Source organism: Trachurus japonicus, chromosome 24, assembly GCF_045865225.1.
Source record: "Trachurus japonicus isolate A0001 chromosome 24, Traja_1.0".
NCBI lineage: Eukaryota > Metazoa > Chordata > Actinopteri > Carangiformes > Carangidae > Trachurus > Trachurus japonicus.
This window is the reverse complement of record NC_140930.1, coordinates 23450008-23521159: the sequence shown is the minus strand read 5'-3', so window position 1 is coordinate 23521159 and position 71152 is coordinate 23450008. Positions and strand designations below refer to the sequence as shown.

The 71152-nt window shown below is 40.9% G+C and overlaps 4 protein-coding genes and 1 long non-coding RNA gene across 7 annotated transcripts; 2 read left to right on the top strand and 3 right to left on the bottom strand.

Annotated features, from left to right (window-relative positions):
• Positions 1 to 18859: 18859 nt before the first annotated feature.
• Positions 18860 to 31210, bottom strand: LOC146961994 (G protein-coupled receptor family C group 6 member A-like). The gene is made up of 7 exons (XM_085771108.1): positions 30923 to 31210; positions 30664 to 30830; positions 30270 to 30367; positions 28982 to 29758; positions 28628 to 28843; positions 20250 to 20376; positions 18860 to 20103 (listed from the first exon to the last, which is right to left on the bottom strand). The coding sequence occupies exons 1-7, from the start codon at positions 31102 to 31104 to the stop codon at positions 18938 to 18940; spliced, it is 2733 nt and encodes a 910-aa protein (XP_085627234.1). The 5' UTR covers positions 31105 to 31210; the 3' UTR covers positions 18860 to 18937.
• Positions 31211 to 32917: 1707 nt separating this feature from the next.
• On the top strand, positions 32918 to 47786 carry tmem63a (transmembrane protein 63A). Of its 2 annotated transcripts, none has more exons than XM_085770526.1 (23): positions 32918 to 33035; positions 35391 to 35573; positions 35792 to 35871; positions 36045 to 36123; positions 36813 to 36850; positions 36987 to 37129; positions 37489 to 37540; positions 37994 to 38102; positions 38332 to 38402; positions 38524 to 38604; positions 38897 to 39014; positions 39199 to 39332; positions 40180 to 40323; positions 40904 to 41057; positions 41144 to 41250; positions 41342 to 41428; positions 41826 to 41891; positions 42278 to 42440; positions 42922 to 43027; positions 43235 to 43402; positions 43776 to 43891; positions 44147 to 44197; positions 44637 to 47786. In XM_085770526.1, exons 2-23 carry the CDS (start codon positions 35421 to 35423, stop codon positions 44775 to 44777), a joined length of 2361 nt encoding a protein of 786 aa, XP_085626652.1. In that variant the 5' UTR covers positions 32918 to 33035; positions 35391 to 35420; the 3' UTR covers positions 44778 to 47786. The 2 variants fall into 2 exon arrangements, with proteins under 2 accessions (XP_085626652.1, XP_085626653.1); XM_085770527.1 differs by having other exon boundaries at positions 32932 to 33035; positions 35396 to 35573.
• LOC146961992 (uncharacterized) lies at positions 39891 to 52206 on the bottom strand. Of its 2 annotated transcripts, none has more exons than XR_015035185.1 (6): positions 52169 to 52206; positions 51783 to 51867; positions 47780 to 47869; positions 43294 to 43421; positions 42292 to 42417; positions 39891 to 40267 (listed from the first exon to the last, which is right to left on the bottom strand). It is a non-coding gene; the product is annotated as an uncharacterized LOC146961992 (long non-coding RNA). The 2 variants fall into 2 exon arrangements; XR_015035186.1 differs by having other exon boundaries at positions 42292 to 42414.
• Positions 52207 to 54035: 1829 nt separating this feature from the next.
• On the top strand, positions 54036 to 57099 carry rsph9 (radial spoke head component 9). Its single transcript, XM_085770631.1, has 5 exons — positions 54036 to 54443; positions 54537 to 54702; positions 54985 to 55114; positions 55194 to 55340; positions 56843 to 57099. The coding sequence occupies exons 1-5, from the start codon at positions 54217 to 54219 to the stop codon at positions 57019 to 57021; spliced, it is 849 nt and encodes a 282-aa protein (XP_085626757.1). The 5' UTR covers positions 54036 to 54216; the 3' UTR covers positions 57022 to 57099.
• Positions 57100 to 57176: 77 nt separating this feature from the next.
• mrps18a (mitochondrial ribosomal protein S18A) lies at positions 57177 to 60745 on the bottom strand. Its single transcript, XM_085770632.1, has 6 exons — positions 60574 to 60745; positions 60056 to 60087; positions 59577 to 59681; positions 59360 to 59483; positions 57847 to 57919; positions 57177 to 57725 (listed from the first exon to the last, which is right to left on the bottom strand). Exons 1-6 carry the CDS (start codon positions 60719 to 60721, stop codon positions 57581 to 57583), a joined length of 627 nt encoding a protein of 208 aa, XP_085626758.1. The 5' UTR covers positions 60722 to 60745; the 3' UTR covers positions 57177 to 57580.
• Between the last annotated feature and the right edge of the window lie 10407 nt (positions 60746 to 71152).

The window sequence follows — 71152 nt, the reverse complement described above, 5'->3', positions numbered from 1 at the left end:
CACACACACACACACCCTCCTCCTTCTAACCCCTGCCTGCGTATTTCTACCTCAGGAGGAAATTGAATTGGAGCGTTGACCCTTCCTGACACAAGGCAAGCACCATTGATTTTTATCAAAACTCGAGCCATCGATACTGAAATTGCTTTTGATTTGCGGTGTGTCTGCTTCCGTGTGTTTGTTTCCCCGGTGAGCTGCACGATCTGGATCTGATTGTGATTTCAGTCATCTTCTTGTCATAATTTGAGTTGTGGCACTTTTTATAATCCCATTCCCTTATAAATTACGTCCGAGAAACCATTTCAGTTTAGACAAATTAATATCAGATATTTACAAAATAAAATTGGCCTGGGTTACAGTGATAAAGCTACTATGCTGAAAGAAAAACTGAAATGGAATTTGCCTTCTATCAACTGAGTTAATAAGGATATTATTTATAGGCCATGTAACACTGTCATTATGAATTTTGGATAACAGGTTAGTTCATTTCTGTATAATAAACATTCAAACAAATTTGAGTTTCAGAGTTAATTCTTGACACAGGTGACAAAACAATTATACCTCAAGTTTCATTTTCTAGCTATTCTGGAGCTTTCAGTCACTTCACATGATCTTCATAAGCAGACAGGACTTGCTCAGTGTTGTGTTTTGTTGTTGTTGCAGGTTTTCTGATTTGCATGATCTCCAGGGCACTTAAAACAAAGTACACTCTCAGATATTTGAACAGCTACTTCAGAGCAAGTTCTCATGAAATCTGTAATATGATCAGATAGGAACGTCGTCCAGAAGTTTGTTTTGTTATTTCTAATTTTCATATGAATAGTTATAGTGCCGTTGTAGCCAATTATCTGGCCCTCTGCATTGTGTTCGGTATGGACTGCCCCAGGTGGGGCTCTCACCGCGGGTGACGATGCAAACCGTTTGCCAAGAGGTCAATGACCACTTGGCAGTCTGGTTTGCAGGTACTTTATGGGTGAATGAGTTCACCACGGACCTTCGGTTACACCATAACACCTGGAAAACAAATAAACTGTTGGCTGTGGACGGCCTTTAATTCATCTTTAATGTTAATGTTTACACGAAATACACCTGTTGTAACATCTGTCTTAACTGGATAGATAGATAGATAGATAGATAGATAGATAGATAGATAGATAGATAGATAGATAGATAGATAGATAGATAGATAGATAGATAGATAGATAGATAGATAGATAGATAGATAGATAGATAGATAGATAGATAGATAGATAGATAAACTTTATTTCGGTGTCACACCACAGTCAAAATACAGAGGCATTATAAAAATACAGTATTTATTACAAATTACCCCCCCCCTTGACAAAATTAAAAATGTTGGGGACCACTCAAAAAAGAGTTGTGAGACACCAACTAAAAGACATTCATGAAAAAGCGTACATTATGGTACCATACAGACAAAACACAAAATAGTTGTTTTATAAACTAGAGCTCATGAAAGACAATCTTTTATTAAGGATGAGATGGCAGGTTTTGGCACATTCGTTAATACAATGTTTGCCAGCTAAAATTACACACAATATATCATCAAGATCATTCAAATTAACATACTTGCATATGTATGTCACAGAAACACAAATGTTTACATGACAAACTGACAAGTAGATGATCACTGTATGCTTACTTACTAGTATACTGTATGGTATTCTTTACAGTTGGAAACACTATATTGTATTCTTGCTGTATTACACATACATCATTACACACAAGCTTCCTTTTCATAACTTTTGAATATGTCGATGTAAAGTCATTTCTAATTTTCTTATTTTTTATATTTACATCTTAGACTGTGTGGTGCTGTCATGCTGTTCCAGCTTCATGTTGAAGTTGGTCACCTCTCACTCTGTCAAACACCTGCTTGGATCATTGTGAGGTGGTAACATACAGTATGAAATGTTTGATTGGATCTGTGTCACTGGATACTACGTCTGCTCTCAGCTGACCACTTAATATTATCACCAGTCTGGACAAAGAGCATCACTCCGCTTCTTTCAACCTTGATACGAGCACAGAGCACTCCAAGTACACACACACACACACACACACACACACACAGACACGTTCACTCACTTGACTCATGAAATCCAGTGTGGAGAGGCTGTGGTGCTGCATATTGATGCTCAGCCGAGAGCTCCCTGCTGGGCTTAACTTGATCTCGATGCCCCCCTGGATGGCTTTGCAACTCAGGAGACCTACTCTGTGGTTAACCTGCAACACACACACACACACTTACACACACACACGGAGAACTTCCCACAGAGCCCAGCACACCCTCAGCTCTAGTATGTTTTATGAGTCTGAGTTGGGCTTTCAGCACACAACCGCAATTCACTGTCACCAGAAAACAAAGCACAGCAACCTGTGTGTCTCACTGTGTGTGTGTGTGTGTGTGTGTGTGTAGCTGTCAGTGCTGCTCCTAGCTGGGACTCTCACTCCTTCCCTCTCTAACACATGCTGATAGACACTCATATTTCCTGTGGTAACAAGCGTGAAAATGGCCTCATAAATCCAAAGTGGTTTTACAGAGACCACATCAGCGGCCTAAAGGAGATGTATTATGTAAATAAAACAACATGCCATCAGTAATACTGGCTCGCCACCAGATCATAATGACTCAGTGGGAGACTTTTAGTGGAATGCAGCAACAGTTCGATTAGGTGTGTTGTTCTACATACTGTATAGTGTGCATGAATGTGTGTGTGTGTGTGTGTGTGTGTGTGTGTGTGTGTGTGTGTGTGTGTGTGTGTGTGTGTGTGTGTGTGTGTGTGCAAGACCCCACACAGACACACTCCCTTGCTACATAATTTGATATTTCTTTGTAAGTCTCTATCCCAGCATGGTGTGGCTCTCTGCAGCCTGCCATGGTCCAACAATCTGTCAGCAGCGCACAGGGAAGGCAGGGCCAATCCGCTTCCTTGGTGTCACGCACAAACACTCGCACACCACTCACACTGTTTATTAAAGGTGAAGGAGCGAGGAAAGGTTTGTGTGTTTGTGTGTGTGCGTGTGCACCAAAGCTTGCATACAAACATAAAATGGACCGAGGTGTTCAGTGTGTGTAACAGTGGTGGTTTGATACACAATCACAACTGAGACTCACATATTCAATCTTTCACACACACATACACACACACATATGCCCTCACGGCTTGCCTAGCTCCGACCCGTGATGGATTGGCTGCACTCCTGCCGTGACAGACGAGCGATGGATGGAGAGCTGAGAAGATGAAGGAAAGAAGAGGACAGAGGTGTGTGTGTGTGTGTGTGTGTGTGTGTGTGTGTGTGTATGTGTGTGTCTGAGGGAGTGTTAGAGGAGAGAAAAGAGCTGAGTGCAGTGGTCTTGGTGCCAGGGAGGATCTTACATAGGGCCAAGCAGATCATTTCCTCCTCGGCAGCACGTGTCATTTCCTCTAAACAAACAGCCCTTCTGTGGACAGGAGAGAGGCTGGAGGCCTGCCCTGTCAATCTCCCTCCCTCCCTCCCTCCCTCCTCACCTCCATCTCCCTCCATCCTCTTCTGTCTCCTCTATGTGCCTGAGTAGGTGAGTGCATATTTCAATCCTGTGTGGACCTTTGGACCCACAAGAATTGTCTTTTTGGTTCCTAAATTACAGTTAATGCTAAAATGATTGGTTGTTGATTGACAGAAAATTAACTGATACAAACTTTTAATTGTTTGAAAGTTAAAGCCCCTGTACGGAGCTTTTAACTGGATACGCAAAAGTCTCTGGTTTCTGCTAATGTGTCTTTGTTACCTACAACAGCAAATGAGCCCATCAGTGTGAAGATACGCTATTTCTAAGTAGTCTAATTCTATAACTCTGGAAGGCATGGTCGGGTCGGACCACTGACGAGACGAAACGATACAAATAGATACATTAGGCTGCTAAAAAAAAGAAAAGGAATGCAGTCTTCATTCCGGCGCTTTCGTCCACAGGGGCCGCCGAAATCAACACTAAATGAAAAGTCTGTACTGGGGCTTTAATGTGATTTTTACACATGGTGATTACAGTACTTGCAGTGTTACAGTGTTTTGTGGTTGTGTTTGGAGTTTTCTGAAAAGAAAATAACCCCTGATGATGTCATGGTGAGGTCATCAGGGTTATTGAGTGAGGTTGTGGAAAGAAAGCCTGTTACAGTCATAGATATAGGCTATACTATACTGACTAGATGCCACCTTCTGTTTCTCAGTGTACATCAATAGCGCCGCCATCTTGGGTCGGAGTTTCTGACCATAGACATATATATGTCTGAATATATCTGGGTATCATATATACCCTGATTTTTTGTCTTGTGTTTGTAATGCTTGCTGCAAATCCAATTTCCCTCAGGATATAAAAACTGAACTGAACTGAACTGAACTGAACTGAAAAGCAGTCAGACCCAGCCAGACCCCTGTAGAACAAATTTCAGTGTATGTGCATGTGTGTGTCTGAGTATGTAAGTGTATGTTTAATATATATATATATATATATGTATATATATATATATATATGTTGTATCATATATATATATATATATATGTTGTATCATAAATATATGTCTGACATTTATAATAAACCAAACAGCTTGAAAATCGTTTCAATATTCAGTGAGTTATGGCGATTGTAATCGTTGATAGACCTCTGCCTTCGTTGACTAATGCAGCAAGTAGACATGGATTCCTCCGACCCAAGATGGCGGCCGCATTGACGTATTGTTTAATGGACAGCAGCGTCATAGGCGGCATCTATGTGTATATATCTATGGTTACAGCAGGGGCCGAGAAAATGTAAAATAAATCATGAATAATGAGGCCATTACTCAGTCATTGAAGGTTTTTCAAAATATATATCATGTAGGAGTTGCATTATGGGAAATGTAGGTTTCAAATGTTTAGGAGTTTGGTGCAAGAGACCAAAAGTGGTCTCTTGCACCAAACTCAGGACATACTGCTTCAGCTCAGCGTCAGAAGTTCTCCTACTTTTTGGATGTGCAATGTTAAATCACGACTGCTCCTTTAATTGTTTAACGCTGCAGTGAGATCAAATGGAATACAGCCCCTGCTTTTATTTCAGTGGGAACTCTGCTTTGATGCAACAGGCTACTAACACGGAGCGCTTCAGGGAAAAAAAAAAAAAAAGACATGCTGGATTTTCTGGCAAAAAGTTAAACCTGGCTTAACTCTTGCTGCGAGTGCAGTGTCATCCAGAAACACACAGCACTGGCAAATCAAATACATGCCTGCATGTACACTCAGTGCTCAGTAGATTATTTTGTATCATATAATCTCCTTTCTTGTGGTATCATAAACCATTGTGTCCTGCTTTGGTGTTTGATAAGCCTCCCAGCTCCCAAATGGATGAAACTGAACTTGTGGTCATTATCTCACTAATACCAAAATGAACGAAGAAGAGAAATGTGAAAATTTGCCACTTGTCTTCATTTAATTTCACAGTATTTTAAATTTATGATGGTATCGAGTCTTGGTTGGACAAAACAAGCAAAATGAAGATGTGCTTTGGGATACGGTGGCCCAGAACGGTCAACACAGAAACATTAGCCACCATATTCAGAAATCATTTGAATTCAAATTCTCTTGTGTTGGTCCCTTCTGCTGCCAAATACACAACAAACTGTGCTGGCTGTGTGTATTGATAGCTTTCTATCAGAAGCAGCGCGAACTTCTTCAGTGTGAGTAACAGTAGCTGGTCTGTTGGATCATGTGTATCAATGAGCCTGTGGCCGCTTCACCACTGTTCCTGTTCACCTGCTGTCTAACACATCCCACTAACAGGTGCCACGATGAAGTGTTATTCAGTCTTGTTTATGTCATCTGCCTGATCGGAATACATTCTAAACTACGGAAGAGGATTAGGGCCACTATGAAAAAAAAGTGAATTGTGACTTTTTTCTGACTTTAAATTCAGAATTCTAACTTTAAAGCAGAAGTAAGCGGAATGTTTGTGTTAATATAAGTCTTAAATATCTTCCGACAGCAATCACTTATATAGAGTGTTTGGTCTGAAACACGGGTCTGTCAGTCACTCTGCTCTGCTCTGAGCCGAGGAGAAAACGTTACTTGTATCCTACAACCTTTATCCAATGAGGAGAGAGAACGGCATAAAGGGGCGGTCCTCTCTGTGTGTGCAGCCAAGGGATGCGCGTGAATATGGTGACGTAGGGACGAGGGCGGGGACTGCTAACTCCATCTCCTGACAGGAAGTTAGCCAAAACCACCGGATCACTTACGTCTACTTTAAACTGAATTCTGAGAAAAAAATCAGAACTCACTTTTTTCATAGTGGCCCTAATACTCTTAATTCAATTAATTGAAATAAAAACAATTGAGTTTGGTCCTACCGGTGGACCAGTGATTTAATACAAGTAATCAAAATGTCCCTACAACAATTCCTTTTGTCTCGTCATATTGGTCTGCCTGTCTTCACTCTAGCTGTCAGCTGTCAACAGTTCAATCAATTACAAAAATAATCTTTAGTTCCACCATAAATTGCATGCATTGCACACATGTATTTGTGCAAAGGTGTGGATGTGCGTATACAGGAAGTGCCTCAACCACCTGTCGTTCCTGCAGTGAACAGCCATGTTAGGCATAGTGTCAGACATGATTCCTGTTTTCCAACCAGGAGTGTGTTATGTGTGCAAACCACCAATTATGCTTGCTCCTAATTACACACTTAAAGACGTAATTAGGCCTGTCTGTTCCATTGCTACACAAAGCGATATCACACAGTACACTGAGGCACTGACGGTTCACACATGGGCAAGCAAACATGCAAACACACACACACACATGCACTTTAATTAACATATTAATCGTGCACACTTAACATATATGGAAAACAACTTGGGAACAAACATAATAGGCCGCTAATGAGTTTGTAGGTTGATTTCTTACAGCAGTCGAGACAGCTCATACCGCTATTTCTGAAAACACAAAGAAAAACGTCTGCGCTATTGATGAAATGTGCATTACATTAGAAAAAGATGCTGCAAATAAATGTGACACAAGCTAAATAGGAAAAAAGTCTGCAAATATACACAAAACACGGAAAAAAAACTATCATCACAGAAAATGAGTTAGACTGAGTAAATGTTTTAGATTGAACACACTGATTCTGTGCAACACTGCAGCACTGATTCATGTGTATCATGTTCTTGTCACTCAAACACCTGTGTTATTTCAACTGTGTTGTGCACAGCTTACAATCTTGTCGTATTTCCATCCTTTCCTTGTTAAACAGCTGCTGCAACTGGAACCAATGCAGACAGTTAAGCTGTGAGGTATAAACCAAAACAATGGCTTAAAAGAGGCTAAAAATCACAGTGGAGCTGCAAAGTCAGGCCATAATTCTCAAAGTTTGTCACTATGAGTATTTCACATAATGCATTCAAATGTAAGTCATTGAAAATAGAAACATATTGAACAAAGCTGCAGTAAAGTACATAGCATTTAGCTCTTTTTGTACTTTATGTAGCAAAGTGCATCAGTCAGGATGTCCTTGCACATCCTGAGCTAGAGGTGTACTTTATGCTTCCAGCATGCTGCTTAGCATCGTCTCCTTCATCCTCCACCCTCCTTCTTCATCTAATAAAAATGTCACCACATTAAAAATAACCTAAAAAGTCAATAAATGTGATCAAAATAAAGATATGACACCCAGGGAAATCACAGACAGAAGCCGCAAACACACCTAATCGTTACCTCAACAAGCATGCTGGGGCTCGGAGGCACAGAGCTACAAGAGGAATGAGGCACAAGCCTTCGTCTGAACCTTGAGATATGAGCGGTGTGTGTGTGTGTGTGTGTGTGTGTGTGTGTGCGTGTGTATGTGTGAGTGTATTTAGCAGCCCTCACTCTCTAGCTGACTGCTTAAGAATCCAGTCACATCTCTTGCTAGCAGGCAGGCAGTAAGGCGCTTTCACGCTCACAGGTTTGCTTTGGTTGGGTCTAATACCCCTTTCTCTCTCTCTGTGTGTGTATGTATGTGTGTGTGTGTGTGTGTGTGTGTGTGTGTGTGTGTGTGTGTGCGCGTGTGTGGGAGTGTGCACATCAGCACATGCCTAAATCTGACTCTATGTGTAGCTAACTCCGCACTTCTTTGTTTCTTTACTTTCTGGTCGTGTGTGACAGTTGTGTGTTCATGTTTATACCATGTGTGTGTGTGTGCGCGCGCATGTGTGTGTGTATGAGTGTGTGCATGCCTGTGTTGGCTCTCGGCAGCACTGATAAACCCACTTAGACTCTCCCCTGATCTGTTCGCTCTGGGCTGACAGCCCCCTGCCTTGGCTTGCGCGCGCACACACACACACACACACACACACACACACACACACACACACACACACACACACACACACACACACACACACACACACACACACACACACACACAGAGCCCTCTGCCTTAGCTGCTAGCTGATCTGTGACGGCCTGCCACTCAAACGCAGCTCTGTTGAGACACTGCACAAAGGAGAAGAGGAGGCTGGGAGAGGAGGGAGGAAGAGAGCAGGGGGAGGAAGGGGGGGCAGTGGTGGGGAGGAGAGAGAGAGAGAGAGGGAGAGAGAGAGAGGGAGAGGGTATCAGTGTCTTTCTTAAGGGTGCCTGCTAGCTCCCGCTCTCTGGCTGTCTCCTTATCTCCCTACTCCTCACTCTCCTCCAACTGACTGGCTTTGGCAGCTGCTCTTCACTCCCCAACTCCCCAACCCAACACCACCTCACATCGTCACCCCCACCCCTCCCTCTCTCCCTCTCTTTCCTTATGCCCCGTCTCTATTTCCTCCTGTCTTTATTTTCCTACCTGACCGAATGTCAGTTCATCTCCCTCTCATTTACTTCTCGAGACAGGAAGACTTAGCAAAAGATGAAAGCGAAAAAAGCAAAAGGAATTGAAGAGAGGCAGAGCGCCATGGCGACAGTCTGCAAAGGCATTCTGCAAGAAAAAAAAAAGAAAAAATTATGGAAGAGAGAGAAAAACGTGGTAGAGACACAGGAAAGAGGAGGTGAAGGCAGAGAGGAGAAGCAGATAAAACAGCAGTGCTCATACCTGCACAGTTTGTGTCTAGGCTTTATCACTGGGTTGCAGCTAACATACAGTAATAATCTATGGCCAGCAGTCCAAGACTGGTTGTGCTGTGCAGCTAGCAGTGTTTGAATTTCTACACCAACCCCATACATTTACTCAATTACCATAAACTAACACAGATAATAAAGGATAGGTTCACCCAAATTAGGAAAAAATGATTTTCTGGCTCAATTCTAATTAGACATGCAGGGGGGCTTGGTTTAATTAGCTCATGTTTCGAGATATCCACCTCTTCTATTTCTGCCTCTGCTAAAGAATAATACAATTTATGGTAAAAAGGTAAAAAGTATAGCCTATGTTAATGAAAAATTTCAAGGCCTATGTTATTCAGTGAACATCACAAATGAAATTCTGTCCACCTCCATTGTGTTGTGGCAGAACATATTACAGAGCTCAAAACCTGGACAAAAAAATTCAAAACTATCTACAAGTCTACATGAATATAAGATAATGTAATTTATTGATTTATTTGTAATTTTAGTGAAAAAATCCTTGTGTGATCATCTTTAACTAAATCTGCACTGATCAATATTTAGAATTAATGATGGAATAAATTACGATGACATACTGAAACTGCAAACAGAAACCGCTGAGGCTGAAAAATGGAGCAGGCAAGTGCCAAAAACTGCAGTTCCTTGAATGACCACTTGATGCCAGCTCTAAATGTGAGTCAGTCCCCATAGACGCCCATGTTAAAATACTTAACTTTCAAGCACAAATTAACATGTTTACACCTGGCCCAAAAAATTATTTGGCTCTGTGATGGCCACATAACTATAAATGTCAGTAGCCCTCTTCATCCACTCTATTTGTTTGTATAGTTAAAGGGATAGTTAACCCAAAATTCAAATTTCACTCATTTCCGCTACAAACAAGCTTAAAATATAGACTCTTTTTTTTCTGGAACAATTTCTCATGTCGGGGCTTCAATACAAGAGGGACATTACAGACGAGCACTATGGAGGTATTTGGATGTTTTTTGGTGTGTCTTTTTGGACGAAGAAAAGTGAGCCCCGTTCGCCACCGTCATATGGACATGCAGTGCTGCACGGAGCCCCACTGTAACTCAGAGAAGGCACGGAGGACTCTGAAACTTCTCCCAACCCTTAGTCGACATGAGGGTGAGTAGATAATGAGTGAAATTTGAATTTTGGGTGAACTATCCTTTTAAGTTTAGCCATATTTTGTAATACACATTATTCAATTAAGTTAGTCTACACTGGTTAAACATATTCAGTAGTGAAATAAACCACACATTGTGTTTCATACAATACAACTTTATTATTTGACAGTACATTCGTTTTCTATTTGTAGCGCACATTTAGTTAGCTTCTTTTGTACAGACTTTGTTTCAGTATAGTTTTCTATTTCTGTTCTCTTTGAGTAGCTGCTGGGATCGGAACGCCAGGCAAAAGGGTCTGCCCCCACAAGCTCAGCCATTTTATAGCAGAGAGTGGTAATTGGGCTGGCACAACATGGGGATTTAGTGCTTTAGTTACTGTTTATTTTTTTCTTTGGACGATTAGTAATTTAATTTGGTTTGGTCAGGTATAGATTGTGTTTATTCTAATGAGTTAATTTTCCTGATTTGCTGTGTTTGTAGATTAGCTGTTGTCTTTTGTGTTCGGTGTTTAAGTTAACCCCTCTCGTGGTTAGTATGGGCTGATCACCCAGTATATAAGTTCCCCCTCTTGTGTTCAGTTGGTTAGCTCTGTTTTGTCTTCCGTTAGTTCAGTTGACTTTTGTATGTTGTTTGCTTCATACTTTGGATAAATAATACCCCTTTTTTGAAAATGCTACCTGACTGTTGTCCTCAATGTCGACTGATTCTCTGGCTCTCTATGGTTAAATTCCCCCATCATGACCTGTATGGGAGATGAATTTGAATATGACTTCATAAACTCCCATTTATTAAGTAGTAATTATGACTGAGGGCGCGCTGCTTCAAGTGGGCCTTCTTTACCCATCGTTGGATTAGCCTGGGAAATTAGAGTGCAGCAGTGCCAAGGTGTCAACAGCAACGTCCCCTCAGAAACCTGGGTGGGTGTCATCACTGAGGGTGTCTGTCAGTGATCAATATTAACAAATCATGTGGTTCGCGTTAACATTACAAAACTTTAAAGTTCTGGTTCACTTCCTTTTTAGCAGTGTGTGTTATCACTCCACTGTACAGCTGCAGCATCAAGCAGCAGACACTGGAAATTACCAATAGTCGCTAAACACGTTAGAGCCTTCAGTGGCTGAAGAGCTTTCTCTCTGGAGGTTGAAATGACATCATCATCATCATCATCATAGCTACAAGCAAACTGAAAGTGTTGACTGCAAGCACAACTTCAAATACAGAGAAATATTGCTGTGGATATGTACATATGTAAGTGCTTGCTAAATTGTTGGTTATAAAATCCTGATGAAAACGAACTGTCAGTGCTGAGTTGACAGCTTGTTGCACTGCCCCCAAGTGGCCAAACAAATCAATTAAGAGAAGAAAAAAACATGTAAAGAAATGGTTTTCCTCATCAGCATGTGACAGGGAAACCAACACCACAGCAGCTCCTGCCACTGTGTTTCTTCAAAGTGAAGATTGTACAGCGCGTGGCAACACAACAGGAAAAGAGGAAGCTTCCATACGTAGTGGACCGGATGGAGGAAGACGATGAAAGACGCAGTGGGGGCAGAACAGGAAAGCAGACGAGCAAACAGAGCCATGATCCCCAAGAAGCCGAGAGGAATGACAGCGACAAAGTTGTCTGTAAGGTTGAGCTGGAGTAAAGAGACAAAGCAAGGAGTTTGTGGTGGAGGAGAAAAAAGCCTGCTCAGCAATATGGATCCATAGCCCTGGGTTAGTGAAGACAGAGAGAGAACTCTTCATCAGCACCTCAACTGCTGCCGATATCGCTGAGTCATCATCGCCCTGAAACACAGCTGCAGGATGAAAAAAAAAAAGAGGGAAAGGCCTTTAACATCAACACCTTCATTATCACTCATCAGCCTTGTCATTATCGCTACACAAGATAAAAAGCCATCATGTGCTTCCTATAATATGAGAGAATGCAAAAAGATATTAACATTTAATTCATGTTCTAAATGAATCAAACTGTTGGTGGAGTTCATCCTCATCCTCCTTTAACTATTCTTCCCAAAAGCCTAGTAGGAGACGCCTGGAGCTATTGGGCATCTTTCCCAGCTCCAGCCTCGCACCTGCCCCTGGCAAAAACAGAATAACTATGCAAAACTCTCTTTCACTCTTGCAGGCTCCCTCTCCTTCCTTGTTTCCTCTTTCCCTCTTTCAGTTTTTAATTAAACAGAAGCAGAGGGCTGCGAAAACCTGCTACTAATTACACAGCCGCTGCCTCTCTCTCTCTCTCTCTCTCTCTCTCTTCTGTTTGCTTGTTTCTCTCTCTTTCTCTCTCTGAGCTGAACTGGAGCTCCGCCAACAGCCTGTGGAATCACTTACCAGCTTCCACGACAGGGGAGAGAACGTACACTTGTCGGCGTCTTCCCACACACACACACACACAAATGCGTGGAGTCACATGCACGCAGACACAAAACGTGTGCGTGTACACAGACGCGTGTACAAACAGGTTCACAAGTCAGAGTGTGCAAAATGCAGACTCACAAACACACAGGTCACACGCCATACATCCTGACACATTTGTGCTTTATAGTGATAACCCATTTAGCAGCTTCGCTTTCACACTGCAACTGTGTGTATTTATTGTCAGCGTGCGTGTGTGTGTGTGTGTGTGTGTGTGTGTGTGTGTGTGTGTGTGTGTGTGTGTGTGTGGCAGGCGTGAGGGTGATCAGCTCCCTAATGAGAGAGAACACTAATCATATTTCACACTGACACATACACAATCACAACATCTGTAATGTGGCCCGCCCTCTCATTCCTCTCCCCCTTTTCCTCCAATGCACAGGAGCTTCCTTCCCCCTCTCCTCCCCCCTCTCCTCCTTCACCCCGATCCCCTGCTTCCTTTGCATCCTTTCCATCATATTCCCCACTTTCCAGCTTTCTATCACCCCTTTTCCTCCCATCCCTCTCCTCTGTCGACTTGATGCCTTTCTGAACTGATCAAGCAGACACTGAATACACAGAGATAGAAAGCTGGAGGCTGACACCCCTCTCAAACTACTCTCTCTGTCTCCCTTCATCAAACTATGTATCTCTTTTCTTCTATTTCTTTCCCCCCTCCTTTCCATCTTAATACAGCACGCTCTTATTTAAGCTTGTGCTTTGAGCGGTGTGGCAGCGACACTGTAATTTAACAACGGGTAGTCCAATCCATCACACAGACAATGTACACACACCGCTGCCATGCATCACCTGCAGGCGAGTGTGTGCATTTGTGGCTGCGGTGTGTTTGAGTAAGAGGGAGCAGAAGCGTAAATCAGCGCAAAGCGGAAAAAAAAAAGAGGGCAAAGGGAGGGAAACCAGGAAGGGGGGTGTGGTGGGGGTGGAGGGGGGGGGGGGGGCACAGAGAGAAAGGGAAGGAAGTGATGGCAGAGATAACACAGAGTGTGATATAAAGACAAGTGTATAGTCCCATCTGCAGAGGAAACACACAATAATGGCTGTGTTTGACAGAGCCCAGAGTGATAAAACAGGAGTGGTAGCTTGATGATGGGAAGTGGAGGCAGCAGATAGAGATGCAGCTTTATAAAGTAGCTGGACAGCAGGAGTGGGCGGGACACAGGAGCCCCCCTCTGCTGCAATCAAGCCTCTGTCACCATCTGGACGCCATTTTAAAACCATCAGCTCTGGCTCCCCATGTAAACAAGGGCGCGACCCCAAACATGCTCCCCTCACTAAATGGGCTTTTGCTGGCAGCTGCAGACCCCAAAATGGCTGACTTTGTGGGGCGAGAAGTGGAGCCAGAATGGCTGACTGGCTGTATTAGAGGGGAGGGCGTTCTGTTCTTCATTACTGCAGAATCTCTGACTGTGTACAAAAGATGTTACATTGTCATTTAGCCAACATGTGTTAGCAGCAGTGAGTCCAGCGCTCCAGCACCTCCATAACTGATGACTTTGAGGAAAGAAGGGATGCAGGGTGTCTGCTTCAATTGAATTTTACATTTGTTCCAGTCTGTGGACAGATAGACAAGATAAGGACAGAGCATGTGCTGGCTCATCAGTAAATCACTATTCTTTTAACGCAGAACCAATTTTTAAGGACCTAATGGTCATGAACATTAAGTTAATTTGATTTAAAAGTGAGATCTAATATTAGATGTTCATGCAGGCTGGATTGAAAAGGTGGCCAGATTCTTTCCATTTGGCCAGTAATAGCAACATACATTTTTTTCCCCATAAAATGTCAATAAATAAAAATAAACTAAACTTTCTGTCTTTAAATTGCACCTTTTGTTCGACCAACAATTAATTTACATTGAGAGAAAACAAAGAAAATCACATCTGAAAACCCAACCGATACATTTTAACTTAAAACATGACTACAATTACTTAGTTATTATTGGAGAAAGTTACTTATACTCTATCCATTGACTAATCAACAAACCATCTGACTGTTATGATAGGTAGAGGTGCACAGTCGGGTCACCAAAAGAGAAAAGTCAACTGAACAGGTCCACCTATAAAACACAGCATTGTGGCCTTTCCATTAACAGGCTAATTCTAATTGGCATTTAGATTAACACAAACAAATAAGCAAACAAGGATTATGAATGGCAGATTATTGAGAATTATGATGTGCTTACATGGATGTGGGACAGAGATAGAGAGATAGAGTCTGACAGTGAAAAACAGAGGGAGCATGTCAGAGGGATGTGTGTATTCCTACAGGGGATTGTGTGTGTGTGTGTGTGTGTGTGTGTGTGTGTGTGTGTGTGTGTGTGTGTGTGTGTGTGTGTGAGCAACAGAAAGAGAAACAGTTGAAGATCTGATGCGAGTTCAGACACGAGCACACACGCGTGCACACACACAGACAGACATATTGCAGGCAGCAGTGCGATAATGACATGGAAATGATATGGTAATGATATGGTAATCTGGCAACATTATTCTGCCCACCAGAGACTAGGAGGGAGAAGAACCTGCCACAAACTACAAACACACACACACACACACACACACACACACACATGCAGACCAGTGCACTGGGATAAGGTGAAAACTGTGGACTGACATGGTAAAGAAGAGTTAAACCAGTGTGGGGGAGGGGTGTATCGTTGTCAAATTATCAATGAAGACAGGATTTATTTTACACTGATTGACACAAACACATGTTTAGAACTAAACTGTAATATATTGTAGAGTATACGGTATAATTGATATATGAATAATGTTCCTATGAGGAGTTGGAAAACAAACATTCATAACTCAAGGACCACTCACCAGACTTCTTGAGTCTCATCAACATCAACTGTGTAAACTTGTATTGATAAATGTGACCCTTGACAAATGATGTTGTTTTGCTCTGAGGTGTTTCTAATAATCTGTCCAACCCATTGCTAAATAACAGAAACACCTGTCAGTATTAGACAGTACCAGTTCAACCGCATCCCGAACTGCAGCCTCCAAAATGACCACACACAACTGAACGAAACATTTTAAAACTTTCAGATTTGTGGTTTAACTGTTAGTTTTACCTGCTCTAACTGTGTGTGTGTGTGGTGTGCACAGGGCCGTTGTATAGGGGAGAAAGGTGATGATAACTCTAGGGGCCCAGCGCCCAGTAGGGCCCACAAAAACCCCCAGTAGTCTAATCTTTGAAAACTGAATTATTCTGCATAAGACCCTGACTAATACTCATAGTAATGCTGCATTAGCAAAACGAAGTAGGCTAAATAAAAAATGATAATACATACGTAGTCTAAGAAAAAAAGTGGAAAAGTCAGGGGCCCACTTTGGTATTCTTTCAGGGGGTCAGAATTCCTAGCAACGGCCCTGGGTGTGCATAAACCTAAAATATTAAAGCATCAAAATAGAGTATACATCATAAAGCACAGGACTATTAATAGACCTTTTATTGTACAGGCTCGAACTTTTAACAAAGTATACAACACTGCCACCCACTGGATAAGACACTATACTGCAATATTCATGAACTACACTACTGTATATAAAAAGACATGAAAAGTCAGTGCTGTCCTGTTGTATATTTTTGATTTTGTAGCAGCCACATGTTTGACTGAGGATCAGAGAGTTTTTGATAAATCATAATTAAATTAGGCTACACTTTTTACACAGTATAGAAACTGCAATGAAATGACAGATTAAAGCAGTAATAGCAGGGCAAGATGTATTTTCTGCAAATACATTTTTAAAACAATTTTTAAATAATTGTTATTTGCATCTAAAAACTGTTGAATTTGAGGAGTAAAGTGAAGGTAAGGACATAAACAAAAACAAGGTGAATGTTCATTCCTGACAGATCAGTCCGACCAAGAGACTGATCATCTTAATCTTTCCCTCCAGTCACATTAAACCTTTTCTCAACATTTTTACATCACCCAACTCCTATAGCAGCCTACTGTATTTTTGTGTTTTATTGAGTTTGCTGAGTTAGACCGATGCACCAGGAAATGGCAGTAAGTGAACCTTCAGGGTTTTTTTTATGTTACAAAATGAAGCTGTTTCCGAAGGTAAACTGAATGTTCCCATCCCATTTCTCTCTCTGTCTTCCTGCCTGGTTGTCAGTGTTTCCCCTAGCTACTCCCCTTTAAGTGGCTGTGATTGACAGGTGGGCTATATCCATGCAATATCACCCAGCGCACGTTCCTATTCCCTCCTGGAGCCTTCATCCGCCGGTCAAATTAACCTTCCGTGCCAACGGGAGGGGGCCCTGCGTGGGCCAATCAGCAGGTGATTAGGCCGGGGGTGGGAGGGGTGAGGGGTCACTGCGATGGGGCCATCGCAAGCCTGATTGGTTTCAATCAGTGGCCAGCCGCAAGGACAGCTGGGAGCTGAGCCGCACTGAGCGCTAATCAACGCGTCCCACAGTGAGGCATGAACACTCACCACACACACACACACACATACACACACAGTAGATTGATGTTGGCATATACACACTGACAACACGGACAGCACTGTGTGTACACATTCACACAGATACACACACAAACACACAGCAAGACATGGGAAGCAGAAATGAACAGTCAAGACCACAACAGATAAACAGAAAATCCCATAATGGAAAACCAGAGAAGAGAGAGAGAGAGAGAGAGAGAGAGAGAGAGAGAGAGAGAGAGAGAGAGAGAGAGAGAGCACAGAATCTCACAGTAAATTGAATGACTAATTGCATTGGATTTGTTAATTTGACCAGTGGCACATCAGATCGGGCCGTGACGTTGGTTATCAATGCTCCGTGCTACAAACCACGACAACACGTCCACTGTGATGTCTCAAAGTGGAACAATCCAGATTCTCTCCGCTATGTCTCATGTTATGCTACTTCTTGTTCAAATCTCAGTCGAGCACAGCGTTGACCAATCCCTGATCAGATGACATGAGCAAAGTCACAAAGAGCATATTATATAGCTGCTCAACGTGGGTTGAAAGTGCAGCAGACACACTGATCTGCCCTGCCTTCTATTAGTGACAGTTGTTCCAGACTCCTGAGGGTGGAGGAGGATCTGCACAGCAACAGGAGGAGGATCTGGGGTCTGTGGTGGCTTCAGACTTTCCTTTAACAAAAAAAAAATGATTTGACAAATTTGAAACCAATTCCAATAATGAGACTTGCTCAAAGTTGTTTTTCCAAAAGCTCTGTGTGAGTTGTAACATAACCCGTTTCAGTGCACCCTTCATCTTTGGCCTTTTAATAGCACTGTCAACATGCCACTGCTCCTCTATGTTCTCTACACAAGGAAGAGAAAAACATATAAATGCTTCCGTCATTATTCAAAATACACAAGAAGAGCAAGATCTTTATCTGTTCTGTTTATCTGTGGTGATTACAATCAATCCGGAAACTTCTGTTGAAGATATACAGAGATAATTAGTTGCTTCTGTCGTCACATTTTCCATAGCCACAAGGTGTGGTATGAGACAATAGAAAACACTCATGTCAGAAAGACTGTCATTAATCATCATCAGACTTGAAGATGAGTTTTCTTTACTTACATAAAAGTTTTTTTTCAAAGGAGGAAACAATCACAAATCCTAGAAATATATTCTTTATTCAGAACCATCAATCACACTTAAATAGGTATAATAAATAGGTATACTGTATTAAAAAAACAGAGAATACAGACCACAATAATTTAGATGCAGTCATTTAAGGGTAGAGTATTGATTGTTGCTGCTTTGACAGGAGAAGTACATCAGAAAAACACAATCACTCCCTTCTCTCTTTTTTCCCATTCATCCTCTGAATCATAGCTTTGGCAAACTTGGTAATTATAAGTATAATCTGAGTTTGAATAAAATAGTTGTGGTATTTGGAGATGATTTATTTAGCAGTAGAATCAATAGACCTTTTTAGTAATTATTTAAGTTACAAAAGTAGGTTTGTCAACAGTGTCTCTCACTTCCCTCAGGATCCCCATGGTACAACCTTCCCTGTATCTTGTTTGCTGCCTTCTTGGCCTTTGGGTTAAATGAACTGGTGTATTATTTTGAGACAGGACTTCTTGTAGGCGGCGAAATTACGTTTTCGTCCTTTACTGACAACAGTGTACCTACTGCCTGTGTCTCGTTGCAGCATGATGCGCTGGTGTTTCTCATTTGGGGGGAGCAGAGACCTCTCTACTGCATCTAGTGTACTTGATGGACATTTGTAGCTCATACAACCCCACTTCAAAAAAGCTGAACTGTCCCTTTAATACTATTGGGATCATTCAATCATCATTCTTGCAAGCTAAAGTATCTCCTAAGCTTCTTACTGTTGTCTTGCTTCAGTGTAAAGAGCCGTGGGTTTGAGGCTGAGAAAGGGTGGATTGAGCCTGAGAAAGGCTGGATTAACAGAGCAGAGTTCTTGGCGTTCATCTGGTCAGTGCTTTGCCCTGAACTTGACACTGATGACTCCAAATCTGAAGTAGTGTTTTGGATCCCTCCAGAGCTGATTGGAGATGAGGCCCATTTTCCGGTCCCGCCTTCGACTTCATTCATGGTATAGTTCCTAACATCCTGGCGGAATGCATCTACTGTATTTGCTTCCTGTTTGAACAGAATAATGTAACATTTTACAGCAAACTGACAGAACAGGATGCCGTAGGCAGAGATGAGGATGACGACCATCTGCACTGCTTGACGGTAGCGGCCTGAGACATTAACATAAACCGGGCCAAAAATTACCCAGCAGATGAAGTAGATCAGCATAGCAAAGGTGATGAACTTTGCATCATTGTAACATTGAGGCAGGTTTCTTCCCTTGAAAGCAACTCCAAAGCAGATGAGAGCTAACAAACCAATATAGCCTAGCATGGCTCCAAATGCAGGGAATGGCTCCTCGCTGCAGGTGAGCAGGAGCTCTCTCTGGTTCTGCGGCACCGCAATAGGCTTTGGAGGCTTGAGTGAAAACCACAGGGCACAGATCAGCACTTGACCCGCCATGCACGCTGCAATGATGATGTAAGGCTTGTAGAGCTTCTTCAGGACTCTCTGAACACTGGGGTCAAACTCAAAGGCCAAGATTATCTTTAAGGACTTGACCAGGATGCAGGAAACGCACAGGGTGAAGCTCAGGGCAAACAGTCCCTGCCTTGCTATGCACTGAATGTGGTTGGGTCTACCACCAAATATAATCACACTCACAAATGTGCACAAGAGAGAGATGAGGAGGAGGATGCAGATGGGGCCCACACCTGCACGCACAACGGGGGTATTCCAGCGTGCAAGGAAGATGATCCCAACAACAATGGTGAGCAGCGCCCCAAGAGTAGTAAACGCCTGCAGCACGTGGTGATACACATCTTTCCAACGCAGGAAGACGTCGGTCTTGAGGAGACACTTGTTACTCCCCCTGGGGGAGTAATGCGTTTTGATGTTGCACTCATGACACTCGGTGGAATCTGCAAACACAGAGCACATGCCCAATAATCTTCCCAGAAGTTAGACATGACGTATGTTATTCCCTATAGTTTACAAGGTGACAGGCCATTTAGTGCCAGCATGTTGTCCTACAGAGTTACTGATGTCTGTTTTGTCTGATACACACCGTTGTTGTTGGAAAAGTGGTCTGCGGGACAGGCGTAGCACTCATAGCAACAAGTCGGCTGGCCGTGAGCCGACTGCTTTCTGTAGCCTGGAGAACAGGTGGTCGAGCACCTGGAGCTCACATTTCCCTGACAACAGAAAGTATCTTCATTAAGGTACATTGATATGAGCACATTGAGAAGTTGGAAGAACATGACAGGGAACTAGGCTAGAAGCTACTTAAAGGGATACGCCAACATTTTTTTGTATGTGTATTGCCTCACTCCCGAGTCCATGACAAGCAGATAGACACCATCCTTTCGACTGTGCGTGCAGTAACAAGGGAGATACGGGCAGAGCTAGCGCACCGCTGATTAGCTTAGCTCAAACGCTGGAACTCTAAACGGGAATCAGCGGGCTGATCTTCGTCTCAGAGCTGACAAAACTCTCCGCTAAGGCATCTTGAGCGGTCAAATGCCGGTAACGGGACGAGATCGGTCAAAACAGAGGGTTCAAGCAAAGACGGTTTATTTTGGTTCAAGCTAGCTACATCGAGGGTAGGTTAGCTTCCTATTTCAAAGTAGAAGTACAAATTCTATCGTCATGGTTTTCTGTATGTAAAGGGCAACGGGTGTTTTATTTTGTGAAAGTAACCGGAAGTGCGTTGGTCACAACGGCTAGCTTGAGTAGCGCTGAATTCATCCGAACAAAATTGTAAACAGCTGGTATTTAGACAAATTAACGTCACACTGCTGATCTAAACGGCTACTCTCTCGCCTAAAAATGTTTGAAATGTCGAAAGTGATATATTTACAGAGTTTAGAGCTAAAATGAAATCAGCTTCTGATTGCTGATTTCGGTTCGGGTAGGAGCCAGGCTAACACTACCTATGCACTTCCAGCGTTTGAGCTAAGCTAATTAGTGGTGCGCCAGCTCTGCCCGTATCTCCCTTGTTACTGCACGCACAGTCGAAAGGATGGTGTCTATCTGCTTGTCATGGACTCGGGAGTGAAGCAAGACAGGAAAAAAAAATTTGGCGTATCCCTTTAAGTATAGTAAAGAAGGTGTTTAAGTCTGGGACGATGATGGACCTGGACTGTAGACAATGAGGGTACAGAAGGAGTAAAACAGTGTTAAACTAGAAAATTTCCTCTCGGGAAATTTTGAATGGGCCGCGGGGCTACTGCCGATTTTGCCATCTCTGTCAACATGGGAATCAAACCCACGATCTTAAGGTCAAGACAGAGCTGATCAGACAGACACATGATCATCTTTCTATAAGCACTGATATGGAGGAGCTGTAATCACATTAGGTGAACTGTGTGTGTGTGTGTGTGTGTGTGTGTGTGTGTGTGTGTGTGTGTGTGTGTGTGTGTGTGTGTGTGTGTGTGTGTGTGTGACACCAACAAGGTTTAACTTTAAAACCAGATTAAATCATGGTTTAAGTTTAAATTCTGTTGCACGTTAACTGTGTTTTAATCACATGAAGGTGTGTGTGTGTGTGTGTGTGTAATCACATGAAGCTGGCTCTAGAGTCTGTGTGTGTGTGTGTGTGACTGACTTGACACATAGTTAGTTAGTAGCTGCATCCTGTGTCAGTCTGATTTAGCTGTTTCTGTGTTTATAAACATTTAAACGAGCGCCAGGTGGATTGTTTATGAAGTTAACGAGCTCTGGCCTGAGGATCAAAGAGGTTACCACGGCGATAGGGGCCCCCGCAGGCTGAGACAGACAGAAACGTGGAGAAAAAGAGCCATTTTCTGCCTCTGCACCGGTCTCACATTTAGGCTTAGCATGACAAAACGGTAACTCCTATCAGAACAAAACACAGATTAATGTTGCTCTAAGGACTTACTGAAAATTTCGGTACGATTTGGTGTTTCTACAGTAAATATTTTGGCGACGCTGGCAGTTTTAAAACATCAGGCCGTTCTGCTCCTCTCAGAAAATATTTGTATTGGACTCAATGAGGAGCAGGGACAGACGTGGCCGCACTCAGAGGCTGATTCTGTCAATTCTGTAAGTCTCTCTGATATTTTGAGCACATGACATGAGAGATAACAAGTTTGTCTTACAAATTCTGAAAAAATTATGTCTGTAGAGTGTAAATTGTGGCCGTGCTGATGGTTTATCCAGAAAAAATACAGAATGTTTCTTCACTCTCTCCCACTCTAACCGATGATGTCACGCACTCTGACACGAACATTCCATGCAATACACACCCATTATAAACTCATAATTTTTCCAAAAATGATCATGGTCATTGATCAGGGATTGATCAAAAACTATATGACCTATCAAAACGTGGAGTAATGCGACAATACACAAGACTTGTGTCTACTGTTTAAAGTTTAAATGAAGTCTCTAGGTGAAAGTATGCCTGAGCAGTAGACGTTTGTTAAACTCCAATGATTGGTCTTTTTCGCTCTTTTTTTTTCGCCCGTCCCATTGACTTACATGCAAAATTTTGCGTAGTTTTTCGCGACATACGTCGCGAAAAATTCGTACACTGTTGAGAAAAGTAATAGCACACCGATCCCGATCAAGACGCACGTTTTGATATATAATTTGGCCTGCAACTCTTCGAGTTGCAGGACTAGTAGCGAATCGAAAATCGTCCGGAAGAGGACGAAGAATAACTAGAAAAAACATTTCCAAGAATGGAAATGGTGTGAATGCTGGAAGCAATGCTGAATGAGCTGAAGAAATTGTTGAAAGAAAGAAAGATTGAAACAAGAGAGAAAAAAGAAAAGGACAGAAAGAAAGAAAGAAAGAAAGAAAGAAAGAGAGAAAGAAATGGAGTAAAAACAAAGGAAGAGAAAAGGAGTAGAAAGAAAGAAAGAATCAAACAAACAAAGAAGTAAAAAGACAGAAATGGAGTGAAAGAAAGAAAGAAAGAAAGAAAGAAAGAAAGAAAGAAAGAAAGAAAGAAAGAAAGAAAGAAGAAAAAGAGAGAGGGGGATGATAGATAGAAAGAGGTAGATGGATGGATGGATGGATGGATGGATGGATGGATGGATGGATGGATGGATGGATGGATAGAGAGGGAAGGATATAAAAAGTTACGTAAAATACAAATGAAGGAGTAGAAGAAAGAAAGAAAGAAAGAAAGAAAGAAAGAAAGAAAGAAAGAAAGAAAGAAAGAAAGAAAGAAAGGAGACAGAGGGGTTAAAAAATAGGGAGGGGTATAGATAGATAGATAGATAGATAGATAGATAGATAGATAGATAGATAGATAGATAGATAGATAGATAGATAGATAGATAGATAGATAGATAGATGTTAAAAGCTGCGTCCTATGTCCTAGGCTCCACCTGTAATTGTACTACTATTAATAGAGTTGGAAAGACTAAACGTCTGAACTTAAATTCATGAGAAAAATATAAATTGTTGGAGATGTTTACATCAAAAGTATAAAATAATTGAGAGCCTGATGAATTTGAGCTGAAAACCTGTGTGTGTGTGTGTGTGTGAGTCTGACGGTCTCTCTGTCTGCGTGTACATGTGCAGAAAGTAAAACTGTTAAAGGGATAGTTCACCCTAGAATGATATTTCGCTCATTATCTACTCACCCTCATGTTGACTAAGGGCTGGAAGAATTCTCAGAGTCCACCGTCCCTTCTCTGAGTTACAGGGGGTCTTGGCGTAGCAGTGCATGTCCATATAACGGTTGCAAAGGGACACCAGAGCTCTTCGTAAAAAAACACACACAAAAAAACATCCAAATACCTCCATGCTGCTCATATGTAATGTCCGTCTTGTGCTGAAGCCCCAAATTGCGTAATTGTCCCGAAAAAAATTAAATAAATCTATATTTTAAGCTTGTTTGTAGCGGAAGCTTCTCAAAGCTCCTCTTCCTGGTCCGTCCAAATCTCGCGTGATTTGCGCCGGCGTCAGTGCGGTTACTGCGAATCACGCGAGATTTGGACGGACCAGGAAGAGGAGCTTTGAGAAGCTTCCGCTACAAACAAGCTTAAAATATAGACTTATTTAATTTTTTTCGGGACAATTACGCAATTTGGGGCTTCAGCACAAGACGGACATTACATACGAGCATCATGGAGGTATTTGGATGTTTTTTTGTGTGTGTTTTTTTACGAAGAGCTCTGGTGTCCCTTTGCAACCGTTATATGGACATGCACTGCTACGCTGAGACCCCCTGTAACTCAGAGAAGGGACGGAGGACTCTGAAACTTCTTCCAGCCCTTAGTCCACATGAGGGTGAGTAGATACAGTAATGAGCGAAATATCATTCTAGGGTGAACTATCCCTTTAACAGCAAGTTACAAAGTTGAGCTCCTTCTCCTGCTCTCATTCAGCCCATGAGAGCAGAGAGCTCCCTGGCTGCATTTAAAAAATATTTTAAATTATTATCTAAGAATGGAAGAATGAAGAATGGAATGGAATTGTCTGTTTGTGTATGTGTGCATGTGTGACTGTGTGTGAGTGTCTGTGTGTGTCTGTGTGTGAGTGTGATGCCTGTGTTTGTGCGTGGACATCCTCTGTCAGTCTGGTTTATCATGTGTGTGTGTGGGGCTGTGTTTAAAAACATCTTAACGAGCAGCCAGGCTGCACCTGACCTGTTCTATTTATAGACTTTGATAACGAGCTGGCCGCTACAGCTGGACCAACTGCACACAGAGCAGAGCAGAGCAGAGAGATTTGAGCTCTGAGCAGCTTCCCAAAAAAGAGAACCGTAACTCTTATCAGAATGTGGTCCTGACCATCTGGGCAAGGAGACCTTCCTGAGCACATTCATGTGCATTAAATGTTTGTAGGGCAAAAACTTTTCTTGCCGTCGCAAGGTAGAAAAGGGGGGCATTTCTGCTTTTCTAAAAAAATCAGCTCCTACTTTTATATTGAAGTGGATGAGCCACTGGAGCGGGTCTAGCTGGACAATTAGGCTCACTGAGACAATTCTGTAAGTCTGTCTGCTGTTTTGAGCACATTAAATGAGACACGACAAGTGTGGCTACAAACCGGTGAGGAAATCATGTGTCTAGAGTTTAATTTGTGGCCGTGCTGGCAATTTATCCAGAAAAAATCCTGAATGTTTTTTCGATCCCTCTCACTCTAACGATGATGTCACTCACTCTGATCCAACCCCATACACACTCATTGAAAAGTGTGAAATTTGTCAGAAATCCTCATGTGCTTTTAAAGGATTTATCTCAAAAACGGTGCAAGCTATGAAAAAGTTGTAAATACAGGATGAATACATTAGAAGTTTGTCTACAGCTCAGAATTTGAATGAAGTCTCTAGCTGAAAGTATGTGGACGCTTTAAAGGCTGAAAGAAGTAAGAAGATTTGAAGAGTTTCAAGACTGTTCCAATGCATTCTCTATGGGGAAAAAAAAATCAGAAATAGTTGAATATTGCAAAAAGTATGAATAGTTGAAAAGAGAAAAGACATAGCACACCTGTCCCGAAAAGGCTGAACATTTTGATATTTGAATTGTTGAAATAGCACAAAGTATGAAGGACTAGTTACATGACAAAGAAAGGCAGAAAATGGCCGAACCGAATAACAATAGTGTGAATGCTTCCAGCATTCACACTAACTAGAAAAAACATTTCCAAGAATGGAAATGGTGTGAATGCTGGAAGCAATGCTGAATGAGCTGAAGAAATTGTTGAAAGAAAGAAAGAAAGAAAGATTGAAACAAGAGAGAAAAAAGAAAAGGACAGAAAGAAAGAAAGAAAGAAAGAATCAAACAAACAAAGAAGTAAAAAGACAGAAATGGAGTGAAAGAAAGAAAGAAAGAAAGAAAGAAAGAAATGGAGTAAAAACAAAGGAAGAGAAAAGGAGAAGAAAGAAAGAAAGAAAGAAAGAATCAAACAAAGAAGTAAAAAGACAGAAATGGAGTGAAAGAAAGAAAGAAAGAAAGAAATGGAGTAAAAACAAAGGAAGAGAAAAGGAATAGAAAGAAAGAAACAATCAAACAAACAAAGAAGTAAAAAGACAGAAATGGAGTGAAAGAAAGAAAGAAAGAAAGAAAGAAAGAAATGGAGTAAAAACAAAGGAAGAGAAAAGGAGTAGAAAGAAAGAAAGAATCAAACAAACAAAGAAGTAAAAAGACAGAAATGGAGTGAAAGAAAGAAAGAAAGAAAGAAAGAAAGAAAGAAAGAAAGAAAGAAAGAAATGGAGTAAAAACAAAGGAAGAGAAAAGGAATAGAAAGAAAGAAAGAAACAATCAAACAAACAAAGAAGTAAAAAGACAGAAATGGAGTGAAAGAAAGAAAGAAAGAAAGAAAGAAAGAAAGAAAGAAAGAAAGAAAGAAAGAAAGAAAGAAAGAAAGAAAGAAAGAAAGAAGAAAAAGAGAGAGGGGGATGATAGATAGAAAGAGGTAGATGGATGGATGGATGGATGGATGGATGGATGGATAGAGAGGGAAGGATATAAAAAGTTACGTAAAATACAAATGAAGGAGTAGAAGAAAGAAAGAAAGAAAGAAAGAAAGAAAGAAAGAAAGAAAGAAAGAAAGAAAGAAAGAAAGAAAGAAAGAAAGAAAGAAAGAAAGAAAGAAAGAAAAAAAGGAGACAGAGGGGTTAAAAAAATAGGGAGGGGTATAGATAGATAGATAGATAGATAGATAGATAGATAGATAGATAGATAGATAGATAGATAGATAGATAGATAGATAGATAGATAGATAGATAGATAGATAGATAGATAGATAGATAGATAGATAGGACACATGTTAAAAGCTGCATCCTATGTCCCAGGCTCCACCTGTAATTGTACTACTATTAATAGAATTGGAAAGACTAAACGTCTGAACTTAAATTCATGAGAAAAATATAAATTGTTGGAGATGTTTACATCAAAAGTATAAAATAATTGAGAGCCTGATGAATTTGAGCTGAAAACCTGTGTGTGTGTGTGTGTGTGTGTGAGTCTGACGGTCTCTCTGTCTGCGTGTACATGTGCAGAAAGTAAAACTGTTAAGCGCCACAAAACTCCTCTCTCCCTAATGATCTGATTGATTGGCATCCTGCCCTCAGAAGTTGCCATGACGACTACCATGCTTACATTTTACTGTGTGGAACAGTGTTGTGTTTGTGTGTTTGTCTGTTTGTGTATGTGTGCATGTGTGACTGTGTGTGAGTGTCTGTGTGTGTCTGTCTGTGTGAGTGTGATGCCTGTGTTTGTGCGTGGACATCCTCTGTCAGTCTGGTTTATCATGTGTGTGTGTGGGGCTGTGTTTAAAAACATCTTAACGAGCGGCCAGGCTGCACCTGACCTGTTCTATTTATAGACTTTGATAACGAGCTGGCCCCAACAGCTGGACCAACTGCACACAGAGCAGAGCAGAGCAGAGAGATTTGTGCTCTGAGCAGCTTCCCAAAACAGCCCAGAAAAAGAGAACCGTACCTCTTATTAGAATGTGGTCCTCCTGACCATCTGGGCAAGCAGACCTTCCTGAGCACATTGATGTGCATTAAATGTTTGTAGGGCAAAAACTTTTCTCAGGGTCGCAAGGTAGAAAAGGGGGGCATTTCTGCTTTTCTAAAAAAATCAGCTCCTACTTTTATATTGAAGTGGATGAGCCACTGGAGCGGGTCTAGCTGCACAATTAGGCTCACTGAGACAATTCTGTAAGTCTGTCTGCTGTTTTGAGCACATTAAATGAGACACAACAAGTGTGGCTACAAACCGGTGAGGAAATCATGTGTCTAGAGTTTAATTTGTGGCCGTGCTGGCAATTTATCCAGAAAAAATCCTGAATGTTTTTTCGATCCCTCTCACTCTAACGATGATGTCACTCACTCTGACCCAACCCCATACACACTCATTGAAAAGTGTGAAATTTGTCAGAAATCCTCATGTGCTTTTAAAGGATTTATCTCAAAAACGGTGCAAGCTATGAAAAAGTTGTAAATACAGGATGAATACATTAGAAGTTTGTCTACAGCTCAGAATTTGAATGAAGTCTCTAGCTGAAAGTATGTGGACGCTTTAAAGGCTGAAAGAAGTAAGAAGATTTGAAGAGTTTCAAGACTGTTCCAATGCATTCTCTATGGGGAAAAAAAAATCAGAAATAGTTGAATATTGCAAAAAGTATGAATAGTTGAAAAGAGAAAAGACATAGCACACCTGTCCCGAAAAGGCTGAACATTTTGATATTTGAATTGTTGAAATAGCACAAAGTATGAAGGACTAGTTACATGACAAAGAAAGGCAGAAAATGGCCGAACCGAATAACAATAGTGTGAATGCTTCCAGCATTCACACTAATAAGAAAAAATCCACACAATAACAGTAGTGCCCGGGCTTCGCCCGGGCACTGGTCCCTGCAGCTATTTCATAGCTGTTGGGACCAGTGCCCGGTGCGATTGCCCGCGGCCCTAATAAATGTTGACAGTCAAACAACTCAAAAGAGGAAACAAGTTCTTACCGTGACACTCATGACATCTTGGTACGTTTCCTCTGAGATAAATCTCAGGCTCTCAGTGTCTATATCATACTGAGCTACAACGTGGTGCACATCCACGGATGTTGTATTCTGTCTCCACAGGATGACATCATATCCTGTGTTGAGGTCCCCACTGCTGTCTAGTGAGTAGTTTTGACCATCCAAGTGGAAGGTTGCATTTCTTAAGGCTCCTCGAAGCTGAAAGTGGAACGTTCAAACAGTGAGTTTGATGGTAAATTTAATTTTCATGACTTTGAAGCTTTATATGCCACTTTATTTCAGATTTAGTCTTAGTAATCATCATGTATATCTGTTTGTATTTGTGTGTATATTTACCTCCACAGGATCTAATCTCTCTGTGGTCTTGCAGTCCCGGTTGGTGCAGAGGTCTGCAACAGCCTGAGCAACAGCTCTAACTGCCAACTCAACGCTGAGCGCAGCATATGGATATATTTTCTTTCTTAATATTTCAGTGGCATTGGCATTGTTGCTGGTGTATGGTGAAACCACTTTTTGTTCTTCCTTTAGAAATTGATACAAGAATGTGTTGTTCTTGTGGTGCTCTGGGTTTACGTCAAGATTTCTCAGATACTGCTTCATCTTGGTTGTGTTTCCAGACTTCAGAGTTGTCCCAAATATTGTTCCTATGTCATTCAGGGTACGGTTTCTCAATACACTAGCCGATTCCGACCAAATGTCACTGGCCACCCAAACTTTGCCTCTGCCTTGGGGAACCTTGACAAGCTCATCAAAGATATACATCATGTGGTGGGGTCTGGCGAAGGACACGATGGCTGTGACGTTTGCACTTTCAGTGATGCTTTTGACTGCAGCGCTGATGCTTTCACTGAGCCTTTTGTGACCCAGATCATCCGGAATAATAGAGGTGTAGGCAAAACAGATGTTCTTGTCAGTCGCGTGCTTCTGAAAGCGTTGAACTATGTAACGGCCGTAGTCACTATCAGTTGTCACTACACCAACCCAGTTCCAGTTGTGTCTTTGTAGAATACTAACGATGGCTTGCGCTTGGTGATCGTCCTCGGGTACCGTCCTCATAAAGCTTGGAAAACGTCCTTTATCACTCAGGATACCGGAGGTTGCACCATAACTTATCTGTGGAAATTGGATTATAACATCAGTAATATCAATACAGTTACACTAGGTAAATACCCTGGCAATATAACACATCTTATATCCATTCAAAAATAATTTCATGTAAATCACCCCCTTTCTTTACAAGTTTTAATTTAAATCTTCAACTAATGCTTCAGCTATGTTAGAATGTAATGTTTCCAATGTATTCCGGCAGACTTCAACTTTTCCAACCCTTCAACTGTTACACTTGAACATGCAGGATTTTCAACATTCTCTTCTGCCTCTTATTTCTACTGCTTTTAACCCAGTTCTACTTTTTAGCTACAGCTTCTGATTTTTTAGCTACTTCAGCTTCAGCAATCGCATTCTGCATTCACAAACATTTTCTTCAAGAAATGCACGTTGAAGTTCTCATCTACATCTTGACAAGAAAGTGAATAAGTGTATTTCCCCCAACTGTTAAACTATTCCTGTAAAATCCTGAACTGAAGCAATTTTAGCAGCTTTACATCTGTGAACTCAGTCATACCTGTGGGATGTACTCCAGGTGAAGTTGCCTGGTAACCGCTATGGATATCTCCGAGTAGTAATCACCGATGACAGCTAACACAGGTGGGGGGGTCGGCTCTGTAACATCCAGGTAAATTATAAATTATAATAGTATATTATGTTATATGCAATTCTTTTGAATTCATCCAAAATCGCTGGCAATTGCCATTGCTGACAGCCCCATCACATTTACTGTTTTGTATTAAAATTTTAGTTTTCATTTTAAAACCACCCTGTCTTCATTATCTCAGTCTTCTGCCTTTTTCATTACAGCGTACCAGCATGACATGACATGTCCAATCAACTCCAAGGCTAAATTAATGGTGGTCATATTAATAATAAATAAAATCATTATATTACACAAAATAACTTACTGCTTCTCTTCATGAAGACCAGGCTGTTCATCAGGGCAGTGGTAACATCAGAGCAGGAGTCCATTATCCAATATCCCAGGGTGAGATTTCCCAACTCTTTCCTCTTATTGACCTCCTCCACCGCCTGCACCATAATCAGAGACTGGACCAGCCGGGCTGTACTGAACCTGTCCGATACAGTCACAGATAATACATATCTAAAACACATAACTTCAAACAATTACTGCTCAGAGAGCATAAAGCAGGGTTAAAAACCTACCTGTTACACATCCGGCTTTCAGTGCCATTCTCTCTTGTGGTGACATTCACACTTTCATGTATGGGAAACAATCCCCCAATGATAATGTCACCTGGAGCTGTGGCAGAATCATAACATGTCGCCCTATAAACATGGTTAAGTAAAACTAAGGAAAAGAGGCAGAAGCCAATGAAATGTTTCATCTCCTTCCTTTGTTCTTTGTCAGTTCAAATCTTCTTAAAATTATCCAAGATTTCCAAAATCTCTTCTTAAATATCAGCTGTAGTGTGTGTCTCTCTCAGGTGTGTCTGCAGAAGACAGAGGTGTCAGAGATGACTGAGTTTGAGAAGCCACTTATCAACTTCTTAACTTCAGACATGACATGTGGTGAAGGAATGCATGTGGAATGTAGGAAGTATTGGTCTTCTTCCTGATGCTGTGTTTACGGGATGTCACCAACACTTTAAAGATTAAAATACTTTGACACACTTTTGACAAATGCTTTTTTTTGGTCCTGTTGAATAGATTGAGCTTAAAAGTATTTTCTTCTTTATCTTGGAACAGTATGTAAAGGTATTTAGTTGCAAGGGCTGCTCCTTCTTTCTGACCACCTTGCTTCACCATTAACAAGGGATGAGCAGTTTGAGGTGTTCAACAAGCACAATGTTTAGAGTTATGACCAGTTTTGTGTCTTTGTAGCAGAGAATCACTTCATCATGCTTTGCTCATGTGTTTGGTTAAAAGGCAGACCATGCTGTCATTTGCCTTTCACTTTTGCCTTTGTCAGCCCACTCTGATATAAAGGCATATTTGATTAATTAATTAATTAATTCCTGTTAGTTCCTGCATGAGATTTACCATACAGCATCTCAGAATATAGCAACTGTTTCCTACTGGAGAACTGAGTGTAAAACTTTGAAAAGATAAAGGAAAAAAAGAAGCTCTCTGTTCAAGAGAAAGTCATTTGTTAAAAATAATCTATTTCCTTGCCAAGCCTGTTCCTGGGTTTTTCCAATCTATCATATGATGTCAGAGTGAAATGTTGTCCCTGTGAAATGTTAATGACATGTATTTGTATATGTACTGTATATCGCATCTTATTGATTTTTCTCTCTCATATACATTTATGTTATGTCTTTTTAATGTTCACTATGTGATTACAATGTGACAATATGAGCTTCCACTTCTGGTAAAACATGATAATTACACTTTGTTATTCATTTTTAGGCCACATGCTTTTACATTTTGATAAGTTAAGTAGAATTGGCAGATACTTTCTGTTTTTTTAAACTATTGTGAATAACAATTGTAGTAATTGCAGTAATGCCATACTTATTCAAGGTAATATTTCTACTAAAGTTAGCATGGAAATGCAAAAACATCTGGACCGTGTGTTGATGCAACCTGATGCCTTCACAACACCTAGCTGATCCAGAAAGTAAACATGCAATAGGCTAGTTATTACTAATTAAAAATTAAGCATTTAAAGGAACAATCAGGAATATTAATATATTTCAGCCTTTTTTCTATAGGACAATTACTCTGTGACACTTTCACAAGAGTTTTTCCTACAATGTTTCCATCCTTAGTAGGCTACTACTGTATTGCATACATTGATATTAGTTCCACTATAAGCGGTGTCATGTCAGCATGGTTTCAAATGAGGTTGTCCTACTTTTGTAGACAGAACCTGGGAGTTTCACTTTGGCTCTGAACAGGTGTTGTTCATTAGTCATTTTTTTAAGCCTACTACGTAGTACTAACTGATGTCGAACTATTGCAGTGAAGTCAATTTTCAAAATTAACCCTCAAAACAAAACACAAACTTTTTTCGCTGCCCTGTCTGAAAGTTGAAGTGCTGGAGGTTTAGTTTCACTCTCTTAATATTATTTAGGCCATGTATTTCCTCCTTATTCCTCATTGTTTTCCACGCGGACAGATATGCAAGAATAACGGAGCAGAGGAGGCTCGTGCTCTGCTGCTGTGTCGAGAGCTGTCAGGAGCCTTGAGCACGAGAGCGTCTGCGCATACGCGGAACATAAAGGGGACGGGATCGAAGACGGACGGGGTTTATTATTGGTATTTACTGTAAAAAGCAAGCTCCTTCCTGAGAGAGTGGCAGACATACATTCAGGTAGGACTGTTTCTGTGTCAGTGTCACACACCTACGTAAACTGCCTGGCAATGCGAGTTTATCAAGTTAATCTAGTTGTGTTCGCGGATGTTGACGTTGGCATATTCCGATGTAGCTGTTGCAAAACTCATTAGCATTAGCAAAAGTTCTCCGTAAGTGTGGTAATTTAAGTGTAACCTAGTTTTGACGTGAGTGCTTTACCTTGTCTATTCAGTTCGACTTTGTAGGCTTTTATTTAACCGTAAGCTTGGTGAGTTAAGTATTAAAACAGTAGCTGCTTGATAGTGACTGCTGTGTTCAGCCGAGAATAACTAACAGCTGTTAGGGGGAGAGGTGTCACTCTGACAGAAATACCTGCAGTCGCTCTAAGGACAGAAACCGCTTTATGAGCCTGCTCTCTGTTTTTATAAGTTAAATGTGAGGGTTAGCAGACAGAAGTCGGCAGTCATATCATACATCAACGTATTACTGCGATCTCGTGACTTCCTGGGCTCGGTCCATCTATTTCAGGAAAGGTGGGGCGCGAGGGCTCCGTTAACGAGTTGTGACGAGTGGGATTGGACACGGGCGCTACTGAAACACTCAGCCACTAATAACTGTCGTTTTTATCATTGCGTCAGTCCCAGTCACACTGGAAGCATGAGAAACCCCCAGATCCAGAGTCCAGTTCAAGAAAACATGACGTTATGTCTTTCTATACTACAATATGTGTACACAAGGAGCCTATAGCCCGATCAATGGAGGACTTTATACGCATGCACTGCAATGAAGTAGGCTAATACTTTCACAACTGTACTTTACTTGAGTACTTACGTTTCATGATACAGTTATGTAATACAGTGCAAACACTTGGGCCTACCGTGTATTACTGTACCTGTACTGAAAATTTTGCTTGGAACAGTCTACAGAAGTCTACTTCCTTAATATTTTGAATGCAATTAGTTTAATTAGGCTATAACAGTATTTCTGCAATGTAACTGTTTACAAGAAAAACACCTGGATACTGTCCAGAACCAGCACGGAGACTTTCACTGCAACCAAAGACTTTTCTCACTTCCTCCTTGCCGTTTTGTTATGCTAATGAGTAACAGGATGTGTTAGGCCAACATAATGTTGGAAAGAGTAGCTATGGTCTGTATCTGCACAATATGAAAAATGTCTTGTGGCAGGGATAAATTCATAGTTACTGTACAGGCAAGACAGTAACACCTAAGAAGTAAAGTTAAAAAGCTGCTTAGCAGATATGATGAAAAGCTGCTGCCTATTGTATCCCTAATGGGTCAGGGAGCTGAAATGATCAGCTGATTGATCAATTAATGGATTATTTTGATCATAGATTAATTGAGGAATTCCACAAGGAAAATGCTGAAATATCTACAGGTTGCAGGATGTGAAATATGAGAATTTGATGCTTTTTTGTACCCCGCCTCTCGCCCGAAGTCAGCTGAGATAGGCTCCAGCTTACCCGTGACCCTAGTGCAGGATAAGCGGTATAGAAAATGAATGAATGAATGATGCTTTTCTTCTATATTTTCTCATAAATTCACTGTCCTAAGGTTTTTTAAAACTGTTAGTCAAAGCAGGCAATTTGCAAATGCCATTGTGAGTTCAGGAACAATTCAGGTTTTTAATACTTAACAAAAGTACTTGATTCTTGATAATGATTTAAAAAAAAAAAAAAAAAAGGTAATTGTAACTTAAAGGTGTACAGAAAAGAAAAATGAATTTGATTCCACTCTGGGTCATAAAATAAGTGTAATAACTCATCTGTCAGACGATGTAGCCCAAACTTTGTGCAAAATTCTATTTTCGAGTAAGTAAAGTAAGTAAAGTGGGGTAGTTTTTTTTCGCATTGGATAATGCAGGCGCACAAATTATGCGTCACGTTGCTCACGATTCATCAGCCACTGATATTGGATCCGTCATCCATCAGTCAAACGTCTGACACACACACCGAGCTCGGTCTTGCCCCAAACATTGAATATCCCGCCCGCTCGATAACGACCAATCAAATTCGTTTTCCTTACTTGGGTAAACTCGTGGAAACACGTAGAAGTTGGCGCGACAAACAGGAGAAACGGCCATTTCTGAACCTTTAACTGTTACAGTCTGCAGTGTTGCAGATTATCATTCCAAGGTGTCAATCAGTGGGGAAAAAACTCATGCACTGGGTCATGGTCACAGGTCCCTGATGTAGCATTGCTTTCTATTGCCTTCATGCTTCTCTGCTACTTTTAGTGTGTCAGTTTTTAAATTACCAATATTATGAAACATTAAAATAATCAACCCTCTGAAAAAGATTTTGTTGAATGAAGCGTTATTAGCTCTACTTTTGACTGTATGCACTACTTTCAGTGCAGACGAGCTGCTGGTCCCTCTCCAGTGATGTCTTCCCTGTGGTGGCTGATCTCAAATGGCACCACTCCTGGTTTCCCGGACAACACTACCTGCTACAGTCCCACACAGAGCACCGTACTCAACGCAGATAACTTTGGAGGCGTTCCAGTTGTGCTACTGCTCGACTTCTCTGTCTTCCTGGTATTTGTCTGTCTGTTTGCTTCTGATCAGATTACTGTAATGTAGTTGAAGTCTTGTGACTCCAGTTATCTGTACTGTTTTGTTTTCAAATACAATATTTAACATTTTATTTACAGTTCCAAATAGAAATAGAAATAAATAAATAGATTAGAATAGCCAAAGAAAGTTCTTTCCACTTGGTAATAGTGATCTATAATGTCTTTTCCTGCCATCCACAGGTGTTGCTGATCCTCTTCTCTATTATCAGGAGGAAGTTTTGGGACTATGGGCGTCTAGCACTGGTTGCAGACAATGAAGGGTCAGTTAACAACCTGACAATACTGTTTTCCAGCCATGGTGGCATGATAAAAGGCTTGGGCTAGGTGCTGTAGATACACTGAATTGTTACACAAGTGTAATGGTCATGTGAATTATCCAGGTGATCTTCCTGCAAGTTTGATTTCACCCGTGACACTGAACTTTGTGTTTCAGGTTTACTGAGTCAACACACCGTCGCTATGGACGCATGTCATCCATAAAGTCTAGCGCAGATGACTTAGAGTATGAACAGGTATGAATCATATGAGGTTTTCAGGTTCAGGTTGTCAGTTCCAGCATCAAAATCAGTATTGGTGAAGCATAAATGACTGATCAAGATGACAAGTCAGCACTGCTATTTGAAGATTCTTTCAGTTGAATGCACTTCAGCTATTACATACAGTATTTGACCCACACCTTTATGGAGTAAGCCTAGTCTCAAAATACATAAATACACACGGAAGAATTCATAAAAGTATTCGGGGATTTACATGTAAATGACTCACCACAAAAATATTTGTCAGTGCAAAGTTTGCAAACAGAAATATTTGTCTTTCAATATAAATGTAAAAGAATCCACATATAAATTAATAAGGTTCACAAATGTATTTTTACACACAAATATTTTCTTGCTTTGAATACAAGTAATGTAAATCCAATCAAATGTATGTATTTAAAATAACTTAAATCAAAAACATACACTGTATGTATATTGTGACATTTATACCCAAACTGTTGAATCTACATTTAACACTACAAAAAAAAATCAATTGTCACCTATGTGTGCCACACATAGGTGACAATTGATACTATATATTTTTTGTAAGCATTACAAAATATATTTGAGGATAAAGTAATTTACATATAAATCCTAAAATACATGATATCCCACTGTATAAATGTTTTTGTCTCAATGTGCAACATATCTTTCTTTCACTTTAGGGATTCTGCTCCTGGCTGCCGTACATCCTCAGAATGGAGTGAGTAACTCTGTTGTTCGCTGATCATTGTTTCATAACCTTCCCAGTTTTTTTTTGTTATCATGCTGTGCACACAATCCAATGTGTTGGTTTCTTCAAATCAGTGTGTATGTATATGTGTGTATTTTTGTTGCAGTGAAGAAAAAATTAAAGCCAAATGTGGCATGGATGCTGTTCACTACCTGTCCTTTCAGCGCCATCTGATCGTCTTGCTATTGGTCATAACCGTCTCTTCACTGTCAGTCATACTGCCTGTCAACCTGACTGGAGACCTGCTGGGTGGGTTTGACATCACACATTATCTCTACAATCAGCCCACCATGTCCAAATGTACAATAATAATAGATAGATATCTAAAATTGCAGTTTTCTTATGTGGCTTAAAAGGCTTCTTTATATACTAATTATAGGTCAGTTGTGTATTTTATGATGGCTGCAGATGTGAATCATGCAATCAAAACTGAGGAGCTGCACTGTCCACTTCATAATCAGTGACTTTTCTCTAAATTGCATATTTCTTCTGTAGGTGATTTTGAATGAACCGTGGTTTAGTTTGCTTAAAATTCTGCTTTTTGTGTTCATGGTTTTGTCTGCTCTTACTAACATTTTCATTTTGAAATATGCTGTTTATTTTTTCAGGTACTGATCCCAGGAATTTTGGAAGGACAACTATTGGGAATCTTCCAAAAGAGTAACTATAAGAATAGAAAAAAAGCATTTATAGCGATACTATCCACCTTTTTCCGAACGTCAAAAACGTAAGCCGGTTTCGCTCTTCCGGTGGAATTTTATGTTTTACGTTTCCATGGTTTCGGTAGTCGCAGTAAATGCATCAATTTTTTTTTTTTTCAATGAAAATATGTAAAACGCATGGATCACACCAGCTTTTAACAATGGATATCACATAAATTGACATGAGTGTTAAAAGCCAGCGTTATTAGATCCATGCGTTTACCGCAACTATGACAACGACTGAAACCCATGGAAACGTAAACGTACAATTCCACCGGAAATGCAAAACCGGCTTCCGGTTTTCAGATGACGTTCGGAAACTTGTGGATATAAGGAAAAGTTTGTATTACAGAAGAGGTTTGTGGTTAGGCCATGACAAAATGTCTTCTGTTCCTGTCATTTTTCCCCGTAGTAACAACCTGTTATGGCTGCACACAGTGTTTGCGGTTCTCTACCTGGGCCTGACAGTTGCCCTGCTGCGACGTCACACATCACAGCTGAAAGGCATACGCAGAGAGACGGTGAGTCTCTGACTACTTACTGTAGGATCAGACTACAGGATTGCAGTAGTGATCATCACACTTGGTCTGAATGTCACTGATGCATAACGTTAAGAGTGTTTACTACTTGTTGGACTTGTCTGATTGGTTTCATGAAAAGTTAATATGAAAGCCACACCTGATTAATGCATAGTAAATCAGTGACCTGTAATGACCCGACTAATCCGTCCCTTTGTCCTTCACACTGTAGACCAGAAACACCTTGTTTGTTTGTTCAGTTCCCAAAACAGCAACAGAAGAATCTGTAATGACGCATTTCACGTGAGTCCTGTTCACTGTTTCCGTCTTGTATAAAATTACCTTTTAGTTTGGAAGCATGCACATATTCCTATAAATAGTGCCTGCTTATTCCTGTCCTGACTGCCAGCATTGCTTTTTATAGAGAGGCATATCCTACCTGTCGAGTCTGTGCTGTGACTCTGGGCTATGACGTGGCCAAGCTGATGCACCTTGATAAGGAAAGGTAAGAAATCAGAAGTAAAATCATGTGATTCTTGCCTTTGTGCCAGTGAGTACAAGCCAGCCAGCATGTACAAGTGAAACTGGTGGCGTGCAGCTTCAAACCCACAGAGAGAACTGACCTAACTGAGGCCGTTAGAGGTCATTATTATAACCGTATGGCCCGTTTTACTATATGTTTCAGTCTCACACTTGCTGCACAATATTTTAATGGTGTAAATGTTGTATCAAACACAATGGCTTCAAACAAAAGTGAGCATATTCAGAAGTTGTATGTGTTTATTTTTCGACTTCAGGATTCGTGCTGGGAAAAACCTGCGCTACTTTGAGCGGGTCTATGAGAAAACAGGAGTGCGTGAGCTGATTGACCCCCGTTTCTGTGGGCACCTGTGTTGCTGCTCAAACTCTAAGAAGGTGAGAAGGAGCAGACTAAAGCTGTTTTTTGCATCCTGTCTGTATATATTTATTTAAAGTTATTAAGTTGTACATCTTGAGATGAAATAAAAAGCTTCTATCAGTGCTATTTATTTATAACGGAACAAGAGAGTTAAGAAGACCTCATAAGATATTTAATCCACGTGTGACTGTGTTTCCTCAGGTTGATGCCATAGAGTACTACACCAATAAAGAAAAAGACCTGCTGGGAGAGGTGAGGAAGCAGGTGGAGCTGGTACCACAGCGCCCCCTGGGGATGGCCTTTGTGACCCTGCAGAATGAGGCTATGGCCAAGTAGTGAGTAGCTTTTTGTCAGTTCCTATGTTTAAAGGTGGGTGAAAAAGCAGTAACAACTGTGCTTCTTTATTAAACACCTGCAACATAATAATACAATCTAGTCAATACAACTAGATCTACCTGAAATAGTGAAATAGTTCTACAGGGTTCCTACACATTTGAAATTTCAAAATTCCATACTTTTTCCGAACCCTAATTTACTTCTTGGTAAAAAAGAAAATCAAATAATTTGTGACATTTGAGTAAACAGATGTGTATAATAAATCATGCAATTAATTGTTTTCATTATTCTGAATTTGTATGCCATATGTCACCAAATAATTTCCAGAAGATTGTAGCTAGGTACAATAGCAAAATAATTAACCCAAATAACTTAAGATCAGACCAAACCCAGATAAGTATTAAGATAAATACATTTCCATACAGTAGTTTCCATTTTCCATACGTTTCCAGACCTGGAAATGTATAAAATCAAATCCCATACTTTTCCACACTTTCAATACTTGCGTAGGAACCCTTGTTCTAGTTGTTACTGTATCAGTGAGGCATTGATCCAAATCCAGTTGTTATTTGTTTGGTCATTCTGTGCTTTTTCATTTTTCAAATTATGTTTTGTTTTTGAAAATGGAGCAACATGCTGTAACACTGTTGACATGACAGGATGTGATTGTTTAGCAGACAGTCTGTGCCTTTGTTTTCTGCTAATATAAGTTGTTTCACAGCCTGGAAGCAGCAGTATAATGTGAGCTCACAATTATTGTCCTGTGACCTGGCACTGTTCTCTGTCATCACATGACTCTTTGCTGGTTAATGTGTTTCACAAACAACTGTCATTTACTTGCCTCAGCATTATGAAAGACTTCAACGCACTTGATTGTGGCGGCACAAGATGCTGCTGTGGTAATGAGCGCCAACCATCGACCAACAGTGCCACTCTGAAAGTGAACCAGTGGAGGGTCAACTTTGCACCCCATCCCAAAAACATGTACTGGTAAGGTCTGACACAGAATGTGCTCCTTGCAGATCATATGACTCTTTTTGATTCTGCCGTCAGTAGGGATGCGCAATAATCAAATTTGATCAATCAGTGATGTGTGGTGGAGTCATGTGGTGTTATTGCTCTACAAAATCCTGATGACAAATAAATGATTCCAATTAAACTGTAATGAAACTATTGGATTTCTGATGTTATGCATAATAGTGGAGGACTTTACATTATATTGAACACCACTCATTTTTCATATTGTGGCCATATGATTGCCATGAATACATACTTGTTAATACTGTGACATTGGGAGACTATGTCAACCAAATCAAATCAAATTAAATATTGATGAGGTATCAATCAATCGGTGGAAAACCACTTAGGCATACTGTACATAGGCATCTTTAAACTGTTTAATCTTGAGTAAAATACCTATATTTATGAACATTTTAAACATGTTGGTTGAGTTATTTGATAAAGAAGAGGAATACGAATGAGGCTCACACTTATGGTTTCTCAATTTTGCATTATTTCGTCAATTGTGTAACTGTCCATCTCTTGCTTGTGTTTTTTTTCTGTGCTGCAGGGACAATCTCTCAGTGCGGGGTTTTTCCTGGTTCATGCGCTATGTGATGCTCAACTTCTTCCTTTTCTTCCTGCTCTCCTTTCTCACAACCCCCACCATCATTATCAGCACCATAGATAAGATCAACGTGACTAAGCCCATCCAGTATCTCAATGTGAGAATTACACATGCAGACACATATTTGTTACAGGTTTGCTTCCAAAACTACAGAACCACAGTTTGTATTGTTTTTCACCTCAGAGCCCCATCATCAGCCAGTTCTTTCCCACTCTCCTGCTGTGGGCCTTCTCCGCATTGCTGCCGACCATTGTCTACTATTCTACAATAGGAGAATCACACTGGAGCAGGTATCACACACACACACACACAGGTGTAGTGCAGTGAATGGTTCCTGTTAGCTGAGGAAAATGTTTTGATCCAGTGTCCTCTGTGTTTCAGGTCCAGTGAGCAGCTCAGCATGATGCGGAAGCTCTACTTCTTTCTGCTCTTCATGGTGCTTATCCTCCCCTCACTCGGACTCACCAGGTAATTTTCACAGTAACCAGCTTCCCAGCTAAATTTAGTATTTGCAGAGATAATAATAGTGTAGCATTATATTTAGCACAAGTTTATGTAAAACAATTTCTAAAGCTTGCACACTTATAAAATGAGGAGGCATAACATTTGAGTAGCAGTTGTGACATGACACAACACATTTCACAGGGAAATGGTTGCTGACATGACATTTCCTGTTTTTTTGCTTTGTTTTTTTAGATGTTTTTTTTTTTTTTTTTTAATATCAGCTAATCTCAAAATTGGACTATGGTGTGAACTTCCCTAGCTTTGTTCTGTAGATATGTATTTTTATATTTGTATTAAGCTCAGCCTAATTGTTGTATTTTATTATAACTGGACTGAGGAAGGATGGTTTCTGTTTTTTCAGTCTTGCATTGTTCTTCCGCTGGCTGTTTGATAGAGAGTTTCTGGAAGGTGGAAGGCTGAGATTTGAGTAAGTATTCCCTCTTTTCTGCTTTTTAAATTCTAATAAAATCACACTACATAGTTAAGTGTAGGGCAGAACAGAGTATGTAGAGGTAAAGTATTAGTATATCAGAGACAAATTTGAATGTTGTGTCATTTTTCTGGATGAATTACCAGTTTTATATTTTACCATTTTACTACTTTACTTTGATTTTATGTACAGTTGTCTTCATAAAGTTGTGCATTTTTGTTGAACCTGAAAATGGTCAGAAAACTGTGTGGGAAACACAAGAAAATAAAATGTTGTTGCAGTTTTTGGCCTGTTGGTTTTTATGATTTGTAGCTAGGTTCATTTTATTTCCTTGTTTTCCCTTCACATCAAACTTGTTGTTTTTCTTTCCTTCTTAACACCAGGTGTGTGTTTTTACCTGACCAAGGGGCATTTTTTGTCAACTATGTGATCGCAGCAGGCCTGGTGGGCTCTGGGATGGAGTTGCTGAGGTTGCCAGGGTTACTGCTTTACACCATTCGTATGGCATTTGCACGCTCTGCTGCTGAAAGGAAATATGTCAAACAGGTTAGTAATGGTATTGTCCATTAAAGCAATGCTACATCAGGGGCCAAAGCCATTGTATCTAAGTGAAAAAGGAAAAAATATACGTTTTGAATATAATTCATTTAAAATAATGTGTTAATGCAGTTTACTTCACCGTACTAGATACAGTATGTACGTAAAATCTTTTATCAGGTGTTTCAGGTTATTCAGGAATCAGGATAAGTATAAATTTATACTTATCCTGATTCCTGAATAACCTGTTCAGCTGTGTCAGACGTATTTATACGTCTGACACAGCTGAACAATGTGTCACAGAAAGAAAGATAGTAAGTGCTTTGTCCAAAGAATGACCCATTGTTTCACTTTTAATCTAACTCATAAGATTTATGCTGTTGTGGTTTCCTGTAAACTCAAGTTTAACAACAACAATAGAATATTTTGTTTGTCAATTTCCTCTCAGCTTTATTTTAACATGTATGACTCACTCAACCTGTCTTCACAGAATCAGGCCTATGAATTTGAATATGGAGCCATGTATGGTTGGACCCTCTGTGTGTTCACTGTCATTATGGCTTACAGCATCGTGTGTCCTATGATTGTGCCTTTTGGTGAGTAGTCAGCTGAACTGCACTCACACATTCCCTCATATAGGGTTCACATCGGTAAATCTATTTGCCCTTCTCTTGAATACTCCACTCTATCACACTTTGCCAGAGACCTCAATGTCGCTTTACACTAAGACACATACAACTATGTCCAGTCACTTTCATGGTGTGGTCTATAATGGCTGCATTGTTTGTGTCTGACACCACCAGGCCTCCTGTACATGCTGCTGAAGCACCTTGTGGACAAACACAACCTGTACTTTGCCTACCTGCCTGCTCGTATTGAACGCCAGGTCCACCTGGGAGCTGTCAATCAAGCTCTGGCTGCACCCATCATCTGCATCATATGGATTTACTTCTTTTCTGTCCTCAGAACAGGTACAATCATCTGTGTAACCTGAAAAACATTAGCAAAGTGTGCATAGCTCTTAGTCATATCTAGTGGTGTTAAAAACCTGTCAATACACAGGCCACTCTAGGCAAAAACTATACAGATTTCTGTGCAGGCAGACAGCATGTGCATTTCTGGGTGTAACCTGTGATATATGATCATAAATGTTCATGCACACAATTTCAGTAAAGCCTATAACTGAAAAATTGTTTTACAACATCCAGCAGCAATTACTGTAATTAAGAACAAAAAGTTCACGATGACTGTGTAATCACATGTGGCCATTTGCCTATGCAAGATACATAAAAGAAAATTCCATGCCACTATTTAAACTGTGTGTGTGTCTGTGTGGTGTTTCAGGTTTCTTGAGCCCCATATCTCTGTTCACCTTGGTGGTTCTGTGCATCACCATCTTCATCTGCATCAGTGTCACCTGCTTCGGCCATTTCAAATACCTCAGTCCACACAACTACGAGGTGAGTGTTTGCTTGTGATGACATGTCAGAAACCTTTTTCCATCCCTCACACTGAAGAAGGTCACAGACCGAAAGCTTGCAGAAATAAATTGATATATGCACAGCGTTGAGTGCGCGACCGCTGGTTTTGTTTGTCGAGTGTCTAAGTTCAGCTCCAGCCCCTCACAGAAGAATCCTGCCTACGGATGAGCGGTGACTTTTTTCACTTTTCCATCCCTCACACTGAAACCTGAAGTTGTTTGTATTCTTTTGTAGGTGAAAGAGGAGGACGAGGATGCAGCAAATGAGGTGGAGGAAAACACCAAGGTACTGTAGAAACTAACAAAGTCCACACACAGTATGAACAAAGATCAGGCACACTACATTTTCTCTATGTGAAGTAAGGCTACTTGTCATACTTTTGTTATGTTATTCATTAACAAAGTAGGTACTACATCACTATTTTCTGAACAATAAATTCTGACACTCGTGCATTGAACTTTGTAAATTTCCAGTCTGTCTTAACAGGCCAAGTTCATGTCTGACGCATCCAAGTTTTCCTAATAAATTTTCAGGAGCTTTAGCCTTTTATTGCCTAATCTTATGTATTCTTTCTTATCAAAGTCATGCTCTGGCCATGGCATACAATATTGCATCAAACACGTCATGGAGGATAAAAGAACTTACAAAATGAATGTTGAGAAACACCCTAAGGAGCCTTTTGTTTCCAGTACTCATCCCTCTCTTTTGTGTTGTATAATTACAGGTCTACCTTCCCAGAGTGCTCAATCCCAAATCACCTGTGAGCACCACACAGGAATCTACACCTCATCAGTCTTATGGCTCTACCGAGGGCAGCTTGGACTTCAGCCCCAGCCCAGTGGAAGAAAGCATGTCAGATGGCTGAATCTGTGTATTTCAACACAGAGTCAAAGCTTTAGAGACACGATTCCCTCGATCCCTGATTGTAAATCTTATCCTTTCACAACGATTTCAGTGTTGAAGTCAAACGTTCAAATTCACCCAAATCCTCCTGCTTATTCAGTTCCACTGAGAGAAATCTCGACATGGTACTGTAAAAAGAGAAGAAAGTGCAGTAGGTTCTAAAGACCAGGGGCCTCATTTATAACTGTTGCGTACACACAAAACCTGACGCGAAAGAGGTGTACACCACTTTCCACACAAAGGTTGATAACGACATACTTGACAGCGGAATGCGCACACCTGTACGTAAACTTATCCATGTGTGTGTGAACGTCTTGGAGAGACTGAGGAAATGAGCAGCGCAAGCCAGATAGTAGAAATCGAATGTGAGCTGCATCATTGTACATAATCACCTTTCACATTCCTCAGTCCAGGGCACAGAGCCAAATTAGAGCTACTGACACTTGTGGTCTGCTGTTGAGCCACCGCAGCTACTGATATGCAAAGATGATGCCAAATGTGGCATGAGGTACGATTCAGGGAAGTCTGGCTTCTGCCTTTCCCAGATTTGAAGTGTGAATATACTCTGTCCTTTTCACGTCAACCATCTTGACAAAGCTGACAGATTAATTATCATCACTGGTTTTAGAAATCCAAGATAACATCAAACAAAGACATCGTCAACTGTGACAATCAGAGGAACATCTACATGTTAGACCTTAGATACTTAATGTCATTTTATAAGCTACATACATATTTATTGCCTGTAAATGCTTATCAAATTCCAAGAGGTGAGCTTCTTAGCAAGCTTATGTCTGATCATGTTTTAACGTTGTTGCATTAACAGCTGCTGCAGGCGTCAGCTTTTTCAACTTTGTTCTGTTTGCCACCCTGCCCTCCATTCTCCACAGGAACAATGTGTAACAGCATCCATGAGGGATTTGCATTGAACATTTCTGGTTAATTGTGGGGGTGTTTTGGGGAGAGCATGAAGCCTGTCAAAGTGCACAAAGTTTCAAGTTGATTGTGATTCATAAAGGGAAATTGCGTGGAGGCGAGCATGCAGGATAGGTTATTTTGATACGCGTGTCATTTTAGGCTTTTGTGCACACTTTTAGTATGGATTCTACGCACTGTTGTATAAATGAGGCCCCGGCACTGTGTTCATCCACTGGTCCAACATCCTTACCTTTTTATATTAGTCACTTGAGTGGTCCCTTTGTTCAATTTGAATTGCTTTCTATACGGGAATGCAGGTAAATATTAATTTATTTGATATTTGGATCATTATTTGCACTTGATCAGTATAGCGCACACATCCATGTGAAACCTACCAAGTCCCTGCTCCTGGTCTTGTCTGTCATAAAACACAGTACAATGTTGTCTGTTTCTATATGAGACCTCTCTGATAAGGACCAATCCACCAAGTATATTTAACCAAAACCTGCCATTTCAATCAAGCCATAATGTGTAAGAAAAACTGTTATTCGCTTTTTGCACAGAAGCAAATTATGCAATGAAGGTACTTATGCAAATATGTCCTGGCCATGATAATCAAGGTAACACCACTGATGCCAAAGAGACAGACAAGCAGAACTTTCTGCTTCAAAATTCTCTTCAAAAGTGCCTTTTTGTTGCCAGAAGTCAGTGACTTCCAAGGGAATAGCTTATTGCCTAATGTTTATTATGTACTTTTTTTTAATCATGAGAGGTCTGTGTTTTTGTGTACGAACAAGGATTTTATATTGTTATGTTTTTTAATAGGACAAGAGAGCAGATCATTTACATCAGTATTGCAGGAATTCTGCGACCAAAAACTTGGTTGAATGGGTGAACAATGGTTAGAGCTGTTATTTTAATTTTTCTAAAAAGTATGAAAATGATGCTTTACTATCAATGAATGTTTTGAACAGGTCAGCGTATATTTGTATTATTGTGCTTTAAAGTTAAGTGTTTGCAGCTTTTTAAATGTGCATTTTAACAAGGTGGTAGTAATACTAGTGGTTAGTTTAACAGATTTTACCTGCTACAAGGACCTCAGCCTTATGCGTTGCAATATTAAACAATCTTAGGTTTTTATACATACAAAAAGGAACAAGTGTACAGTTATGAGTCCTTCTTGCCATTAGGGGGCACTGTTGAACTGCAGCAGGCCAGGGTAGCTTAACCTCTGAAATATTCATAAAGCAGTGAAAAAGGACAAATGAACAGTGTTGCATTGGGGATTTCTAACTTCTTCTGACATTGGTATGAGCCGGTTTACTGGGCGACAGTTCCAGTCGCTCCACCTCCTCACCTGATCTTTTACTATTGTTTCCCTCTCTGCTTCCTCTTTTCCCTGATTTTTCTCCTTTCTCACCATTGTATCTGCCTTAGCCGAGAAAGACCTCTGCTGTCATTTATGGGCTGTTAGCATACTGATTAGCAGTTGTTAAATATGTCTAATGAAGTGCTACGCTAGCAGCACATCTAGGCTATTCGCTGTGGTGAACACAAGGTTTTTTGCTGTTGGTTGAGGTCACAAAATAGTTTGTAAGTGAAGAACAGAAAACAGAAGGAGCTACTGAAGTGTTTAATCATGGCTAAGCAACAAATTAGTTCTTTCTGGCTCAATCATTTGATACACTATAACTTGTTTACAAAGAAAAATGCTCATTTTAACTTTTTAAGTGGTGTATATTCTGTAAAATGTGAGTGCATTAAGGTTATTGACTATATTTTACCCCTGTTAAACAAAGATGACATTTTACCAAATCATCTCTCTTCTTATCAAGTATTATTTCATCATGTGTGTGTGGGTGTGTGTAAGAGAGAGAAATAGTAGTAATAGCAGTGTCTTCTTGATGTTAAATGATCAGTATGCTGAAAGTGATAGTGTTACTCACACTACAGCCTCGTCTCTTGGTGAAAATCTAACAATCACATAAACATACACCACATGACTCCCATGCATAGACACTTGAGGACTGATTGGAGAAGACATACCTCAACAAAATAACATGAGAAAGCTGTGCAGGGTCAGGATGCAAGGGCACTAATAACTTGCAGATATTCCCACGAGGCTCTGAGGACGAGCTGGGAAAGAGATGAGAATTTCATATCAGACACCTGATATACAGTCTGTTGGTTGGTTGCTCTGTTTAACGTGCGGCCAACGTATGTTCACTGTTGGAGACTGCCTTCTGTCAACTCAGTGGAGCAGGAGTAATGTGGTAGTGTGGATGTTATGGCTGGAAGAGCCTGGGAAGCAGCTCAGTCCCAACAGCAGCAGAACCCAGAACTACAGTGCACAGCTGTCCAAAACCACACACCAAAAAATCTGACCTGATGTTAAACACGCCACAAATTCACTGGCCCAGTTTCGGCACACATGGTTCTTGGCCTCTGGTAATGGGTGTGTGAAAGTTTGATCCAGTTGCACGCAAACTGGGAGTGGTTTGTGTCATCTTTTTTGTAAACAGTTTGCTCATATGTTGTCATTGTTGTTTAGTTTTACACAGGGATGCAACAAGCGCTCCACACTTGACCATCTAAATCACACTTCACACAGTAAATTATTATTATAAACATGGATCCCTTAAATTTGTTTGCCAATGCTTAATTTGTTCTGGTATGTCATGTTCTAATCATTTCATAACGATTTCCAAGAAGTTTCCTGGGAATGTCAAACAATCACTTGGTTCAAATTACATGAAAAGTAGCCACTAAGTAAAGAGAAAAAAATAGACCCTCATTCATTATGACTTTATTTTTGCAAACTTGTTTTCCATGCATGCTGAGCTAGGCTTGCCTGTAGACAAATGACCAATTTTTCTATGTTTTAGTAGACTTCCTATGGCACCAACTAAATGACTCAATTAGAAATACATATGGTTTACTTTTAATGATTTTATGTACTTACAAGTCAATGCAATGACAGTTTTTAAGGAATTATCTAGGACATCATACAGGCAACAGTAACCTGAAAGTGTTTTCCATATGTTTCTTTAAAATAATACTTTTGCTTCTTGATAACACTCTGATGTTTGTAGTCTAAAAATGAAGCTGCAGTCACAACACAGTATATCTTTGTGTGGCACATATACCCCACTCACATTAACTTGTCATTTTTACACTGTTTGTTACAGATTATATAAGACATGGCGTCTTAATTAGGGCTGATTTAATGACCTTCTGACAAAGCCCGGCCAGCTGTCTCCCCCTGATAGAAATTTCTACAGTAATAGCTAATCTAGCAAAGTGTCCTGTAGCTGAATGTTTAATGTAGAGGGATGGAGCATGAGCATGGAGGTTTCCCCCAGACTAGAGCTGCTTGGAAGAGATGTGATCAAGAAGCTGCATGAAAGCAGGACATCTACAGCTGACAAAATCAAGTATCGGTGTGCTCTCTGGTGGACAAAATATGTAATGAGACACTGCTAGTGAATGATCTCATCACATCTTACATTTCTGTCCAGGAATGTCTTGTTGGATGGCAAATGGATACACACACAGTACATACAGTATTAGCAACAGGCCAATATAAGCAGTGTTAGGGAGACTTACAGTATATAGTTGAATTACATAGCTTAACTACATTTTGCTGTAACTTGCTGGTAGTTAAACTACATTCATATTTTGTGCTGTGTCAAGTATTTAAACTACTACCTTTTGGGTCATTTTTTGTAGTTTAACTATTCAATTTAAAAACTAAAATTTTGGCCAATAACAAGAACTATTTTTTAATATTAAAAAAAACATATAATATAAATTTTCTTTTAACCATTACTATGTTCCAGAACTCTCCTTGCAAAAAGGCATGCATCATGACATGCCAAGCCAACGCTGCCTCTGATTGGCTGGCCCTGGCGTTCCTGTCATGGTTTTAAACATTGTTGTTCCAGACAAACTAGAATATGTTGACCTCTTTGTATTTTTTATTACATTTTTTGTTGACTGATTTACGTTTCTGATTTGTTTCATATAGGCTACACCACATAATGATTTATTTAACTCTGAGCTAAATGAGTATAATGAGTAGAAGTAAAGCTACTTTTTTTAGTTGTAGTTTTACAAGCTGCACTTGAAAAGTAACTCTGCCAACAAAATATTAGACTCTCTCTTTACCAGTCTATTTATAATCTGATCCGAACCGACAGAGAGAGGGTTTTGATATTGAACAGTTTTAGAAAATGTAAAGTAGATGAGGAGAGTAAAAAAAAGTGAACCTTGACATTCTGGGAAAAAAAGATGAAACCTATTGATCAGAGAGGCTTGCCGGCAACCCAGGTCAAATGAAAGAGCAGTGATTCACCCTGTAAGGTATTACTAGTTTACACAACACGCCCCAGTCTGGATCAAAATATTTATCCAGTCTTAATCCAAACCTCTGTGACTGTGTTTTTGTTTAGGTGTGCAACCCACTGAACTCAGCGCCCTCAGTGCATTCTTGGTATATTGTTGTCTGTGCTTTTGTACACCACAGACACCATTATTTAGTCACTTCACTCCCTCTCTCTTAGTATTCACTTAATTCTGCACTCTCAGGCCACTGGACTTAAGAGGGAACCGCTGTGTGTGTGTGTGTGTGTGAGTACCCGTGTATGTGTGCGTATCAATAGGAATTAAATCCATTTGGAGTTCTGAGATTTTGGGGTCAGGTTTCCTTCATGTCACCACCAAGATCGATGGATGTGACCTCTGACTGCACCAATTTGTATATAAACATGGCACTGGCCAATCACAGCATCGCGTGGGATCGTGCCAACCAATGAGAGCGTCTGGCAGCATCGTGCTCTGTGGCACTCCCATCTTTTGTCCGTCAGGATTAGTGCCGTGGCAACGCCGGTCGCCTGGGAGGTGAGTTTCCCAGAGCGGTGGGACCAGGACAGAAACAGACCACTTGGTTCCAAGTATTACTTCCTTCCCGGCCAATTGGGAAACACAAATGAAGCGGTGTGTATGTGTGTGTCACTCCGTGTCTTGCAACTCCAAAACTTCCACCTATAATGCCAACTATAATGAGGTGCCATCCTGAGCAACAAGCTCTAAGTGTGTTTGTCTGTGTGTGTGTGAGTGGGAGGGTTGGCGAGGGGCTGTGCTTGTGTATTCTCCTCTGTGTGGGGCACTCTGCAGAGAAGTCACCCCACTCTCCCTCCCTTTTCTGTTGGTGGACTACATTAGCCAGAAGGGCAGAGGGCCAGGCGGCTGAAATCACCGCTGCTGATCAAGCATGTGACTGCAGACCGAGCCCTTTTGTTTGGACAATTACAGCCGACACACGGAGTCCTGAAAATGCACGGCGGCATGGGAATGAATAGACATTAGAAATTATTCAAACCTGCTTGTGGCTTGTGTTTTTTTTTTTCTCTAGTTGCTGTAATGGAAAGAATTCACCTGCAATGTTTTTTGTTGTTTTTTTTTTTATTCTCATGAAAATCAAAGGCCATTATGATACAATTTATGGTTGACATGTCTTTCTGCAGTAGCCTTTCAGTATATTTATTCATTCTCCCCACAATAGCGGTTTTCATTGTTAGTGGCATGGGTGGCGACAGTATACTGTAAATCACAGTACAATCTTTCATGGCATCATGTTCTGCTGGTTGTGTGACTCTTTAAACTGAATCCTGCCCATATCATATCTTGCAAACTGCACCAGTCTCTTGTGCATGTGAATTTGAATGCAGGCAATGCATGCAACTTGTGTAAACCAAACCAGGATCATCAAGATCAACAAGATTATCCCAACACTGATGCAGACAGTGAAAAGTCCTTTGTTGGACAGAAGCCAATCATGTAGCTCTATGTGTAACTTAAGCCAACTTCACACTGCTCACACTGACTAAGACTGCTGGAACAGAGCCTGGATAAACCAAACAACCGACGGTCCGTTTAACATCTTTTAAACAGGATTTGCTTCATATGCTGCTCAGAGATTTCAGCATTATTCAACAGAGAGTGACTGTTTGAATGCATTAAAGTGTGGAGGTGGTGGGAGAGGATTTACCTGTGGTGTTAAGATGAGAACTCTTTGGTACAATGTTGCAAGACAGATGGGTGGTCAGGATGGTGGATGTTTGCCCAATTCCAACCTAAAGGACACAAAACCACAAAGATATCTGATCAGATTAGTGGACAGACGGCTGATGTTGCATATCAATCAAATGCATGGATGAATTTGACAGCATGCCTAAAAGAAAATGTATGAAATGCTGGAAATTTATGAATAAAGAATTGCACATTGTCCAGGAGAGAGGGAAAAGATTTTTCCTTTTTTGCTCAATGAAGGTTTTACTTTGGAAAAATTTCCCAGCTGTCCACGTTTATGTCATAACATTAAGCCAACTTTGCAAATGTTTAACACAATGATGAAATCAGACAGCACATAGACACCTATTCCAGTCTTCCTCCTCTGCTTTGGTAGATCATGTGGATGTCTGTTAGTGTTTGCGTAAGATCTCAGAAGGAAAATGTCACTGAAATAAAAAGAAATATCAATAAAGAGTTATTGTGAGTTTGCAGGGGTGGACTGTTATCATGTAATTAGATTTTGGACATGTTAGGACGACGTATGATGGAAGATGGAGAGAAGAAACCTGCTGGGAGCAATAAATAAATAATGTAGGTGAAGCATGTCAGAGGGCCTTCGGGGGGCGCTAGAGAGCCATTTTGCCCTGCCCATGTGCAATGACTTTAGTTTACTTGAATTTTTGCCACGCTTGCATGTTTTGAGCCTGGGCAAGCCGCCAAAAATGTGATTATTACGGACAAAGAATAATAAATACAGCCATTACAATAGTGCGCTTGGGCCCTAATAATCACGATCACTTTACTTCAGATGATGATGCAGCCTCTTGGCTTTTCTACATAAACAAAATAACTTTTGTAGCTGTAGAGTTGCGCTGTATGTGGCTGCTCAGAGGACAAGCAAGGAATCACACCTTCGTATGCACGGAGCTCCTCCCACACAATAAATCACAACAACAGGCTCATTCTGTTAATACCATACTTATTTACTGGCTGTAAATCCAGCCCACAAACATCCACAATGATTGTGTGTTCACAACGGCATTCTGCATTGATTTTCGAGCACTATTCACTCCTATTCCCCTGTGCCATACATGTTAGAGGGATCTGAGTGTGCATCCTGCCAGCTGTCCAAAGGGCTTAACTGATTCTCTCCTCAATATTGGTTCAACTGCCAACCCTTGGTCCTTCCCACTGACTGCATGCTCCCCTCGCTGTCATCAACTTCTTGGCTGAGAAAGGGAGAGTGCCTGAAGCCAACACAGAGAGCCCAATATCACAACTGTACAGAGAAGTTGGTAAGAACTCAATAATGCGAGATCATGTCAGGAAACACACAGAAAACAAGGGAGAGAAATATGTAAATTACCCAATGTGCTCACTAAGCAACAGTGATGGCAATAACGGCATTCCTAACGGTGCTACTTTTTTCAGTAACGATTAGCCTAATTAAAGTTACTTCCCATAATGCCATTACTGACAATAAAATGCGCTGTTACTTGACTCGAGAAGTCCTGCCAACTCCTCTTCTTTTCTTTTGCTGCTTGACTCCGCTTGGAAACAATGAGAAATGTCCCCCATATCTGTGATGACGTTGCCATACCCAGTTTTGTCTGCAAACCCATATCTACTCCGATTACTAACACTGCAAGAAAAATAGACCTACCTACTTGACAAAAGCCAGTATAAAACAATGTATAAAATGCCTCTGACTGGGCATGTAGCCCATCATTTTTTTTTTCTTTCTTTTTTTTGGGGGGGGGGCGTGCCACCCAAGGCCACTTCCTGAACACGCCCCTGTTACATTCAATTTGTGTCCTCTTTTGCACCCTTTAAAAAAAGTCCTGTGTCCCGCGGCCGAGGCTGTTGAGGTTGCTATCTAATCTAGCTTTAGCAATGTTGAAATATTGTAATAGGAGAGACGTTACGTTTTTGTTACCAAAATAGAAACAAAAACTTCTGAGACAGTGTCTGTTCTAGCACGAATAAATAAATCTTTAGACAAGACGAAGACAAGACGGCTCATTTCGTGTGTTCACCTTCAACAGCACTGAGCAGGGAGCTGAGCAGTCCTCTTCATATAATGACCCGGAGCTGCTGCTTCGTCAGACTTACACTCCCACGTGATCTGGTTTTTATTAACACCACGATGAAACACACCCAAAAGTGTGTTAACAATTTCATTTTGTTTCCGTCATATCCAGCTCACTCAACTCAGCAGGGCAGGCAGACACTTCAAACGTTGCTATGGCAACCACATCAACGCGGTTGGTTTGTTGTCACAACAAGTCTGGTAGCGTTCGAACCTGAAAGCTTTCGTTACCGCTGTTGGCTAGCAAGTAGCGATAAAACAAAGCCGAATAACTTTACAATAGCCTAATATCTGCCATATAACGCTGCTCGGTGGACAAACAATGGACTCAAACTCTTTGTACTATTCCTTGGAACTCGTTAGTGGAGGTGGGTGCACCTTAAACGTGGAGCAAAGAACTGCTCTACAGACTTCTTTGGTTATTTTGAAGAAAAACTACAAGTTCCATCGAGTCCTGTTTTGGGGCAAAATATTGGGGTTAAAGGAAGATTACTTCATCGCTCAGGGAAGAGGAGAAGATGAGATGAAGGATAGAAAGAATCTGTATAGGTAGGTTAACTGGTCAACTGTGTTTCATTAGTCAGTGGCAGTGCATGTCTGCCCTCGACTGACTGAAATATCTGTTTGTGTATCTAACTCCAGCTTTAACTGTATGGACTGGTTCCTGCTGCCTCCTGCCACAGAGTCTATGATTGATGAGGTGTCCAGAGCTGCCAAGACTCGTTTCATAGGGGACCCCTCATATGTCTATGAGCATCTTGAGATCCGCAGGCAAGGGGAAGATGAGGCTGAAGAGGAGGAGGTATGGGTAAGTGTGATCATTGTTCAATGCTGTGTAGCTGCAGACTGAACATAGATACTGTCAGTCTCAGATTAAACTCAACAAGTGTTTTCAAATCCAAAGAAATATACTTTAAGACGGCATTATGGGGTAGAACACAAAGAAAGATGAATGTATAAAAGTGTCTTAAGGTCAGCAAGACAAATGCTGAAGAGAATGAACATTAGTCTCAAAGCAGAAGTAATTCAGTGTTTTTTTTTCTGGTTGATATTAACACTACCTGTAGTAATGAACTGTTCTTCATTTCAGACCAAAGTCAGTGAGGAGAGCAGGCTGGCAGTGACAGTTCATCAGATTGATGAGGAGGTTTCTGTGGTGCCACGTGGGGCCTTCGTCAAGAGTCCACATGGCCTTGTCCAGATCAACCGCAGTTTTAGCGGTAAACACAAATAACTGTGTACCACTGGGTAACTTGCTTGTTCCATTCAAACTTCTTATACGTGTGCATTGTTTCTCAGGTTTGTCTCACTCAGAAGCGGGGAAGCTTGGCAATTTCCTTCACTTCAGCGAACCAAAGAATCTGAAGAAGAAATCCATCCTGGAGATGGGCGATCTGAACCCAGCTATTGATTTTCTGGATGTCCTGGATGATGATATTCCTAAAGGTGAGGCCACAGGCCAGGGCTCGGTCAACCCTACACTAAAATATCACATCACCTACAACTGAGAACACATGACATCTTACAGAACTTGTTGCAAGCACTTCTGTGCTCTCAGCTACCCCCTCTTTTATGTTGGGTGAGTTCTCATAAAGAAAAAACAGTCATCATATAATCTGGAGTGGACCCACTAACACAGCTATAGGGAGGATACTCTCCAGTAACATGTTAACAAGACATTAACTATGCCAGTGATACAACTTGTGTGTTCCAACTGCATGCAACATGGCAATAAATTAGGCAGGATTTGACGAGAAATCATTATACTGATGCATTGCACTGAAAATCAAGAGGCGTGTTCTCCAAGCCATCGACCACATGGATCATTTTCACCATAAAATGGTAGATTAAGCAAGGTTATGCCTTAAGCCTTCATATCACCCAGCCTGCCAGATGGAAAAGCTTTCTGAAGAATGTTGGAAGACTTTCCCTTCAACTTTTCTCAAGAAACGTTTTCAAATGATGTGCTGATAACCTGACTGCTACTGAATAAAGCAGGCAAAGTTTTCTTGAGAAATCCAATTCCCAACAGGCAAGGCAGGTTTGTGTTTTGTTGTGTCCAAATAATGGTGAACTCTTGAACAGTGTCTCATATGTTGTAACAAACTAACTCAGAAGGTAGACACTAATACCGTAAAAAAAAACAAAAAAACAATATGAATGAAGTGTAAAAGACAGAAAAATAGCTTAGCGTCAGTGACTTCACATGCAACAGATGTCTGATTTAGGAGAGCTTCCACATGTGTATATGTTTGAGTGTGTTCTTTGACCCGATATGAATGTCGGCAGTGTCGTCACTGCAGCAGACACCACACAGCTGTCTCTTTGCCACACTCGCTGCAGACTGCTTAACGGCAGATTGCACGCATTCGCTGAAAAGGAGAAGACTTCACATTTTATAAATGGGACTCTGGGGAAAATTGGGTCTGATGTATCTCCACCAAATGACAGGTGCTTTCCTCTCCCCCTTTTTCTACAACCTCTGTTTCCAGCTTCTGATTTACAGCTTCCCCTGCTGCAGAAGAAAGCACCTGGGCATTACATTCCAAACTTTTAAGTCATTTTTACTATAAGTTGTATCATACTTTGATATATGTAAAAAGAAAAAACAGAGTAAAGCAAATGTCTTATTTAGCTTTTGTGAAAAGGAATAAATCCAATGGCTTTGTGTTTATATGGTGGAAGATCCAGTTCTCAGTTCCCTGGGTCACGGGTTCATGGACACTCCCCGACACAATGAAAAACATGTTAGACTTAAGTTATCAAAAGCACAATGGGTTGATTTATTATAGTATCCCTTGGCTGCCCCTAGCATTTGAGTAGTATAATCATCTTAGAATAATTTCCAAAGATTACTCTACTTGTCTACTTTGCTGTCAGAGAGCATGATCTATCAGCCTCTTGCATTTAACATCAACTGTTCATAAGTTTTCTGCATTTGTGTGCAGGGTCATGGAGTCTCCAGTTTGAATGTGCTAGCAAAGTGTGTGTGCTGAGCAGCCTGTTGTGGCGCGGCCTGACCTTCTACCACGTGCCAATGACACCGCAGCATGGATACATCTACATCGGTGACGGGACCAAGAACTTGGACCTTCCCTTCATGCTACAGTATGAAGAGACATCCTAGGACTCTTTGAGTTAGAGCTAAACCTATATGTTTTTTTATGTAACATGTCACCAGACAAATAAACTAGAAGGGGTTTTGTAATGCAGTTTTTCTGCAAGCTTTTTGTTCAATTTTGTTCTCTTGCACAAAAGATATTCCTATACAGTAAACAGATGTTGAGAGGCAGAGTAAACAGAAGTTTTATTTGCACATCTGTGTTGCCTTGAGTATACACAGTCAACATACCACCTACTTTGAAACACTGACCCGATTGTTGCTCACATTAAGTTGTCAGTGAGTGCACTTCAAGGGCTCTTTTGAAAACCCACACAGACAAAATGGATGTTTCTGTGTGGGGCTCAACGTGACTCATTAAAAGCATGACCAGGCTTAATAAACAAAAAGGTAGAATAAATACAGATGGATGAAGCTTTTAGGTCTTTTCCCGAGGTGGTGTGACAAAAGTCAAGGTAGATTGCAGATGTAGCTGAAAGGCGTAGAAATCCACTACATCTTGCATAATGGGTCCGCCTGCTCTCCTGCAGCTGCTGTGCAGATTTATCAGGCTTTCTGCTTTCCTTCAGTGTTTTGTGTAAAGCGGTTTGACACTGTAACGCACATTGTCCTTGAGCGCTGGGTGGCCAACTGCCATGCGCCTCTTACACCATTTCAGTCCAGTTTTATAGATGGGTTTCACCGAGTTAATGGACCAGCGAGTCAGGTATCTGAGCAGAAAAACATGTAAAATATATGATTATTAATAGTTGTCTTTGCACCAGGCATCAATGGTCAGAATTGGTAAATAATAGTGAAAAACATACAAAAAAAAACTAATATGTACATCACCTGTTAAGTTGTGGCTTGGGATTTTTTGGGACATGGCCCTCTGGAAGTTTGGGTCTGTGGTCAGGGAGTAGGCCTTGAACACAAAGGAGACAATCAGACAAGTTAAGGTTGAACGTAACAGGAACTCATCAAAAACAACCACATATCAGTATATGGTGCAGAAATGTACATGATTGATTTTCTAACCTATTTTTATTTGAAAAATGAATTCCTTATCCCTGTCACCAAATGTCACACAGCATGATAGGTGGAAAAGCTTTCTGAAGAATGTTGGAAGACTTTCCCTTTAACTTTTCTCAAGAAATGTTTTCAAATGATGTGCTGATAACCTGACTGCTACTGACTAGTTTTAACTATTTTGGTGGTTGGACCTGGATCCAGATGCATGTACTGCAGTAGAAAAAGACAGCAGTTCATAGGAAGAGGACCACTGAAAATCTAATTAATTAATGATGAATGGGGCTGCAATAATCTCCAGATCATAATTCCAAAAATAATATGTTTCGACGCTTGTTAACCGCCTACAAACGTTAACTGATCTGATTTAAATGCTCTATTGAATGTCTGTGACTAGGCTTGTGCCCATCAGCAACCGACCCTCTATTGAGGAGAGAGGACGATCGCTGGTTTTTTTGCCGTTAAACACACACGCGCTCCAGCTGAGCAGCCACATCCACTGCGCTCTGGATCAGCTGATTGGTGCTCAGGTGACGTTAGATCTTCACTTTTTTAAACTCATACAAAGTGCAGCCAAACACCAGGCTGAAGAGAGAGGACCAGCAGCAGCAGCTCCTCTGACAGCTCCTCTGTGGCGCTGCAGACAGGCTGCAGGTCAGCTGGCGTGAGAGCGGAGTGCCGTCTTTCTTTCTTTTTTTTTTAGCAGCGCTTTTGTTACAGGTGATACATGTCTATGTGCATGTGCATGAGAACTGATTTTGAATCGAATAGAGACACCCCTTCATATTCACATCCCTTCAGTCCAGGCTTTTGAAAAGAGAGTAGCCTATAAAATCAGCTTCATGTAGCAGTTTACTTTAAAATGGTTCACATATATTGCTGCTAAATAAATCTGAAACATGTGATGTGCATTTTTTGGGGGGAAATATGGCTTCTGATATAATAATCTGTAGACATCATCATCATTCAACTTTTTCACATGGTCTGGTGTTAATAAAGCAAACTAAAAATCGCAAAAAGAAAATCAAGAATCGGTTGAATCGAAAATCGATTTTGAATCGAATCGTGAGCCACCCAAAGATTCACATCCCTAGTGAGCAGTTATAGGTGATGTAGTACTTTTTCTTTACAACCTCTGTTGGGCTTTTCCTTCCTGCTTTCTCTTTATCCGGTATGTCTGAGTCCAGACTTCTTGTTAGACAATTTGGAGCTTTGTGGCGTCACAGCCAAAACTGTGATAGGATTGCTTCTGTCCTTATTCAGCTCAAAATACAAAAGGATGAGGATCTCTGTAGGATTTGAAACTGCAAAAAATGAGAGTGAGATAGTAACAGACCTGCTCTGTGAGCCATCTGCACACAGATGGCAATCTTGCGATGTTCCTCAGGGCAGAGACCAGTGACTCTCCTTGGCAGCATCCCTCCATCTGACCTGATGAATTGACTGAGCAACAAGACATCCTGGGAAGAGAGAAAATAACAAGGAAATTAACAGCTGTTACACTTTCTATCAGATCAGTAATTCGTTCATTTCATGCTTGTGAATGCATTTACCGTGTAGGTGTATTTGTGTTGAAGGTTCCATCTGTAGATTGGACATTTGGCGGTGGGGTTTGGAGGTTGTGGTCCTAGTGGAACGTCCATGATTTGTCCTTCAACCTGACAAAAGATGAATGTTACAACACTGGGTCTCATAATATAAATTGTAGCATATTTGCCAAGTGCATCTTTTTAATTAAATTAGCAAGTGCAGTGTGCAAGATGGTTTTTCATTAAAGTGTGTCTCTCACCGACCCTGAAGTATCTAACAGAGGTCAGAGGAGACTCTCCTTTTGAAAACAAGCCGACACATGTGCCGCCTGCTATGTTCTGGATGGACTGTTGCAGTGTCATGGCGTATGTAAAACTATCAAAACATTGTGTGCATAACACAAATCGAACTGATGGATGATGAATAACAACCAGAATATAGCAGAAAAACACATGAAAGCACAGTTATTGTTAGTTTCACATCACAACATGCTTTTACTTACAGTTGTCATTTTGCCTTCTTGCTTCTCCACCACTACAAAAAAGAAAGCATGCCAGATTAGCCTACAATCACAGACCTAGACATTGCAGCTTCTGTTTTACTATGCTGCCTTCCTAATCTGTGGAAAACATTAGCAGCAATTACAATGCCTTGTGATACAACCTGTTTGAATAATTTCATTTGGCTCAAACTCAGTGAAACTTCACAATATAGGCTATTAAGATACTTGAAGTGAGGAGAAGAATAAATTAGAACAAATACTTTGACACTTAGCTCATGGTACTGGTAGGATAACAGAAAGAAGTACTGTCTCCTTCAATACTCATTCAAGTTTTCCATAAAAACATTGTTTTGCACTTCTTCCTCACAGGTGTATATAGGCTATATGATATTTCTTGCAGCTCTTTCCGTTGTTAACATCACTGCGCTGGGATGGATGCCTCCCATCCTGCCTTTATATGCTAATATCTAGCTAACACGGTGCCATGCTACAGCCGTCCCGTTGCCAGGCAGCCTCACCTTGACGGATCCCTCTGCTCTGGACGGTTAACGCAGACAGCTGGGGGACACATGTCCTCTGAAGGACACCGACGCTGCTCCCTGTACCCCCGAAGTTTAAGCCCGCAAGTGAGGTCCAGACAGACCTCAACACACTGCGCGCAGCCATGTTCAATTCCTGACCTTCGTCTTCGTCTCTTCCTGTCTGTTAGTCTCGCGAGAGTGACAACAGCGACACGCTCGGTGAACGCCTCTTATTACACAATGGAAAAGCTCCTAATGCTGGTAAATGAACTGCACTGCAAGTAGGTTACAGAGGGACACAAATCAAAAATAAATTGCACCCATGTCCACGGAGTGTGGAATTTGTTATTTAATGAACTGATTTGATAAAAAAACAGCTTGTATGGCCAAAAGGAAATTCCTTTAAAAGTGCAGATAAACATGGCTGAACCTTTATCAAAAGCTTTGACTCAAAGGACCACATATTATGAGCCAACATGTAGGTGTAATTAATCTTAGGCTGACCACAAAACACACTGCGGCACAGTATCAAACAAAATTAAGAGGAGAGGAAAATCCAACATGAAAGCATGGTTTGTAAACAAGATATAGGCTATCCAAAAGACATTAACACTATCTAAGACAGAGTATGAAAAAGTATGGAGCCCTAAAAATGATTAAATTAAAAAAAAAAAAAGGAACTGTCCATGTATTTGTCTGGTTTAAAACATTACGTGCCAGTGCAGATGAAATGTTGCATGTACAATAAACTGCAGGATGTATCTTTGGATCCAAGCAAGACATGTTTTCATCCTCATGTTGCTTTTACCTATGCTCAGAATTCATAACAAAGACAGGGTCACTTTGGTACCTCCATTCATACCAGGCTCATCTGATGAAAGCGGAGGAGAGGCACCTAGAGGAGCAGTGTAGGAACATGCCAGACTTTTGTTGCAGAAAGCAAAAGATACAGGTAGATTCTTCATCCACAGATAAAGAGGCTCAGAGAAGATAAAGAGCCTGATGTCTGATAGTGTTATCATGAGGACACTGTGCCATTGTCCAGCTGTGATGTTTCTGTTTGCTGTTTTTCAGGTTTTATCTCACGGCTTCATCTGTTTGCATAAAGAAAGCATTAAGAAAGCCAAATCAACAAGGACCTACTTACAGAAGTTCTTAGGAAAATATTTGTGAAATGTGTTCTTGAGATTATTCCCCCTTATTCAGTATTTCACCTTTAGGTACCCTTTCTGTCACCATGGTAGGTCTCAAATGTTCAAACATAATAGAAATAAATAATATACTACTTTAACTTGGCTTTGGACTTTAATGTATATGCAACATTCATTGTTTTTGCTCTTTTTTGGGTTCCACCCGTTGGAAGTATGAAAACATCACAAAAAATAAATAACTAATTATAGACATAAGATTTGAGTATGAGGTTCTTTTGGGATTAGAGGAACTTTGTGTAGTCTGACCACAACAGGTTGTACTATGGCCTACACAAGAAACAAGTTAATGTCACTGTCTGACAGTTAGTGACATTAACATAACAAAGGAGGATGAAGATTGCTAGCATGGATATGCAATGTTTAATATATCTTTGTGAATATTTTATGAGTAAGAAATTCCATTCAGTACGTTTGTCGGACCTCACACACAGGAAACCTGCAACATGTTTTGATGAGTAACTCTGAACATACACCTAACTTTTGTTTATTTACTAGGAGACTCAACAGGACGACTATCATGCCAAACACTTGTGAGTCTGTCTTGTATATGCCTTCAGCTGTTGGTTCAGCATGGCGAATTGTGAATGCAAGTAGGACACATCAGGATGTTCACCATCATGGTTCCTTGGGTTCATGTCCAAAAATGTGAACAATTTCTCAAATGCCATCTCGACAGTGGAGCCTAAAAAAGCTCCATACTGAGATGCAAATGGATGTGACCATCTTGTCTAGTGAGTAGAGTGTAGATAGAGATTACCGTCACCCCGCCGCCACAAAGGAGGCATTGTCCAAGTGATTATGTTCGTTCGTCAAGGACACTTTAGTCACATTCCTTGAGAAAAGCCCAAAAATTGCATCTAAAGTGTCTGGCCACCTCCTCACAGGCTTTGATATTCAAATGAAACATGGCCCTCAGCGCCTCAGCTGAGGAAGCGGGGGTAGAGTAAATAAGATAGGATTTCCCTCAGATGAAAAGAGCTCGTCTGACATTTTCACAGCAAGCACTGAGGGACACTGAAGCAATGTTGGTTTGATGTCATGGTGGGAAGTTATTGCCGTGTGGAAAAGGTTAGCGTTTTCACCCCTGCCTCCCTGGATAAACTGTTAAAACGCAGCATGGAACAAGCAGATGAGCTGAGGCTGGAGCGAAGATTAGTGGACATGGTCTCATCACACAAAAACAAATCCAACCCACCCTGCTGCATTCCTCTTTTATTGTCGCACTGGTCAGTTTGTTTGGTCTTTAATGTTTTGGTGTAGACTGAAGGGCCCCTGGTGATCGCTGCTGCTGAAGGGAATAAACACAAAGGGGTCGTAATGGCCAAGCCGTGGGATCTGAGAGTAGAATTCAGGATGGTACCTTTAGTCAAAATCACTGAATTACGCAATCTGACTGGTATGGCGTAGCTTTCAAATAACTCTGTCTGATGTATGTTTCCTGAGATGAGGCTTTCCTTCGGTGAGGTCCAAAGGTTTTCCGAGAGAATATCTCATTCCCATGCTGATGGAATGTGTGGATTTGCTGCCATCAAATTGATGGGCACAGTCTGGTATGCAATTAAGGCATAGCTGTCACTAAGAGGCTTTCCTGGGTGATTAACTTGTAAGGGCTGTTGCATCCAAGGAAGTCAACTGAACACAATTAGCCTATTTCGAGGGAATGGGTTTGGTTAAAAGCCCCCACTGTTCGTAAGATGAGGTGAGGGGAGGCCCGCTGAAGCAGACGACTGGAGATCAAGACGCAGCTTTCATCGACCGGGAAGTGGAGCTAAACGTCCGGAGTGACATTCAAAGTACATTCATTTCTCCTCTTTCTTAATTTAACTCTTTTTTCCCTCACTGATGTTTTTATTGCAGGTGGCTTAAGCTTCCGTGTAAGTGACATGAATCCTTATCACCATCCAAGTATGAGCGAGCCCCCCCACCACCCTTCCCGCCTTCTTCTGTCTCTCACCCCTCTCAGTCACTACTCTTCCCATACTTATTTAGGTGTACGTGCTAAATGGCACTGGTTTCTCCAACAATTTCACTGCTCTTTGAAGAGGCTCTTATCCCCGTTTTCCCTCCGCTTGGCCCTTTTGAGGGTGCCGGCTCCTCTCTCACACACCCACCCACACATACTCAGCCTGCCTGTGAGTACACACACACACACACACACACACACACACACACACACACACACACAATCAAACACAAACCTTTTCAGATGTTTGAAAACATTTTGTTCTCTCCCATTGCAATTTTTCTTCCTGCTGAGATGTAGTTTTTGTTTTAGTTTGGAACTGGTGCTGCACCTCCTGAGGTCCAGTGTCCTTAGGTTGAGTTGTGTTTGTCTGACTTTTAAGCCCCCCCTGCATGGCTAGCAACGAGGAAGTCAATTAAAGCAGACAGGGGATAGCATCTCAAGAGTGTAAAGAGAGACAGAAAACTTGTTTTTATGGGGATCAATGTGACTGACCAGGATTTTTCACCAAATAGTTTCACCTGAAGCAACAAAAGGAAATAAAAAGCCGGTGTTTAATAAAATCTCTGAAGGATGATTTAATGTGATACAGGGATGTCACATGCTGGGCTGATTTGTGCATGCAGCACCGACCAAATTAGTTTTCCCCCCATGGCTGCCCCTGCTCTTAACTTCCTCCTTGTGCGTGTTGCCATGACGCCTGCAGTAGCATTTTCACATAGACCAGATGGGTTCCAGGCAGCTGCCGTTGTCTTTTTTAAAAGGCTGTCAGCTGGTGGTCATGTGACTTATGAGCTGAGCATTTATATTAAAGGTGCTACAACTTTTTTTCCCTCTCTATTTACTGGAATTAGGCTACTACTCATCCTGTTTGACGTAACTCTTCAGATTGCATTGACAGATAATTGGCCATTTGGGGGCAGCACAACAAGCTGCATTGGTATATCAAATATACAGTATATACCTTGAAACATCATCACAGGACCTCCAGCAGGCTCTTGCTGCTGTTCGAGTAAAAGTACATCCCCCTAAATCAGAAAGAGACTGCACAAGTTTAACTTGCATGGGAGGTATGCAAGGACAAAACCTTTGCTCTCCAAGAGAAACATGAAGGCCACACGGAAGTTTGCCAGAGAGAACGTAGACAAAGACCAGGACTTCTGGAATAATGTTCTTCGGACGGATGAGTCTAAAATTGAATTATTTGGACACCAGAACAGAGGACATGTTTGGCGTAAACCCCTTTTTTTCACACGACTGTATATCAAGCAGACATGGCAGTCATAAGCATTCATTTGTTTGTGTCAAATTAGACAAATCAAACTCAAATACTCTTTCCTTTTTTTTATCTCTGTAGGATTTTCAGTGTTGAAATGCTTTCACCAAGGCAGTCCAGCAGCAGTTCACAATCAGACTCTAATCTCCAACCAGCTCTTCGTGTTTCAACAGACAAAGAACTGTGTTTTTGGCCAGAGGAACTGGTTTGAGAGTAGCTCCAACACTTGGCTGGTCTTGAACCAAGACTCACTTACGTCAGGGGTTGTTTTGGGGTGCTGGGGTGAAGAGAGTTGTGACCAACAATACCAACCTTAAAAAAGTTGAAGTAGCTTGTGCTGTGCCTTATTCAAAGAAGAAGACAACCAGATCTCCAGTATGGACCTGAAGTTGAAGCAAAACACTTGTCTGTGAGTCTGTGGTCAGCAGGTGGAGATGTATACGTGCAGCGGCATAATGACCTGGATCTGTGGTGGCTGGAAAGTTATCAAGTCCAACCAACTAAGACCTTGCATTTGGTCTGTAAGGATGTAAAGGGTTTTTTTTTTTCTATGTGTTATTTGGTGCCGGGTCAGAAATGTCCATTTTGTTTATTTGAGTTTTTGTGCTGAATAAAGTTTCTCTAGGTGAATGGAAGAAGCAGTGATCAGTACTGTGAGAGTGAATCACAATGTTTAAATGGAGGGTTGAAAAACCAAAACATGAGACTGAAGGATGCTAAAATGCAGTGTTGAACTGGGGACAACAGTGGAATTGCATGACAGTTGTCAGTGGGCTCATTACTGAAGGTGACCCCTTTTACATTAAACTCTTTCTTTTGATAAAGTGGGTACTTATACCAGCTCTAATGATTGAACATTTACAGCTTTATTCTGCCTTTAAACCATTTTTATTTGACACGTGTTGCCATTGTACTTGCCAGTCAACTGTTTGTAGCTTAACAAACCACTTCTTGACTGATGTTGACCCTCCCTTCTTCTGACCAGGTGTTATAACTTATGGTTATTTTTGTCCATTGGCCTACATGGAAAATGAGTTATTGACAGTTCCATTTCACGTCACTGAGGTGCTGCAAAGTCTTGTGCTCTTTTCACCACTGCACATTTCATCACAGGAATGCTTATCTTGACGTAGCCTCAAAACACCATTCTTTTGTCTCTTTGTATAGTGAAAGTCTCTAAGATTGTGTGGTGAAATCTGTCATTTTAATGTTGCTTTGCTTTTCCACTGTTCTTCACTTGAACCAACATTATTTCTTCAAAATGTGAACTTATTCACCAGCGCTCACAGTCAGTCCACAGTTTTTCTTTCTTTTCTTTACTGTGATTTGTCATCACAGTACGGGGAGACTGTCATTGTGTTGCTTTACAGACAGGTGGAGCCCAGCAGGGGGCAGTGGTGATTGTCAGGTGAAGCTGTGATACTGAACTCCCACTTTCGGAGTACACTGCCCCCCTGCAGCAGTCTGTCACTTACCAAGACCTTGAGGATTAAACATTAAAACACGTTCAACTGGATGTTTTCAAGGACGCTAAACACAGATTTGATGACCTTTAAGGCCTACTATTCTTCTGTTGTTGCTGCAACTTGCAGAGTAAACATGCTGCTCAGAAAAAGAATGTTATAATGGCAGGATGACAAAATCAACAGTGTCATGTTCACTAATGTAATAAAAACTCACTTAACAAACTCCCCTCCAGAGCAATGTGATTTCAGACCTAAGAAACCGCTCTTCCGCCACCAGGATATGTTTTGTGGGCTACCTGATGGGGAACATGATCTTTGTCCCTTTTTCTCTTCCTTTCCCAGTTGGGGGTCATTCATGGAAACCACTTGAGACTGTCTTTTTTTCCTTATTTTTACTGCCGTCTTTTTTGTTGTATTTTTAACACCATGTCCAATACATCTTACCCCCTGAATGAGAACCTAAAAGACCTTCTGTGTGTGTATGTGTGTGTGTGTCCGCTTGCCTTGCCCTATGCTGAGAATAAGTCGTACAGTCAACAGCAATCAGTCAAGAGTTTCTCCAGTCTTTATGCATCAGTCTTAATTAGGAGACATTCAGTCGCACAAAGAGACATGATGCAACAAAAGAGTGGACGCTGAAAAGAAGCAAATCTGAAGTCCTTCCATCTCCCATTCACTCGTATGTATAAAGACTGGGCAGTCACACACAAGGCAAACTCTCCAGTAAAATTCCATCACAGGAAAACACAGGACTAAGAACAGCGATAAAGGAAGAAGCTCTTTTTCCACAAGTGCTGCTTTGTCATTGAGTGGGAAGAACAGTCATGTGTTTCATTCTTTACAATTTATACATCAAAAAATAACAACTTTATGTTCTGTTTGCTTTATGGTTACATGTTATAAGTTAACAGGTGCACTGACAGATTGAAGCCTGCTTTAAAGAGGAACTATGTAACTTTCCAAGCCATTGTGGCAACAAGTGGCAATTAAAGGTGAAATTCCCCCCATGATCATTGAGCACCCGAACTGAGAGCAGTCGGAGTATAGGGAGACCCCTGAGGGACCACTAAGTCTCTCTAGCGATATAGCAAATCAATCTGCAAACAAGACATCATAGACCATCACTGATCATCACTGCAGTTGTTGATTTGTGATTTTAAAAGCCAGTGGTGGAGCTGTGTTGCCATTTTGAACAGAGGTAATGGAGACCAATTCATTTTTACTGAAAAGTGTCCTCAAACATTTTTTTTTTCAAAGTCTTGAATACAGGGATATAATCTCATAGTTTGGAGGGAGGTTTGCTTGCTTCTGATCTTATGTTTCTTCTGTGAGACCTCAGTGTTTGCAGCATTTGGAGTAACTGCAACATTTCACAATATTGGCATTGTTCAAACAAGAATTTGTCATAGCTAAATACAGGTTAAAAAATAACCCATGCTGTATATAATCTTTTCTGAACAGAGTTTACCAATCTTTCAAGGGCACTTGTGTTTACCTCTTGTTTTAATTTTGCGGTAAAACCCTTTAAATGCCTGTCTGTGGCATGCTGAAATGTCATGTAACAATAACACAAATAGAAAAGAGTCATAGGCTCAGTCAAGTGACTCCAGTAACATCAATGTAACAGTATCTATGTGAAGCCAAGCCAAGATTAGTCATCATGAGCTACTTATTATACAAGACCAAGTAAGGTTGTAGAATCAAAGTCTTTCAGTGTATTGAAGTAAGCAAAACTTCAATAAATTGCCATACAGTTAAGATACCATAAGAACTATAAATGGAAATTAATTTGTCTGTCAGCTAATCTACCGTTTGCAGAAGAACTAAAAGCCTGATGGTTGTAGGTACAAAGGATCTTCTGTAACTTTAAGTCCTGAAGAGAAGAGAGAGGAGCCGCCCACCACTGCCGATTTTCTTTTTTAATCCATCAAGGTTTTATGAAGTGGATGATCTGAGTTGTTCAGAATGGCCTCTAACATTATAAATTATATGAATTTGTTCAGTTTGTGCATGTCTGGACTGATCCTCATTAAAGTATACCAATATTACCCTGGACTGCCAAGTGATGATCATAGGGTTTTTGTGGTCATTCTACTACAGATCACTTATTTTTTTTTAGATTTAGCAACAACACCTTAGGTGCTGTTGATGAGCATCAGATGGAGGCATTTCTCAATTACAGTCTCCTAACTGGCCTGCAGATGTGTGATTTTTCTGTCTCTAAATATGTCTATTTTAATTTATGTTTCTTGTTAGTGTTGGATTAATCTTTGGGTTTTTCTACTGGCACTGCTTCTGGAGACCAAATCATCCATGGATCCACATGGGTCTTCTGTCGCTGGAGTAATTTAATGCCAATCAATTAGCATAGTTTTCTTGCAATTCTTCCATATGTTATGATCAATGATCTGATATATTCTCTCGCTGGCAGTGAAGATGCCAAAGTCAAACCCAAAGTGATCAACATGTTTTCTTCTTTCAGAACTTTTAATTTATTGTGGCTGTAAGTTTTTTATTGTAGAGTTGGTCTCAGAAAAAGGCTCAGTATTAAACATCTGGTTGACGTACAAATGATACATTAATTCCCATAATGGAAAGACTGTCCAAGGGAGAAACCTGGAAAAGAGACAAGTCAATGTTATTGTTACTAAATCCCGTCCCCTAACAAGAAGTGATGATAAAAGAAATCAAGGTCTTGCTTGACACTCAAGATGTGTGAATAGACAGAGGACTCACACCAGAGAGCTTAGAGGAAAGTGTAAACTGTGTAAAATGGGAAAATCTAATAAGATCTGATTAGATCACATGTTTAATCCTGCTGAGATTCAGAGGAGCAGACTTCCCTTCCCCTGCTGAAATGCTTGTTTAAAAAACTTGTCCAACTGGCAGGAGCCCATTTACAAATGGGGGATGTTTTCTCTTTGTTGTGGTAGCTCACAGGGGACCTTCATTCGCTCTGATGGTGGAAAGAAAGACAAGGATTAAAGAGGAGAGTGAACAGTAAGGAAACACTGAAACACAGTGAAGTACCGCGAAGAACAAACACTCAGTCCTCTCAGCTGATTTAAGTCTCTTTATGTCTGATAAACACCCTGTTGTAAGAGTCTCCCCGTATGCTCATTCTGGAAATAAAATAAGCACAAAAGCATCAAAGACCCTGGTCCCTCATGTCCCCTACATTTGATCACCGTATCGAGTGCTCTTTCATGTTTTTGACCCAACAGCTGTTGTGAGACAAAGGCGAGCAAGAGTAATCAGGGTCATCTTTTCACTAACATATTTCATAAAGGTATCGCATAGTCATGGATAATTCAGTGAGAGTCTCCAGAGTTTACAGCCACGCTAACATTAGCATCTCTGCTCCTCCCTTCCACCAGGGCAGTTCTGAGGCAGGTTCCAAGCCAGTGCCAAAGTTGGAACCAGTTTTTCTTGTTTCCGCAGACAAAGAACTGGCCCCAAGTGGCTCCAGGGTGGCACCAGTACTCTGCTGGTCTAGAACCAAGAACCACTTACTATGTCAGAGGCTGGGGGCCAGGTTATCACGTCCTACAAGACCAGGTAAAGTTGATGGCCACAAATGAGTTTTTTCACTTCCTGATATCAGCAGCTCAGGCTCCACTCCAACACCCTGTACCTGACTGTACAAAGTCATCAAAACTTACATCTTCACAAACAGAAGGGAAAATAACACTGACAGGCCGTAGTAAAATATACACTTTATTAGGTATGAAGCACACTGCCTCTGTTTGCTTTCATTTATGAAATGTGTGTCCAACTGACAAGGTTTATTGGCAAAAATCTGAATATGATCCCTCCAGCGACTCCCGACAGTCAAACCTGAGTTGCTTCTATACTGAAAAACTCTGACAAGTCAAACTTGAGGATGTGTTAGAGGACTTATTAATGTGTCCAACCATCATAATTATAACACTTGAAACTTTAAACACAGCTGATCAACCCAAAAAAATTACCGCTCAAGTGAATTTACTTTCCGTCACTGAAAACAGGTTCTTGAACATAACTGAGTCAAAGTTAGACTTATTCTTAAAGGGATAGTTCACTGAAAATTCAAATTTCACTCATTATCTACTCACCCTCATGTCGACTAAGGGCTGGGAGAAGTTTCAGAGTCCTCCGTGGCTTCTCTGAGTTACAGCGGGGCTCTGTGCAGCACTGCATGTCCATATGACGGTTGAGAACGTGTTCACTTTTCTTCGTCCAAAAAGACACACCAAAAACATCCAAATACATCCATACTGCTCGTCTGTAATGTCCCTCTTGTATTGAAGCCCCGACATGAGAAATTGTTCCGAAAAAAAATTAAATAAGTCTATGTTTTAAGCTTGTTTGTAGTGGAAGCTCACAGTGTTTCATTTCACTGCTTTGCCTGTGTCTGTGCAAATCTTGCACGAGTTGCATTGACACCCAGTTCACGGCTCCGCAAATCATACGAGATTCCGGCAGAGCAACACTGGGAGCTTCCGCTACAAACAAGCTACAAACCGCGTTACTTTCGACCCTGCTCTATACTCACACTGGTAATGCTAACATGCTTGAATCAGGAGGGACCTCTATCAACAATTGAGATCAACCTAGCCTGGATCTTATCTGGCTTTCCTTCTCTTAGCCCTATGTTGGTCAGAGGCTGGTGGCTGTGAGT

Bases quoted from the DNA above. Each gene is read 5' to 3' on its own strand.
- mrps18a (XM_085770632.1), bottom strand. From the start codon at position 60,721: ATGGCTGCGCGCAGTGTGTTGAGGTCTGTCTGGACCTCACTTGCGGGC. The intron at 60,088-60,573 runs GTGAGGCTGCCT...TCTTTTTTGTAG, and splicing joins GAGCAGAGGGATCCGTCAAG to TGGTGGAGAAGCAAGAAGGC. The intron at 57,920-59,359 runs GTCTGTTACTAT...TTTGTGTTCAAG, and splicing joins GCAGATGGCTCACAGAGCAG to GCCTACTCCCTGACCACAGA.
- LOC146961994 (XM_085771108.1), bottom strand. From the start codon at position 31,104: ATGAAACATTTCATTGGCTTCTGCCTCTTTTCCTTAGTTTTACTTAAC. The intron at 30,831-30,922 runs GTAGGTTTTTAA...TGTATCGGACAG, and splicing joins GAAAGCCGGATGTGTAACAG to GTTCAGTACAGCCCGGCTGG. The intron at 20,104-20,249 runs GTGTGTATCAGA...CTGTGTTTGCAG, and splicing joins CCACTTTTCCAACAACAACG to ATTCCACCGAGTGTCATGAG.
- tmem63a (XM_085770526.1), top strand. From the start codon at position 35,421: ATGTCTTCCCTGTGGTGGCTGATCTCAAATGGCACCACTCCTGGTTTC. The intron at 40,324-40,903 runs GTAAGGTCTGAC...TCTGTGCTGCAG, and splicing joins CATCCCAAAAACATGTACTG to GGACAATCTCTCAGTGCGGG. The intron at 42,441-42,921 runs GTTAGTAATGGT...CTGTCTTCACAG, and splicing joins AAAGGAAATATGTCAAACAG to AATCAGGCCTATGAATTTGA.
- rsph9 (XM_085770631.1), top strand. From the start codon at position 54,217: ATGGACTCAAACTCTTTGTACTATTCCTTGGAACTCGTTAGTGGAGGT. The intron at 54,703-54,984 runs GTAAGTGTGATC...TCTTCATTTCAG, and splicing joins CTGAAGAGGAGGAGGTATGG to ACCAAAGTCAGTGAGGAGAG. The intron at 55,115-55,193 runs GTAAACACAAAT...ATTGTTTCTCAG, and splicing joins GATCAACCGCAGTTTTAGCG to GTTTGTCTCACTCAGAAGCG.